This window comes from Mesocricetus auratus, unplaced genomic scaffold (genome assembly GCF_017639785.1).
Source record: "Mesocricetus auratus isolate SY011 unplaced genomic scaffold, BCM_Maur_2.0 Super-Scaffold_6730, whole genome shotgun sequence".
In the NCBI taxonomy this organism is placed as follows: domain Eukaryota; kingdom Metazoa; phylum Chordata; class Mammalia; order Rodentia; family Cricetidae; genus Mesocricetus; species Mesocricetus auratus.
The window spans coordinates 84,918,560-84,990,648 of record NW_024429184.1 but is presented as its reverse complement, the minus strand read 5'-3'; the positions used below and the strand labels follow the sequence as shown (position 1 = coordinate 84,990,648).

The 72,089-nt window shown below is 38.4% G+C and overlaps 1 protein-coding gene and 1 long non-coding RNA gene across 2 annotated transcripts; both read right to left on the bottom strand.

Annotated features, from left to right (window-relative positions):
- Window positions 1–56,490: 56,490 nt before the first annotated feature.
- Window positions 56,491–59,444, bottom strand: LOC121138982. The gene is made up of 2 exons (XR_005875853.1): window positions 59,302–59,444; window positions 56,491–58,606 (listed from the first exon to the last, which is right to left on the bottom strand). It is a non-coding gene; the product is annotated as an uncharacterized LOC121138982 (long non-coding RNA).
- Window positions 59,445–60,170: 726 nt separating this feature from the next.
- Window positions 60,171–69,663, bottom strand: LOC121139022. The gene is made up of 8 exons (XM_040742002.1): window positions 69,580–69,663; window positions 68,554–68,772; window positions 67,640–67,846; window positions 64,277–64,510; window positions 62,815–62,968; window positions 61,898–62,007; window positions 60,746–60,859; window positions 60,171–60,242 (listed from the first exon to the last, which is right to left on the bottom strand). Exons 1-8 carry the CDS (start codon window positions 69,661–69,663, stop codon window positions 60,171–60,173), a joined length of 1,194 nt encoding a protein of 397 aa, XP_040597936.1.
- Between the last annotated feature and the right edge of the window lie 2,426 nt (window positions 69,664–72,089).

Below are 72,089 nucleotides of genomic sequence, written 5' to 3'. Positions count from 1 at the left end.
AAAGACATGGAGTTTTGCTGGATTTGCAGACAGAAGGAGGAGGCTGTGAACTAAGGGATGTGGGTAGACTCAATATTGGTAAAGCAGGAAAACAGGTTCACATTTTGAGATTCAGATATCCCTCAGATATATTGATTTTATTTGAGTGAGATGGTGAGGTACATTTGGGCTTCTTATCTTTATAAAATGATGTCTGTGTAGTTTTAAGTCATTAAGTTAGTGATTCTTGCAGGATCACCACAGAAAACTAACACACCATTCCCCTGGTCTCAATTTCAACCTCATTTTCCAGTTTAATTACCTTTACTTGTATAACTTCCTAGTACTTTGTTCTTTCTTAGGGCCTATCAATTAATTAATATGTATTCATTTTATGATTATTTGTATAACACCTATCATTCTTTTGGTACTAGAAACATAAGCCAAGTTTGGAATTTTGTAGTTTTTAATCATATCTCCAGGACCTGGCACAAGGCAGACTCACTTAGTATCTATTAATAAGCACATGAAATAATTTTAATGCCTTCAATATATTTTATATTAAAATAAACTGACATTCAAAGTATTCAGTAATCTACTTAAGGCACACAGCAATGACATTGCCATTTGAGAATTCAAACATCAATTGTTCTTGTCTTACCATGATCTTCCCTCAGGGACAGTGGTTGAACCAAACAGAACCCAGTTCTTGGCATACCTCCATTTCTAGGAATACCTCCCATGGTTGTCACTGCCTCTTCAAGAATAGTATTATCATCAGTAGCTTGCTTCTAAAGGCAACTCAATATCATCCAGAATTGACTGAGCCCCATTGACTACAGCATTCAAGCTGGTACCAAAACCAGTAGGCAAATTCCAATGCTTATTCACAAGACAAAGACAGGTCATAGAATGTAAAGCAGCCAAAAGTTGTAGTATTTTTAAAATGTGACCATAAAGAAAAAAGGTAAACATTAGGAGGTTTTATTATTATTATTTTAATTTACTGAATGGGTGTTGATCGGATAAACAGTAATCTGTCTCTCCCAACTACCACTTATGCATGACCTTTCCTGACTCTGAAGCTAAACATACTCACACCCATGGGTGCCTGTATCTCACAAGTATTTGCTGACCCTTGTGCATCAGGCCTGGGCTCAGGGTTATACTCAGTATCCCAGAAGCACTTTCTCACGTAATCCTCACAGAGACATTTAGGAGCAGGTAATATTGCATCCCCATGAAACACAGATGCAAACGAGCTTCTAAAGTGTACGAGCTGGCCTGAAGTCACACAGTCAATGAGCAATTGGATTCTAAATGTCCTCCTACCAGGCTTCCATGTTTCATTTTGTTTTGTTTTGTTTTGTTTTTTCAAAGCCCAGCCTGAAAGCCACCCCTCTGCCAAATCTTTCTGTGTGGCTTCAAGAAGTCCCTCTCCTGTCTTCTGCTGGAAGCATGGCTGCAGTCTTGCTTCCAAATGACTCTTAATTATGCTTTAAATGAGTGCCGCACCAAAAAAACAACTGGCAAAGTAAGGTTTTGTTGTACTTTTCATCATCGTGTCTTAATTCAAAATCAGTGTGTCATACATACAAGAAGATGTGAGTGTGGCGAGTATGTCATGCACACAAGAAGATGTGAGTGTGGCGGGTATATCATATACACAAGAAGATGTGAGTGTGGCGGGTATGTCATGCACACAAGAAGATGTGAGTGTGGCGGGTATGTCATACACACAAGAAGATGTGAGTGTGGCGGGTATGCCATATACACAAGAAGATGTGAGTGTGGCGGGTATGTCATGCACACAAGAAAATATAAAGGGGGGCAGATGTAGGGTTTGGGCAGGAAAAGGAGAGGGATGAGGCTGGGTGGTGGGGGTGAAAACAACCAAGTGCTTTATATATGTGAAAATGTCAAATCCAAACCAAAACATAAATAAATAAAAGAAAAATTGAAAATAAGTATCCAACCCTGCCAATAGCTCCTGGAGTATCACCAGCACCACAAAGAAGCGCTGATATAAAATCTTTCCTGGGGGGGAATAAAAGCTGACTATATACAAGTTTCAAGCATCTATAGGGCCAGGTAGTAATTCTCTCCCCCTCTCCTCTCTTTGCCTCTTATGCCTCCCTCTCCCTCCCTACCCATTGCTCCCTCCTCCCCACCACCTCCACTTATCATCTTTCTGCTTTGTTCCCTCTCCCAGTTTTAGTGACACACTTCAGCCTTGAGTAACTACATACAATAATGCAGTTAAATAATTAGCTACAATTAGGGAGTAACAAACATCTTCCTCACCTGGCATAGAGCTAAAGCAACTCATAGTTCACACCTTGCTTTCTTCTCAGAGAGGGCCCCAGGCAAGAACTGCATCATCACAGACCACACCCTCATCTGTGTCAAGACCTCGAAAGGCAATTTCTAGGCAGTCGGTCTCCTTCCCAGGTCCTATTGGCCAGAGATGCCTTGGGCCGCAGGGAGTGGAGCTGCACACCTGCCTAGGTAATTGCACCTGCCATAAAATCCAGGTCAGCCTCATAAAAAGAGTTTGCTCTAGACACCGAAGACAAATGATTGATGGCACAAAAAATGATTACATTGAGCCATGAGGGCTTTATCCAACATGAAAGCCACAAAACCCAACCCTGACCCAACCTGCTTGAAACTGCCCTCTGAGACTGGCAAAAAGGCAAGCTGGCAAGGGCGTTCATGGTCAAATCTACTGACACAAAGACTTGATGTCTGGGGCCTGCGAGGAGGAAGGTAAGAACGGACTTCCTGAAACTGTCCCCTGACCGCCACAAGTATGCTATGGGACGGACACAAGCATGCACTCATGTGCTAAATAAATAAATGTAATTACATTTACAAAAACATCAAAAATAACTGCTACTTCTGTGTTAGCTACTCACTAAGTAGGAAGGAAAAAAATGCTGCGATCTGTCTCTAACCTAGGAAAATAATCATTCAACTTATGCTTCGTTATCACCGAAATTGTAATTACTAACCATCAGTCAAAAGTCCTAAGCACCTTATGAATATTAGTTTGTTTAGCGGGGTATTGGTGACATACGCCTTTAATCCCAGCACTCAGGAGGCAAAGGCAGGTGGATCTCTGTGAGTTGGAGGCCAGCCTGGGCTACAGAGTGAGTGTCAGGATAGGTTCCAAAGCTACACAGAGAAACCATGTCTTGAAAAACAAAAAAATTAGTTTATTTAATCCTCAGAATAATTCTAGGAAGTATTGTCCTCATTTTACAAGAAAACAGAGACACGGGAAGACGAAACACTTAGCCACCCCCCACACAATAAGGAAATGGAGGAAGACGGGTACCACTCCAAGCAACTTGGGCTTTTTTCTACATTTTCACCCACTTCATCCAGAAGTAGCTCACATTTTAAGGCACAATTGTCCATAATCTCTCACTGAATGTACTGCATATCGTGACTTGCTTGATTTTAACCCAGGAATGCACTGCTAATTCAATATAAGCAAGTCAACAAATGTAAATCAGCATAGAAACAAAATCAGGACAAAAAAATCATACAATAAGTTCAACAGAGGCAGAAAAAAGCCTTTTAAATATTTTACCTTACCTTCATTATGAAATCCTTGAAAACAAAAACAAAAAAAATCCTAGACGTAATAAAAAGCAGTGTATGACAAGGAACAGTTAGATGTCTCTGCCAATAAGGTGCCATGTAAACATGAGAGCATGGATCCCCAGCACCCACATAAACACCAGAGGTACAGCATGCATCTTAGCCATAGTGGGGGAGGGTAGAAATGGGCCCCAGAAGTTCACTGTCCAGATGTGTAGATGAATTGATTAGCTCAATGCAAAGTGAGAGACACTGCCTCAAAAATAAAAGAGAGAACAATGGGGGAGGACACCTGAAGTTGACTTATGTCCTCCACACATACATACATGCATGTACACCTAGCTGAAGAAATATAACACACACACACGCACACACTTTAATTGAATTAAGTAAAAAAAAAGTTTTTTCTTGAAAAGAGGTAAATGTGACACACTCATACCTAACACTGAATGAGAAAAATCAAAACACTTCCTCTAAAATTTAGGATTGAGAAAAGGCTGTCCATTCACCCCACTTATGTTCAATATGATGCCTGAAGTTTATCCAAAGCAATAAAGCAAAGGAAAGAAAGGGGATATGTCAATTTTTCTCTGCGGATGATATGATCCTATACTTAAACGACCCAGGACACTGCAGTAGAAAAGTCTTAGATATAAGCACTTTCATCATAGTAGTACAGCACAAAACTAATCTGTAAAAAAACACCAATTTTACCAAACACCAATAATAAGATTACTGAAAAGGAAGTCAGGATAATCATTCCATTTGCTGAAACCTCATAAAAATAAGTATATAAAATGACTAGACATAAACTTAACCAAAGTTGCTCAAGGCTTCTATAATAAAAAACTATAGAGCAGCCATAGAAGGAAAGACACCTGATGCTCATAGTGCAACAGAGTTAATATTAGAAAGATGGCTATGTTTCCAGAAGTGAGCTCCATATTCAATACCCCATTTGAAATTCTAGTAACAATCTTCAAAGAATCATAAACCAAGACAGCATTGCCAGCGCTAAAATCAGTACTTGCCTTCAACCTATAGTGCAGCATCGTAGTAACAAAGCAGCATGGTACTAGCACAAGGATATGTGAACTGAGGGAAGACCCCTGAATACACACACACACCCAAATTAGAGAAACTTTCATAGAAATGTCTGTGTATATAAGCACACACAGCTATAGATATCTTGACAGAAGTAGGCAAACTTTACATTGTTTTCAATGGACCTTTTAAATAATTTACTGGACGGTGGGTTTGGGACAGTCTTTCAGCTGCCATGTACTTGTTAAGGTGGCTGTGCTTGGGGGAGTTTATGCACCATCACCTACTATTTAGGATACCAGCTAGCCATGGAAGTCCACACCTTCTATCATCTTGAATACATATGAAATGTGGAGTATGGTTTCTGTTTCAGACATTTTTCTTCTTTAAAAAATTATTTATTCATTCATTTACTTATTTTATGTGTATGAGTGTTTTGCCTGCATTATGCTCATGCACCACATGCATGTGCCTGGTACCTGTGGAGGACAGGAACCATTATAGGATTCCCTGTAACTTGAGTGACAGGTGGCTAGAAACTGCTGTGTGGGTGCAGGGAATTGAACCCCAGTCCTCTGGAAGAGCAGTCACTACTCTTAACCAAAGATTCATCTCTTTAGCCCTTTCTTTTTCTTTCTTCCTTCCTTCCTCCTTCCTTTTCTCGTCTTCCTTCTCCTCTTCTTCTACACCATTCTGGATTGCTTCTAACCTAAGGAACTCATGAGCATTTACTGTAGTTTTTTTTCTTTCACTTTGTCCTTTTTGCTATAGTCAAGTAATTTCTGCACTAAAATTCTGAGGTTATGGCAAAAGCCTCAGATTATGGCTATTTACCCTTATTATTATAGTTCTTTTTGTCATAAACTCTATTCCAGTCATAAGATCACATAAGCCAAGGACAGAAGGGATTGCTCACATTGGTTGTCACCTCAAAACCAAATCAGCTACATAACTGTAACATATATGCAGAGGGTCTAGCTCAGTCCCGTGCATGCTCCTTAACTGTTGGTCCAGAATTCATGTGCTCTCCCTAGCTCAGGCCAGCTGTCCCTGTGGGTTCCCTCACCATGGCCCCCCATAGTGCTATGAGCTTATGGCTTAAAAGACTTATCCTGCTCAGAAGAGAACATTTTTGCAGTCTTTTTCTGTGTCTACTGGCTTTTACATCCCTTGTTCTTCTTTCACTATGTTCCTTGAGCCATAGACAAGGTGGTTGAGTGTCTGGTTTAGAGTTGAGCATTCAACAGCCATTTATCTTCAACACTTGGAGGAGCCACAGGTTACTGCACACACTACCATTCACCAAAACAGAAGCTTCCCTGACCAGGCCTGAAAGCAGCATTTGTTTCTGGATATAAACATTTAACTAAATATTCATTTAAAAATATAAATATTTAGAAAGCTGTTTGATGCCAGTTCAGCAAAACTACAGTAATAAGTTCTCCCATAGGGACCATGATCTTCCCCGACATGGTTTTGTTTCATTGTTCATTTTGTGTTTGTTTTGTTTTTTTTTCTTTACTGGGTTTGAACTTTCAGTCATGAATTCCTACCTGCAGAGCAGATCTCAAATCCAATCAGAGAGTAAGTAGTAGGTTACCCACATAACAGTCTTTTCACTTTTAAACAAGGGAGCAAATTTTGCCTGGCATGTTGCATGTAGCACCAAGGTTCATAGCTGGTGAAAGATGTACTGGAGAATTTTCTCCCCCAGTAGCCTACCTAACACATTTAAGCAGTATGTGTGTTAACCAGTAGGGAAAAAATGTCCAGCTCAATTCCAGCTTGATTCTCTGTGTCCTACAACCACAGTGCAGAGTATCTCCAGCAATAAAGTCTTACCAACCATTTCTGATGGATAACCAAGAACAACCACACTAGTTTGTGTCATTTTTCTGGTCTCTAGGGCTGGCATTAATCAACAAACTCCTAGGAATATATTCTGTACCTGGTATTAAGATTTTTTATTTGATTACCCATGACATCTGTGATTGGCATTATCCACTTATGCTGGTTACCTCCATCGTAACTCTTTTTAAAATATAATTTAAATAATCATGTAAAATGGTAGGCTTCATATGTCTTCTTGTTATAGTCTTCATTTTGGTTTCCCAGCCCACCTCCATCTCCTCTTCCCTTTTCTCCTACTCCTTTCCACTCATTATTCTGACAAGTACATTGTTCCCATGAATTCTGTCCAGCCTTCTTTAAGCATATTGCATGCCTCATGAGTGATATTTAGCTTCTTGGTTTCTACACACATTCCAAGTTAAACATAAAAATAAATTTGAGACTGTGACCTACATATGAAAGAGATCATGAAGCATTTACCTTCTTGAACCTGGGTTGTAGGACACAGAATCATTATCCACTCATCAGTTGATGGACATGCAGTCTGAATCCATTTCCTAGCTATTGTGAAGAGGGGAGCAATGAGCTTAGAATTAATGTCCATCCCATTGCCTTTATAACAGTGATACCTAAAGGAGCAGAAAGTCTCCCTGTGGGCTGGGTTGTGGTGGGTGTAGTAGGGTATCAGTCTGGGTCTAGAAGTCACAGTTCTGAAGTTGTAGTACATCAGTGTTCTTGTTAGGAGATAAGTGGTCTAACATGGAATAGGAACCACACCAGCTTATTAAATAAAGACTTTTGTTCATGTTTCTGTCAAAACATTAATTCATCTGTAGAAACTGGTACCAGTAAGTGATAGTCAAGAAATCGAACCTGAAAATCTGGCTCCTGACCTTGACGACTACAACAGTGTGTTGATCACTGAACAATGTCTTACATTGAACTCATGAAATGTTTATCTTTACTCTTGTAATAGCAGATGATGTCTCCAGGTTTTTATGTAATTTAAAAGGAGAAAGAAATCTTGGGATGTTACATTTCTATAGTGATTAGCTGTGTATTTAATACAGAAATACACAGAAAGTCCCTGTTTAATCAATTTGGGGGCCTCCATAAACAAAGACAAACAAACTAACAGAGTTCTATTAATTACCTGTCTCACAATTTAAAAAAACTAATTAACAAGCATTGAGGAAGGGAAGCTCTGTAAAATGTTCTTGTAAGTAAAATTTATTTAGAAGTAAGTTCTAAGGCTTAAATGACCATAGCCAGGCTCCCGTATGTGCGAGCTATTTTATGTTGTGTTGAGGTGCCATCTGCAGCAAGCATTGAAACACTGGCAGCAAGTGGGTCTGTGGGATGCTCTTCCTGTTTATTCCAATGGCAACCCCTTACATTAAGCCCCACTCCACCAGCCAGAGTCCATTTTTATTCTGTGGTAATTTCCATTCATTATTAATGTCTTTTGGAATGCAGGGACTATTTTTGAAAGGAAATGAGCCAGTCAGACATATCTGGGGCCTTCACAGATGGCATTTTTTAGAATAGTTTTGTTTTCATTTTGCGATTGAAAAGTCCTCTTAGACCCTTTTGCAACATACAATAATGCGCTCACATTAACTGTTACATGATGTGTGCTTTTGCTATTTTTCCTCTGCTTCACTTGGCAATTAAACACATGATTTCCCTGCAAATGACTATAATTTTTTGCTTCCATAATATTTATGTCAACTCCAAAGGAGCTGCGAGCTGGCATGCTGAAAACCTGACCATCTGAGGCAGTGGCAGCAGCATGTAATTTCATCTGTATCCACTAATTACTGGATGATCAGAACACCAGAAATAAAAAATCATATGCTAAAAAACCATAATGCATGCCCTCAGCTGGCTAAATCAGTAATTTGAAGCCATGTGCAAATGAGCACATAACCTTCTGAGCGATTTATTGCTGTTTTGGGGATACATGTGGGCTTTAAAAATATTTTTATTTGACCTGAAATATCAACTTTAAGATGAAAGTTACTCAAAGCATCATTCAGATCAGTCTGGAGTGTGCGGAAGTGACCCTTCCAGAATCAGAGGTCTTGATCAGAGAGCAAAAGCCTAGAGAACTGCCCACAGGTTTGTCTGAAACAAGTGCAATCGTTGACAGCAGAACTGGATGACATAGCAACTCCCATGGTTGTATTTGTGCATTTATGCATTTGAGCCTCCTGAGGAGCAGATGGTGTGGGGTTTAAGCTCTGGTTATGTCCCAGGAAATGCCAGATCTCTCTTTTCACATTCTCAGTTCACTGGCCCTTAAACATGAAAGTAGTAGAGTTGCTGCATTTTGCATCCAATATGACTGAGATCTAGGGAGGTAAAATGACTTTCCCCAAATGACATGTTGCAATAGTGGCAGATCTGCCAAGCCAAGAAGCTGACCCATTTGTTTCAGAGTCTCATCTACTTTCCCACTTGTGTCTTTGCTATAAAGCTTCCCCACATGTGGCAACTGCCTTGACCAACAGGTAGATGCAACCACAAGACTCAGCATAAGATATTTCCTATGTTCTATAAAGTGTCTGTACCATCCTCCAACCTTTCATTAACTTGGTAGAATTTTAGTGAACATTGACCGTTACACTAAACATACACATATGGAGATTGACCACTCCTGAGGCTCTGAAGATATAAAGAGCAGCAGTCACTTCTTGTTACTCACAGTGCACAAACATGGAATTAGCAAATAGTAGGCCACTACGTCAAAGGAAATGTCAGATTAGAGTCTTTCAAAGCCTCAGTTCACAGTATCTTTGTCAACAGGCCTATTCATAGCTGTGTTCTTTATGTGCTTCTGTTTAAAGATACTTCGCTCGATGCTATTTTTGATGCACTAACACTGAACTCATGGTAAAGAGTACTGTAATGTATGACTTAATGAAGCTTTTCTAATAGATGAATTTTCTTGACATGTCACAATTTTTTTAACATACCAGTTCTCCACATGGGAGTAATTTTAAAGGATTTTTAAAGTAACTAAATAGACCATGCAAAGGGCACTTGTTCACAACATCATCATTTGACATCACCTCCCATCTGTATATCTTTGCAATAAATTGCAACAGTACCACAGGCACTGACTTTAGAGTTGCAAGTGAATCCTAGCCAGGCAGTGAAGCCAAAAACATAGGACCCATGAATCCATGGATTCATGACTGTAACTCATGTTACTAATAGAGGTGAACATTGTAAATTATCAGATGAGGAAAAATACAAGTAATGTGAGAAGAAAGAGCACATGTCCACTCATCTACCTGCACATTTAATTTCTTTTAACAGTTGAATAATATTCCATTGTGTCACCGTGTCACATTTTTATTATCCATTCATCAGTTGATGGACATCTAGCCTGTTTCCAGTGCCCAGCTATTATGAATAGAGCAGCAATGAACATGGATTAGCAAATATATCTGTACTAGAATATAGAGTTCTTTTGGGTATATGCTTAAGAATAGTATGACCGAACCCTAAGGTATATCTTGAGAAACCTCCCATTTATTTTCATGATAGCTCACAAGGTCCTACTCCTAAAACAGAAGTTATATGCAACTGATACCAAATGGCAAAGGGAAAACCAATCTTCCGGTTTCCAGTGGAGTGTCACTGGGTACATCAACCACACTGAAGCAGGCCCCATGTCCAGAAGTACTTGGCCAGCACAAAATGAAAATGATCTTCATAATTCTTTTGTGGGATTTTTTTTGCTTCACTTTGTTTTGGAATTTCTCTTACTGTGTTTTGGAAGGGGGTGTTTTGTTTTGCTTGTTTTTATTTTTGATTTTGTGGGTTGATTTTTTTGTTATGTTTTGTTTTTTGAAAGACAGAGAACATAAAGTTGGGTGAGTATAGAGGGGATCTGGAGAGTCTGCGAGCACACGCGCAATGAATGGTGTGTTAAAGTAGACCATGCAATGACACTTATGCTACTATTAGCTGGGATTATGTCAGATTGTGTCCAACTCAGTAGCTGACAAGTAAATAGCAGGATGTTAAAATAGTTTGGAGTTCATTTAAGTTCAGAAAATACAGCAGGAAATCTTAAACAGCAGCTATAGTTCGTGAGAGGCAAGAATTACACGATAGACAAGAGCCAGGGGTCTATGCTCCTCATTGTGCTCCAGAAATTTGCCAGTTGGTTGGTGATCACCTTTCTGACTGTACTGCAACCTCTTCCCTGGCCTTTTGTTGTGCTTGCTTTTAAAGGGAATATATATTATATGATAGACATTTGACCAAGGCTGTGCTCTGGGTTGTGCTTTTCACTGGCTCAAACCTAATAATTTCCACCTGTTTTCATTGAGTTGAGAGCCCCTTATCATTTTGCAGGAAAAAGAATTATTTTACTGTGTTTGGGGAATCTATGAGAAAATAACAACAGTCCATCTGAACATCTTCTTTTGTCTACTTAGACTCCATTAGTTCTTTAAAGCACATCTTATGAGGCAGCTCCTATGTGGGTCTCCCTTCCTCCCTCCCTCTCTCCCTACCTCTCTCTCTCTCATCTTCCCTTTTTCTCCCTTCCTCCCTTTCTCTCTCCCTCTCTTCCTTCCTAACTTCAGAAATTCTTTATTAAGGATGTGATCAGGACTCTAGCTAGTGTTCAAGGGAAGAAGGCACAACTAGACGTTTCCATACCTTGTAATAGTGAACTCTTAATGTATGTGTACTATTACATACACTTTCACCCACAGGTGGCTCCAGGTTCCCACCTCAAGTAACATGCCCAAATGATGATGGAAGGAACTTTTTTCTGTTGTTACCATCATTCCTGGCACACTGTATGCACAAAAACCTATAAATCAAGGCTTTTGCTTTAAGCAATTCTAAATCATTCCGTGCAACTCCCTTCCTTTGGTTAACCTTTAAACATGATCCCATAAATCCTTGTTCCTTTGTGACTTTATTGCTTTTTCCTAGTAAGGGTGAGGGCACAAGGAAGAAGAAAGGGGTTTTTAAAATCTGGTTCTGGCATGAGACTTCCTTCTTGGTACAGATATGTGAGCAGATGATGTATTTAAGTGGAGCTGAATAGTGGAAGAGAAAATTAGTCACTGAAAGTGCTGATAAATCAGGTTTAGTGCACATATGGGCAGAGATACATCACTTCGAAGTAAACTGAAGCCACTGACTAGCAAGGAGAAATTGCCTTGTGGTTTCTATTGTGATCCGAAGGAATTTCTTTCTTTCTTTTTTTCGGGGGGGTATAGTTTTGGGGGGTTGTTTTGTTTTGTTTTTCAAGACAGGGTTTCTGTATCTTGCTTTGGAGCCTGTCCTGGAACTCGCTCTGTAGACCAGGCTGGCCTCGAACTCACAGAAATCTATCTGCCTCTGCCTCTGCCTCTGCCTCTGCCTCCTGAATGCTGGGATTAAAATCATGCACCACCAATGCCCAGCAATCCAAAGGAATTTTTAAGACACTGCTCCAAGTCATTTCAGCCAAAAGTGTGTCTGATCTTCAACAAAGAGGATAGGGAAAGACTAAGGGAAACCTGTGAGAGTAGGAAGAAAGAGTGATTAAGATTTTATTTTCTAGGTAACCAACTTGAATATTTGATTAAGGGACAGAAAAGGAGTTTAAAAAGGTGTATGTGAGTTGGGGGGAGTGGATCCAAATCCAACCATGTAGGATGAGAATTATCAGTGAGAGGTGTCACTGAGTTCTGTTTCACAGACATCAAGTGAGAATCAATAGGGAGCATGGAGGACAAGAAGGTAGGAATAGTGGGAGATGAGAAGGGATGTTGTGGAATGCTGCCTTCTGGACATAACATGGATATTGCACTCATGAACTCACAGCTGCTATGGCTACCTGTACAAGACCTGCACAAGGAAACTTCCAGCATGGATTGGGTAGAGACACTGTAGGTCTCACACCTGACTGAGGAGCTGTTGACAGTTGATAGCCACAGAGGATGGATAACCATTCTTCAGGGATGAGGCCATTAGTAAGTCACCCATGATGCAATGGATGGCCCCACACCCATGCGCATATGAACCAAATAGACAGTGTGTTATTAAAAAAGAAGAACAAATGAAGTTGGGATGTGGAAATGTAGTGGAAGATTTTGTTGCTGGAGTTTCTTTCCCATCTAGTCCCACAGCTGTTTAGCCCCAAATAAACACACAGAGACTTATATTAATTATAGTATGTCTACATGGCTTTATCATACCAAAGAACGCCCAGGTGTCCTACCTTCCTAGTAGCTGCATGGAGTCTCTCTGAAAGCTCCTCTCTGCCTCCTCTCCCAAGAATTCTCCTCCTCTGCTATACTTACTGTCTCTACTTCCTGCCTGGCTACTGGCCAATCAGCATTTATTCACCAACCAATACAGAAGAATATCCCCTGTCATTTTCTCTTTTATTTCTAAATAAAAAGTAGAAAGATTTTAACTTTAACATAGTAAGAATATTATATATATATATATATATATATATATATCAAAACAGTTATCAAGCAAGAATCACAGTTAACAATATTTGGTCCACTAACATTGAGCAAAATTTAATGAAAATGTTCTATCGTCTATCCTATCTTTGTGAGTCCAAAGTTTTATATATAACTTAGTTTTTATCATAACTAATGAAAACCATAACTATCTGTCTTCAACTCCATCAAAAACCTCAGTAGGATAATATATAAACTCTAGAATTGACAGACATCCCACTAGCTCACTCAGTAGAGCATAAGACTCTTAATCTCAAGGTTGTGGATTCATGTGCCACATTGGGTGCCAAAATGTAAATGGGTTCTTAATTGATCTGCATAATAAAAAGCTGGAGTCAGACATAGAGGGAAATGCTGAGAGATCAGAGAGAAGGAACTAGCCATTGCATACCTTACCTCCTTAGCATCTTATCAGACAAGAGAGTGATTTCCTGTTTCTCCCTGCTTATATCCTGTTTCTCTCCAGCTACCTTACTGCCTGTCTGTACAGACTTCCAGACCTCTATAATTAGCTAGTGGCAAGCTCCATTTTCTGACCCTCAGACAGGCTTTATTTGTACAATAAGATATCACCACAAGATCCAGTGGCGAATTAAAGGGGGGGGAAACAAAAGGCAGATATGATTATATTTCTTTACATACACATATGAAATTCTCAAACAATAAAAATATTTTAAAATAATTAAATACATAATTGGGAGCCATGAGCACAAGGTACATGTGTTAATTTTAAGTTTTTTAACTAGTCATATTAGAGAAAATAGAAATAAAAGTGAAATTATTTGATTAATATATTCTAACTCAATATATACAAGATATTATTCATGTAAGTAATAAGTTTAAAAATTTAATGAAACATTTTTTATTTTTATGCTAAATATTCACTGACTACACATCACAATTCAGATTAGCCATTTAATAAGTATTCAATAGCCACACTTGATACCAGGCTGCCACAGTAGACAGTGGAGGGCTAAAGGAGGTGTCATTGCTTAGACCTGGATTAGCCCTCATTTAATCTAGTGTTAGCTAGCCTGGCTGTTTATATGGCTAGGTGTAGCAGAAGCCTACAAGAATTATCAAAGAACATTTGTTTCCTTTCTGTATTTTAATCAGTATGAAGAACAAAGCCTGAAGTCATATAGTTATATAGAAGCAGTTTGCTTCTATGAGCAGCTCTTGCACTTCAGTCCTGAACCATTTTTAACAATGATTTAGAAACATGCTAAAGGTTATATCTTATTGCTATATATTGTTTTCCATTTTGTCACTTCTTTATTTTGCCTTTAGAGCCTATACCAGGTAAAAATTATTTTGTGAGTCCCCAAACTGCTCTTTTCCCAGTACCCTCATTATAACCTAATGGCCATAACTGTTTCTAATAATAACCATAATTATCCTTCATTTTTATATTGGTTTTTCACACATATTAACTTGTTTGAGCCTCAGAGTAATCTCCTGAGACAAACCCAGTTTATGGAGGAGGAGACGGTGACTCCCATAGGGTTCAGTCTTTATCAAGGTCACACAGTTTGTAATTTGGGAGGAAAAAAATCACATCAACACTGGTCTTGATGACTGAAAATGTATAAGAATATCATCCTGAGATGAGTTTTCAGACATGCATGTATTTTTTCAGAGAATTAATTTTAACAGTGTTGATTCATCACTGTGAGAATTACAATGCATGAGTAATTGTATATGATTTTCTTACTTGTAAATATATATTCATATACATATATATGAACTTATATATGAAATTGTTAAACAAATCACCAGTAAGTTTTCTGTTTTCTGTCTCCCCAAATGTGGAAGGCAATGGTTGGGACCTGTTTAAATGTAAACAGATTTATCTTATGGTCTGCATACACTAGGCTCAAAGTATATTTTGAGAAATAAACAATTTATGAATTTGTCTCCAACCTTATCAAATATGCTTGTATTAAGACAATGAGGAGAGAAAGAAGAATAAGTAGGTTGCTTGCCTCATTACAATGGGAAGGAAACACATACTAGAAGTTACCCTGAGTCACCACTGCCCACAAGAAACAGATTAAAGTGATATTTTATATTCTTTCATCCATACAAAATCTCAGATATTTTATGTATATTTTACAGCTATAACTTATTTCAGTTTATCCTAGTCACATTTCAGATGATCACTGGGTACATGTAGTTAGCAGCTGCTACACCAGATAGTATAAATCCCACAGAAGAGAAGTAGACTTAAGTTGGTATTCTTCCTAATTCCATGATGTAGTAAATACCCACCATGCATCTGGTCTAAGAAATCAAATTTGGGGTGAAACAGCAAATGATGTAATCAAACCATAGCATATTAGAGAAATACTCAATTGAACTGTCTAAATACATGAATGTGGCCAGATTGTATCTGTCAGCAGAAGTCTGACAAACCAGCATAGAAGGGTCAGGTCTTGACCAACAGCTGCCAGTTTACATCATTCTTGCCACACTCAAGACCACTCAGAGAAAGCCAAAGATTCTCCTCACACCAGCTCTACACAATGACTTACTTCTAAACTACTTTATCATTTCACACAGTGATAGCTGCAGTTAAAGCATACCTGTGCAATGTTTACACCAGAAAATTGTCCAGGTTGCCTGCCTGCCTCCACGTTGACAAACACAAGGGTATATCCTCTTTGAATTTTGCCCTACATTAACAAGGTTCATGGATACTGTAACCCTTTGCTGTAAATTCCAAAGTACTAGCCATCATGCTGATTGTTGGGGGAAAAAATTGAAACACCAAAGACTGGGGCTTTTCCCTCAGGGAACTTGGGACTTTGGAAAATCACACACAAATATTTAATAAATTGCAATAAACACTACAGAGGAAAAATGCATTAGGAATGAAAGTATGCAATGGGGCCTCATTTTAATTCTTGAAAGATGTGAATGCTAACTACTTAAAGAAAAAAACTTCTGTGATACTATTTAATTGAACTTCTAAAAATGCTTGGCATCATAAAAAACATATTTTCCAAATAATCTTGGACACAGACGATCAGACATCCCTTATCTTCCAGGTTCTTTATGGGTTGTTGCCTGTGTACCTTTTGGTACTCCTTCAGCAAGAGATAAAGTAAGGAAACAAAAGTTCCCTTTAAATAAAATAACTGCGGCTCACTCCAAGGTAGTTTAAATGTTCCTAATTTCATTTTTATTAATAGTTCTCATCTTTATCCAAGGATTGTGCCAAGATTTGATTGCATGGAACCTGAAATAGTTTTCATTTTGGCTAAATTTCAGATCACTCTACTCCCAGTGTCCCCCAAACTTCCCCTAAGCACCTGCTAAGATTTTACCAAAGTCGTTTTTTATTCTTGGAAAAATATATCCACTTATATTTTAAGTTTATATATTTTCCAGTGGTTCTTTCACTTAATATATTTCTATTGTCATGGATTTTCTTTGACTAAGAATCCTCAAATAATCAACTTGAGCATTTGGTAAATGCATGTGAAGTATCAGAGGTCTAGAACATATAAACATCATCATCCAACATTACTTTCTCTTCCTAATAAATTGAGTAGGTTGTGTGAAAAGTCACTTGAAAATGTCTTTCATAGGCTCCTCCTAAAACTCTTGGAATTCTTCCATTGGAATTCTACCATCCTAAATTCAATACTGAATCTACCAATTTTGAAAGTCATAAGTTCAAGGCCTGCTTGGCTATGAAATAACTTCAAAGCTTCTATGGGCAAACTAAGAAAACACTGTGTTGAAGCAAAAAGTAAAATAGGAAGGGGTAGCCAGGAAAGCGGTGCAGTGGTAAAGCATTTGCCTGAGGTGAACCAAGTAATGGGTTCAGTCTCTGGTATGGAAAGAGACAAGGGACAGAAGGAAAGACAGAGAGAGGGAGGAAGAGAGGGAGGAATGGAGGGAAGAATGGAAGAAAGAAAAAGGGGACAGAGGGAGGAACGAAGGCAAGTATGAAGGAAGAAGAAGAAGAAATTTTGTATAAAATAAGCACCTTCTGATTTGTCAAAAATTCCATAAGTATCAAGCATCAAAAGCAATTCTGCATCCCCAGACAGCTGGAGAAAGCTGTACTTTAAGTAGCAAAGCTAGAAAGAGTCAGTTTTGTTTTATTTTTCTTTTATGTGTGTAGGTGTATTCCCTGCATATAAGTCTGCACATGCAGTGCCACAGAGGTCAAAAGATAGTATCAAATTCTGAAGTTGTACATGGTTGTGAGCCTGGGTTGAGTTCTAAAAATCTGAAACACCAAGGCATTGCATCATTCCAGTCCCAGAAAAAAACAGTTTTTATTTTTAAATCCAACCTATAGATGAACTTTCATGAAAAGCTAGAGTGTAAATCAGATGTCTTTATGATTTTATATCCTCTGATTTTCTTAATTTATTAAAATCGTATTATTAAGAACGTACAGCTGGGCGTTGGTGGCACTCGCCTTTAATCCCAGCACTTGAGAGGCAGAGGCAGGCGGATCTCTGTGAGTTTGAGGCCAGCCTGGTCTACAGAACGAGTTCCAGGACAGCCTCCAAAACAATACAGAGAAACCCTGTCTCAAAAAATCAAAAAAAAAAGAAGTTTCAAATAAAATCATGTAATAAACATAGTTACATTCAAATATCTATACATCTTAGTGAACGTCTATGCAGTTAGAATAACCATTCTGAATCTATGGGACTTGAAATTGCATTTTACACTTTCAACATCAAATACATCTTTATGCACTGATCTATCATCAAAACTAAGAAATCCAGGACAAAGTTAAGACTGGAAAAAACAATTAACTTTATGTCCTCTTTAATGACTCAAGTGTACATTATCTGCATTCTTTCCTTTCTCATCACTGTTTATATTATTTTTACTATTTCCTTTAAAAAATAAGTTTTATGGATTGAGGTATTTCTTCAATAACAGAAATACCCCACTGTTACCTTTCCCCCCTTAGTTTGCTGGCTCAGTGAGCAACTTCACCACACCTGTGTAAAGTTCACTCAAAAGACCAAGGGCCTTCTCCTCCCCTGAAAAGAACGTCACACAAATTTTAAAAGACTTCAGTGCTCCTTTATCAGACATTCCTGACAATCTGGGGTCAGAGACCACAAGAATGCAGCTATTTGTACTGGGTGACTGAGGAAGGAGTCATTGTCTGCGGGCATCCCTTCTTCACCAGATCACTTCTTTTCTGTTTTCTCATTCTCCCCATAACAATTCTTAAATGTATCCCCCGATAGGAATAAGTCATCAGCCATGTGATAGCCAATCAACAGACTTAATCCTAACATATGTGATTCTTTTGTTTTTCCTCCTTCTCCTCCTCCTTGTCTTCATCCTCTTCTCCTCCTGCCCCTCCTCCTCCTTCTTTTCCTGATCCTCCTCTTCTTCATCTTCCTCCTGCTGCTCCTTCTCCTGCTGCTCCATTTCCTCCTCCTATTGTCCCTCCTCTTTTTCTCCTTGCTTTCCTGTTAAGTTTCTCCTGATTACTCTTCGTGGACTCTGAGCTCTCCTTTATCTCAATGACACCTTGTTATTGGTACCTGTCATCAGGAATGTAACCTACACTGTCTTGTTTTGGTTTTTTGTTTGTTTGCTTGCTTGCTTTGCTTTGTTTTGTTTTATTTTGTTTTCTGAAATTGGCCTGTGAATAGTGACTATCACTGAACCTTAAACTCACATAAACAAATGTCCTAAAATATATGCAATAGAATGGGTAATATATAACTCATGTTACCTAAGGCCAGAAGAAGGGGAAAATTTGCATAGGCTAACCCTATAGAATTTAAGCTGTGCTTAAATTAACTAAGTCCTGAAAAGAACTAAGAACTCTTAGAAGAAAATGTTTTGGATGGACTGAATACACCTGAAAGGCTTAATTTCTAAAAAACAAAAACATGTCATTTATGGACAAGGAAGCCACTGGCTCCAGCCTGCCATATGAAAATAAACTTGATCATCTAACTATATGAAACTGTGAAGAAACATTTCAATAAATACAAGATTTTAGTGCTAGGCTTTCCTCTTAGACTAGTACTAACTACTTCTAAAAAGGAATTGTAACTCTATCCTGACAGATTTAACAATAGTGGAGGTCAGAAGCACCCTAAGGACCGTGGGTTATGGATAAAGAACAAAGGTACCTTTCCAAAGGACAGCCACGTCTGCCTTCCTGCAGGTCTCGAGGACCAATAAAGCAGCTAAGTGTAGTTCTAGCCAGCAGTACATAAAGGGCACTAAACTGAAACAGAGCAATAATTTGAGTTTTAGACATTGTTTCAGCCAAAACTGGAAGAGTAAACACTTCACAGAGGATAAGAAACTGCCTCTACATAAATCAGAAAGGAATTTAAATTAATTAATAAGCAAAAGCTAAAAACAGCAATGCTTTAATCAGCGGCTCTCCTTAGTATGTAACCCTATGCAACCTGCTTGTTCATCTAGAAGGTGAAAATTCTATAGAGTAGTATAAAACCTGGTAGCAGCTGGAGCTCTTTACACAGATTAACTGGCAACACCTTCTGGCCACTATAGCCTGTCCAAATAACTTAAATGACAACCTGACGAGTTAAAGGATTACTCTACACATCCTAAGAGTGTTCCCAGCAATTTAATGTAGGCTCTGCCATTTATTTCCATTCTAACTTGTTCATCATCACTCTAGCTTTGCCTGGCTCTGAATGACTGTAGTAGGGTGCCATGCTGCTTCTGGCTATGGGCATGAATTGTCCTTCATTGGTCAGACCTTTGAAAACCTTCTCCAAATGCTTTGCCATTGATTGACCCCTGCAGTTTTTCTGCTGCCAATAACCTTGAGTTGAATGTAGACTATGGTTCACTGTCTAAATGAAAGCAGACTGCTTAAATGTGTCATAGAAACACACAGAGACCTAAGACATTTAAAATTTAACCTTCAGCTTTCACTAATTTTAGACTCACAGAAAATTTCAAAGAGCACACAGAATCTCCCTTACACCCCTCACCCTGTATCAATTTGCCTTGACATTATCATCTCATCTATATGGTATATTTGTCAAATCTAGGAAATCAAGTTGTACATTATTTTTATCATTATTGTTATTATTCTTAACAATTATGCTTTAGATATTTGTGTCTGTCTACTAGTTTCTTCATTAAGGTTCTTTTTCTTCCAATATTAATTTCAGGATAACATGAGGCTTTAAGTCACATTAGTTTGCCTTTGACATTTTCTTAACCTTCCCTGTTTTTTCCTTTTTAAAATGTTTTATTAATTCTTTAAAAACCTCATACAATGTATTTTGATCATATTCACACCTCACTCCTCCCAGATGCACCCCACCTCCCTACCTTGCCAACTTTCTCTCTTTTTAATAACCCACCAAGTCTAATTGTGCTACACTTAAACATTTGAGTGTGGTCCATACAATGGAGCATTGTCAACCCTTAAAGGAAACTGGTTCTGCCTACTCCAGAAACTAGTAACTATCCATAGCTCCTCAGTTAAGGATACAAGCATGATCTTAATACTTTTTTAAGAATACAGGACCAACCAAGTATTTGTCACAATGTTTTTCAGTGTGCAATACCCTGATATATTTTTTCTGAGAACCATACTGGATTTAGGGATTTGTATATTTGCGTGCATACGTGTGTGTGTGTGTGTGTGTGTGTGTGTGTGTGTGTGTGTGTGTGTCCCAAGTATAAAGTACCCTTTCTCATCACAGCAAAGTAAAGGATCAGTGTCTGGCAGTTCCACAGAATCATTAAATATTCGACAAGTTTAATGTAATATTTCCAAGATTGTCCATGGTTAAATCACCTTCCTTTTCTGTCTTTGAAAGTGTAATGCATTTTTTCTAAAGCGAGATTTAAATTTCCTAGAGAAAACTAAAAATCAAGCAGAGAGCTAGAAACTGAGGGAGTCGGTGGTTCCAGGAGGAGGACATGGTCAGATGCACCAGGCAGTAAGCTAAGAAAATTATTGGCAAGAACAATGGAAAGTTGGAATGGAACTAACAAGAGCAATTTAATTTTTTGACGGAGTAAATCCAAGCCAAAATGCAATGTGTGGGGCTAATTACAACAGCAAACTTAGAAAGTACATTGCATATATTCGACTGTGGAAAGAAGTCCATGTAAAGGGTGGTGGTTAAAGAGTGAGTAACAGAGCTAAAGATTTGTTTTCGTTGGTTTGTTTTAGTTGTTTAATAGGGAAGATAACTAAAGAAAACATATGCTTAGAAGAAGAAACATTTAAGTAAAGAGAGAAAGAGGAGTAGGGAATACAATCCAGGCAATGCTATTGGTACAGTAAGTGCACATGGGTTATGTCACAGTATCTACCATAGAGTGGGGTAAGTCTTGATTGTGGGAAAATGTCCTTTATGTCTGGATTGCACAGAGATTTAGTGAGACAGAAACTACCAGCTCAGAAAGTTTGTGTGCTCTCTCTCCCCTCCCCCACTCTCCTCTCCCCTCCCCTTCTCCCTTCTCCCTCCTCTCTTCCCCTCTCCTTCTCCCTTCTCCCTCCTCTCTTCCTCTCCCCTTTTTCTGCCTCTGGCTTAGCTCTCTCCTCTATTTCTTCAATGAGTCCAAATCTCAACAAAGTTATTCCTCCAGATTTTCAAAAAGAGCCTAGATGCATTTTCAGTTTCATCCTGTAAGTCTTACACTGTGTGGTAAGTTCCCTTCCAGGAAAGCAGACAGAGTCTGAATAGAAACTTACAAGGAGTCTTTGGTTCATAGAGTACAAATTACTCATTCTGGCAATTGAGGGAACTGAGCTACATTTTTCATTTTTAGTGAGCCCCTTTGGTTCTTTGACTGATATTTAAAATAGAGGAAACCACAACAAAACAGTATCTGTCATAAATACTGCCTGTTCACAATTCAAAACAAGTAAATAAAAGCAATACTTCTAAAGTGCATATATATGTGTGCATGTGTGGGGAACTGCTCAGATTATTTTATTTACAGGTCATTTTATTTTACTAAAGGGTCATTTTATTTAAGTCAGATATTCTATTTAAAAATCATAAATTTGTCTAGATTTTCTCTTAGACAAACAGGAATTGAACCTATTATTTGTGAAATTTAAAGCTCTAACCCTGAGTTTATAAATAGAGACAGGTAGATAGGTAGGTAGGTAGGTAAATGATAGATAGAGATAATTTTTTTATTTTTATTTTATGTGCTGCAGCTGAATCTTCTTTATGAAGTGCCCTTGTTTCCTGGTCCGGTCTATGTCTTCCAGAACCAACAGTATAACAGAAATTCCCCCAAAGCTCCAAATTCAAAGATGACCCACTTACTGAGTTAGCTTCTTGTGAATCCAATGAGAATCACCTATTTGGTTGGTTGGTTTTATTTTGTTTGGTTTGCTTTTTTGTGTATGTGTGATAAGATCTTGCTATGGAGCACAGATCAACCTCTTCAGTGCTCCAACTGCCTCCCCTGTGCTCTAGCTATAGGCATGTGACTTTACAACCGGTCTTAATTTGAACTCTGGCTATGCCAATCGTACATACATCATATATAAGAATGCCAACAACTATATATCAGGTTACTAGCCATTGGGTACTTAATCTCATCAGTTTCATTTCGCAATTGGAAAAGAAAAAGACATGAAACTATACACCATTCATTACACATGAGAACGGACCAGTGGAACCAGTTCTGTCAAAACCAAGGAAGGGATTTGTGGCAAACCACAGGGCTCTCTAAGTGTCAACAGTAACCTATATTTTACATTCTTAATAAGCCTATGCACAAAAAAGCCATTCACCAGGTATTTGATTTGTTTGTTTAGTGTTGTTTGTTTAATCGCTATGTTTTCTTTGGCTCTTAAAGATATATAGCTGAGAGTAATATATCTAGGACTAAGAGAATATTTGATGAAAACAAGAAGTAAGGAATAAAGGGACTATTCTGAGGACAATAGTGAGGGCATGCCATTCACTGTGGGCCTCTGAGATCACATCACAGAGCATCTTCATGTCTACATGACTCTTTAAAAAGACAAAATTTCATAATCCATAAAGCACTGTGACCATCACTGTATTTTGTCATATCTTTAGCTTATCAACTCAGTGGTGAGTATAACAGACTTCCTTAGGCTGATAAACTGTTTTTCTTGTTTTATATGAATTGTTTTTCAAGGAGAGTAAGTTCCTGAGGTGATTATCCTCACACAGCCCTGTGGAGATGAGCTTGTCACTTACATTATCTCATCTTCTTTATAAGTCCTAATGATGTGTCTAGACATGCGGAAGGAAGTCAAAAAATGAAGCAATCAACTACATAATTTGGATAGAAAATCATATTCAGCTGAAATATTGAGTTGATTGGACAAAATGAAATAAACTGCCCAGCAGTTCTAAGCAGGGCTTTTCACTGTCTGCTCAGACATAATTCTTGTCTAGAATATAGTAATGGGGCAGGAAATTGGAGAAAATCTATGTAGTTCCTCGACATTGTTGACAACCATTTTATCTCAGCATAAAACTCATCAGTCACAAAGAAACAAACCCATTCTCCCAGCCACAGTGCCTCACCCTCAGTTTAAGTGTGTGTATTCAATGTCCCCCAATAACTGGGTGGAAGTTGGCATTTTGGCTTAATGTGCAGATTTAATGAACAAGCAGTTTCTGAGTTTTGAATTGTTAGTTTCACCAGATAGTTATAAAATAGCTATCAACTAGGCCTTGTTCCACAAACATAGAGGCAAAATCATGCCTTCAATCTTTAGAGGTGGGTTTGGCTGGGGTGACAGGAGGAAAGGTTCTAGGAACTCTACATAAGATACCTCTTGAAACCCTAAAAAAAAGAAGAAAGAAAGAAAAAGAAAACCCCTTCCATCCTCTCTTCAACACATGGTTCTGCGTGCCCAACATGGGTGGACAGCCTATCATAAAAGAGAAGATCCTTGTGCTCTGAAATGTCACAAGGAGCCAACAGAGAGGAAATACCACTGCTGAGCTGACCTCTAATTGAAGGGGGCCATCATTCTCTCTAAGTAGGTGACAGAGAAGGATAACCAGAGATCAGAGCTCCTTCATGCTTGTGAAGCTGCTGAAGTCTGAAAGATGACATGACCTTTGGCCATTCACAGTCAGGAAGGAATGGAGTATGATCCTAGAGGGCTCCTTCCATCCCTTCTGCTTTATCCTACACTTTCTCAAAACAATACCATGCAAGACAGGTACATAAGGACTGTACTCTGGCTGTGGTTTGAGTTACATCCTTCATGGGACTCAGCGCTTGGCGTCTAGACAGACTCAAGCTCATGGCTTTCAGACTTGGTAAAACATTTTCCCTGGGTCGTATGAGTGTAGGTTACATGCACAATTTTATTTTTGCTCATAGAGACCAACTAATATATGAGGTTTTATTTTGTCTTAGAAAAACAAGATTAAAGGACCCAAAGTGGCATTTAACCCAAGTCTCTATTGAGGTTTTGGCTGGTGTGTAAGACATTGCAAAGATATTGAATAGCAAAATGAAGATAGAGAATCATGTCATCAGCTTCTTTTATAGGGAAATGCTGAGAGTAAAGGCACCTGGATCTCTAAAGTTAAAGGGGCAGTTGCATGATGGTCTTACTGATGTCCACTGTCTGATGCAACATCTATTCTACAATGAGCACAATTTTCAGATTTGGTTTGCATGATCCAGGGAAACACCAGCTCTCTTGGCTCTAAGCACATTTCTAAGGTAGTCAGAAGAAATTTATACAATGTACTAGCTACATTTGAGCCAAAGTAAACAAAAGTGTACCTTGGTTCTGCTGCGGTGAGGGAGTTAACTTAAAACATACAAGTTATGACAACAGGAATTTGTTTGCCTCATGCTTCCAGGGGCTAGAAAGTTTAAGAACACCATACTGGCGGCTGTTGAAAACCTGCTTACAGTGCCTCAGCAGGGCAGCAGGGCAGTGGAGAATGAAAGGTAGAAACGACAAGAACTCACTCTCTGATAACTGACCCACTTCTGCAGTAATGACATTAATCCATTTATGAGGGCAGCGCCCTTGAGGTGTAATCACCTCTAAAAGGCTCCATTTTCTAATATTGTTACAGTGGCAATTAAGCTTCCATGTGAGTTCCACAGGGTGGTACAGGAAACCACCCTGTGGCTAAAAAGTGCATTAAGTAAGCCTTGATTCTTATTTCATATTATTAAGGCAGTCTTCTCTTTCATTAAAAAGTAAAATGTGGCTATTTGTCAATAATATACTGTTGCTTTTGATAAGTTTCCTTTGATGTTTGACAAAGTAGAAACTAGTGTTTAATAGCTCTTTGTATGAGGATGCATATGAAGTCTCCCGCTCACTGCCAACCTCATGAAAGAGAACGGCCAGTCAAGCCAGTATCACTTCAGAAAGAACTGGCAGGTGGCTTTGTAGCTAGTGTCACTTTGTTTACTCCATTCGGGGGTCAAAAGTCCTTCAAGGACTCATGTTATTCAAAACCCTGGCATTGCACACGTACATCGCTGACTTTGATGGTAGTTTTAGAAGTTAACAACTATGGAATATTTAATGACAGGAGGCTGTGTTTTAGACTGCCTGTATAAATACAACTATGGGTTGTAGAACTTGAACCTTTCTAAAATGTTAAAAAATAAGGTGCTGAAGAGATGGCTCAGAGCTTAAGAGCACTAACTGCTCTTCCAGACGACCTGAGTTCAATTCCCAGCAACCACATGGTGGCTCACAACCATCTATAGTGGAATGTGACGCCTTCTTCTGGCATTAAAAAAAGTGTACATGCAGATAGAGCACTCACACATAAAATAAATAAATAAATCTTTTTTTAAAAGCTGTTACAAATAAGGGATGAAACCTAGGGGACTTGAATGACTCTACACAGCACCCACAGTGGTAGCAGTGGAGGGAAGACCAGAGAGCAGTTGTGTCAGTGTCTCTGGGTGGGCCTACTTGTAGCACTCCGCTTCCCCATGTTCACATATAGCACCAAATCACGTTAGTGCCAGTAGAGTGTTTGCTTCTCTCAGAATATACTTCAGAAGATAGAAATCTATTTTTAAAAGAACTTACTTTTTAATTATGTGTGTCTATGAGAGTGCAGGTGGACTTGGAGGCCAGAAGAGAGTGACAGATCCCCTAGACCTAGAGCCAAAGGCAATTGTGAGCCACCTAATGCAAGTGCCTCTGAAAGTAGAAATCTTAACTTTACAAACATTAGATTTTTCTGGTGTTTTACATAAGGGATATAAATCAGTCAGGCTATTTCTCTATTCTTATTTTAAGTTTAAAATCTAGAATGATAAGTAAATGCTACAGGCCAAATTTTAATTTTAATAGATAAACATTCTGTATGATGTCTCATGTAGTCTGCCTAAAAAGTCTCTTTGATACTGTGGTCTTAATACTGTCATTTCTCATTATTGCTTTATTTCATTTTTTATATTTCCATCTTCCAAAAACTAACTGAAGAAGGTCAGATTGCTAAAATTTATATAAATTAAATATTTAAAGGATTTTTCTTTAGTTTGGAAAATGTGTGAAGTATCTTCAATAAAGTAATTTCTTTTATAAAGTAATTACTAAATTCAGCTGTGAATTTTTATCCAGTGACATCAGAGCCCAACCTCAGATTAAAATATAAATTACTGCAATACTACTATGGTGTTGGGGGATGTAGCTCACTGGTAGAGCACATGCTTAGCAATACCTACTAAGTAGCCACGTCTGCCTTGATTGCATTGGTTTCAAGTATATACAAACTCTTGTCATTAATCCCTCAACAATAGAGCATACCAACTGCTTACAGTGGTTACAATGTGTTAAGTATTTTAACTAATCTATAAATGATTTAAAGTACATGGGAGAGGCTGAGAATGTGACTGAGTGGAAATGCACTTGTCTAGCATGAAAGCAATTCCCAGCAAAAACAAAACAAAATAAAAATTTATGGGAATATACTCATATATCATATACAAACTGTCAGTCAATCGCATACAAAGACATCAAGTGCATGAGTATCCTGGAACTGATTTTGTATATAGAGAGACAATTTTATATGAAATAGATAAAAGTGAGACTATATTTTTAGGTTTGCTTTATTGAAACTAATTTAAAATCTGTGGTAGGTCTTGGGCTTGATAGGATTGACTACTATCTTTTCTTTTCTTTTGTTTTTATTCTCTCATACATTATATCTTGACCAAAGTTTCGCCTCCTCCCGCTCCTTTCAGTGCCCCCACCCCACATTCACTCTCCCCCAGATCCATTCCTCTTGTGTTTCCCTTCAGAAAAGAACAGGCCTCCCAAGGCTATCAACTTAATGTGGCATAACAAGCTACAATAAAACTAGGCACAAACACTCACGGACTACTATCTTTAAAGGTGAGAAAACTCCTAATGTCCTAATGCTCATGAGTGAAAATACATTTGATAACAGTTTTACAGTTATTCTGATTCACTCTCCAAATGAGTATTTTAATCTGCCTTTAATTACCTGTTTTTTAAAGAAAAGGTAATATCGTGTTAAATATTAATACAGGAAGACATTCAAAAACTCAAGATACAGTAAAAGATGACATGACCTGTAAATTTGACTCCAGAGAATCTGGCTTCGTGCATAAATAGAATAAAGGTCAAAGGAAAGAGAGAAGAGAGGAGGGAAGGAGAGTTAGGGGAGGGGAGGGGAAAAGCATTCAGCACACACCAGGATGCAGTTGGGTTTAGATGAACTCTATAATATTTTTCTGTTTTGTGGTTTTTGCTGTTGCCACACACAATCCCTAATATTCAAAAATCCAGTGGTACAGCTAAACATTCTTCTATGACAGACTGTCATTCTGCCTTTGTTTTGTAAGCTGAATGTATCAACAGTCACTTAAACATTTGCAAAAATACCGTCTTCAAAGTGGGAAATGTGATTATTTAGCATACAATTGTGTCACTGCCACAAGCCAACTTTAATTTGCCTTTGAATTTTATTTGAAGTTTTCTGTTTTTGTTCTCTGAGATCAGTGATATTCTCAATGAATTTCTTTTTGGCCTGAGCACTCTTTCGTGTGTGTGATCATCAAAAGTTTTGAAATGTATTATTTTATAATATGCCATAATATGAAATATCAGTTTAAAATGTTTACAGTCTAAGTACTTTTTAAATGAAATGGAACAACACTCATTAAAAAGTAGAAAACAAAGTAGTTCCAATTTTTGCTTTGTATTTTAACATTATTAGTGCTTAAACTTGATTAACCTAGCTGCTTTGATCAGCTTTCCACTACTGTAATAAAATACCTAAGATAACCAGCAATGTAGAAAGAGAAAAGGGTTAATTTAGTTTTCTCATACCTGGCCTTTTAGTTTTGGGCCTGTGACGGTGGGTATAGTACATTTGTCATGGTCACAGGTATACAGTGGCTATCCAGTGAGCATGAAAGAATGAATGAAAGAAAGAAAGGAAGGAAGGAAGGAAGGAAGGAAGGAAGGAAGGAAGGAACGAAGGAACGAAGGAACGAAGGAACGAAGGAACGAAGGAACGAAGGAAGGAAGGAAGGCATACACCTGTAATCTTGGCATTTGGGAGGTAGAAGTGGGAGGATCGGGAATTCAAGATCAGCCTTGGCTACATTGTGAGTTCAAGGTCAGTTTAGTCTACTTGAGGTCATGTCTCAAAAAACCAACAAGAGGAGGAGGAGGCAAAAAAAATCACCATGGTAAAGAAAACAAATCTCTCACCTGTACATTTTTGTCACTTTTGTAAATGAATATGGTAATGAGATTTAAGGCCTAATCTATTGATAAACCTGAAGCAAACTATAGTGTTTCAACTATGAACACCATTCTATTCATTAGCTTTTCAGAACTTAGTCGTGTTGAAGAATCGATGCTCCAACCAACAGCCCCAAATTCACCCTGCCTTCTACATGTGCATATATTATATTAAATACTCAAGCTATGTAGCTTAAATCTTTGCCATTAATAACAATGATATTTTAATAAGAAAAACCAAAGGGAAACAAGAAAAGCAAGAAATAAAAGGATAGAGAAAAAGAAGAAATGAGCAAAAAGTAGGAGAAAGAGAAAGAAAGGAAGAAAGGAGGAAGGAATCAGGGAAGGCAGGAGGTGAAGGATGAAGGGATAAGGGAGGAAAGAAAGAATGGCTCAAGAAGAGAAACTAATAATCACTGTTGAATAAGCACTTGTGACTGTCTACTGAACTATAATTCCTAGCCCAATGTACTAATATTTTTATTCAATCTGTTAGCTATACAAATAGCTTATTATTATGTATATAGGTAGGTTTTCCCTAAAGATGAGTATATAGCAATGCAAATACCTAACTCAAATTTTAAGGAAGCAAAGGGGTATGCTAATTAGAAAAAAATCCGGAAATACAAATATCTCAGGGAAAAACTGTGCACAATCTGCACTGAACTCAAAGGAGTTGTGTGAAAATAAATTAGACATATGTTGTTTTTTCACTCTGTCTTCATAAGACCTGGTTCTGTTGTCTTCTTGGTCTTTTTTTTTTTTTTTGTCTCTTCTAATCAGCTGCTAAAGTAAAGGTTTAGTGTCACTCTGAAATATTCCTAACTAGGTTATGATTTTCACTGATTGTTCCAGAAACAACAGAAAGATTGCCATAAGGGGTTTCATTTTAAATGCAAAAAAAATTGTATTTCAATCATTTGACCTGAAGATCTCTGGCTGTTCTACATTGAATACTGTAACTTTTGAGGTTGTCAAGCACATGAAACGGATTCCGCCTTTCTAACAGCATAGTGTAACAACAGGTAAGTGCGAGACCCAGGATTACAATGCCCAAGATCAGGTCTGAGTGCAGTTGCCACTTTCTATGTCTCACTTTCCACTCTATAAAATAGGGACACCGGAGACAGTAATGGCACAGTCACACAATCTCTGTGAGCATGAAATGGGTTTTGTAACACAAATTCCCACCAAGGAAAGCTCACCCATGTTTGTTGGTTTCAATAGGAATTCCTTACCACTATGATATGTGCATAAGAAATATTTGTTTTGTTAGATTTTACAAAGCTTCACATATAATTGATTTTTGTCTAATAACAATTTTTTGGTTCTAACTCTCCATACCCTATTCCAATAAAACCTTTCTTGAAATTTTTACTTTGCTTCAATATTTCACCAGTCAACTGAAGTTTCACTGAGACCTGCCGCCATAACTTAGGTTCCTCTCATTGTTCCTCCAAGTCCAAGCACTAAATTTCAGACATCAAAAATCTTTGTTGTAGCCAAGTGTGGTGACTCATGCACTTGAAAAGGAGAGGCAGATGCATAGAAAGTTCCTGATTGTCAAGGGCAACAAAGTGAAATCCAGTCTCAAAGCAACAGCAAATAAAAAAAAAGAAAACTTGGGGCTAGAGAAATCAATCAGTAGTTAAGAGGGCTTGCTGCTCTTCCAAAGGACTAGATTTCCCTTCCAAGCACCCAGGCCATGTGTCTCACAGCTTCCTGTAACTCCAGCTCCAGGGGATCCTATGCCTCTTCAGCACTACACGAATGTACACAAACCCACACACAAGCACAAACATCTATAAAAAACTAAAAATGAGAATAAGATTATTTTTAAGTGTTTGTAGATTCATCTTAATAAACCTTAAAGCTGTTCAGTACTTTGGAATCCACAAAGCACCTAACATACACCATTGCATTTGATGCTCATGAAACAGTATATAGGCTTTTCAGTATAAGGAACTGGAATTGAGATAAATTAAATAATTTTCTAAAGACCAGATAAGCCAGTAAGTGGATTAAAGAAGAAAAAGAAGAGGAAGGGGAGGAAGAAGAGGAACCACAAAGTATTTGAGCCCAGATCATCAAAGAAAACTCAGTGTTCTTCTCACCGTTCCCTTCCCATCAGCCACGCATCCCCTCCAACCTCCAAAATTGATGGACTCCCAGGTATGCCCCCATCTCACTTTATTCTATTAGAGTACAATGATTTGGAATCCAGGGTCTTGACTCTTCTACTTATGTTAAAAAAATTAAAATAGAAATATAAAACTGTACTGGGACATAGGAAAGAAAGGATAATGGATCATTAAACATCCTAATTTCCCCTTTGCTCAAGCCCAAAACCATGGACAGAGAAATTTGAAAACACTCAGTTTTATTTTTTGTTATTTTTTTATTTAAAAATTATTTTTTCATTTTACATAACAACCCCAGTTCTTCCTCCCTCCCCTTCTCCCGCCCCTACCTCCCACCCTTCCCAACCCCCATTCACTCCTCAGAGGAGGGAAGGCCTTCCTTAGGGAGTCAACAAAGTCTAGCATACCAAGTTGAGGCAGGACCTTCTATCTGTATCAAGGCTAAGCAAGGGAGTGAGCTCCAAAAAAGCCAGTTCATGCCTCTGAGATACTCAGGTCCTGGTGTCACTGTCAGGAAACACACACACACACACACACACACACACACACACACACACACACACACACGGCAGATCAAGCCACATAACTGTCACCCATGCTCAGAGGGCCTAGTTTGGTCCCATGCAGGTTTCCCAGCTGTCAGTCCATAGTCCATAATCTCCCTCTGGCTTAGATCAGCTGTCTCTGTGGTTTTTCCCATCATGCTCTTGACCTCCCTTGTTCATATGATCTCTCCTCCCTCTCTTCAACTGGACTTCAGGAGCTCGGTACAGTACTTGGCTGTGGGTCACTGCATCTGCTTCCAACAGTTACTGGATGCAGGTTCTATGATGACAATTAGAGCAGGCACGAATCTAATAAAAGGGAAAGGCCCTTTTCAGACATCCTCTCCACTAGTGCTAGGAGTCTTAGCTGGGGTCATCCTTGTGGATTCCCGAGAATTTCTCCAGCACCAGGTTTCTTCCTAACCCCATAATGACTCCCTCTATCACCATATCTCTTTCACTGCTCTCCCTCTCCATCCCTTCCCTGTTGGTCTTCTTGATCTCTCATGTTCCCATTTCCCACCCCTTTCCTTCTACCCCCCCCCCGAGTTAACCCAAGAGATCTTAACTATTTTCACTTTCTGGGGGCTTCCATGTGTGTCCCTCTTATAGCCCCCCTTTTTACCTAGCTTCTCTGAGGTTGTGAACAAGTTCACTCAGAGTTTGAAAAGAAACTTGGTGAAGTTCTCTGGATTTGTACAGAATAAAAACCCTATATTCATACAATTTACTACTCGCCCCTTGATACATTATGCAGTTTTTATTGTTGTTCGGGCTTACTCAAAGGTTTGCCTTTACTGTGAAAGATCAATATTTTCCCTTCGAATCAATTAGCCATGAATTAATTCTAATGTAGCAGCTATAAGTCTCAGTTCACAAGAGCAGGTGTCCAACAAATATTGCTGTTTTATTGCTTTTTAATCAACTTAACATGGCACTAAGCCTGCATTATCGTCCAGTAATTGTCAGCATACCTTCTATTCCAGGGTCATATCAAAATCAATGATCAAAATTCACAAAAAGAAAAAGATGACACGTGCTTCTGGTCAACAATTCATGGTGACCAGCATTGGCCTTCTGATGCCTCAAGTCCAGAAAGGTGGGAACTCTGACCTTTGCCCTACACAGGCATTAGAGATCTTTTCTAGATCTGGAATAGCAGTACCCTTTTCTCATCTGCCAGCAACTGACCAAACATAGTGTATTCATTCCTATTCCCATGCAATTCTCAGACTGCTCTCATCTTACTGCTTTGGAGAAAATCCTTCCAGAATTTTCCAGGCTTTAAAACCTTACTGGTTTCCTTTTCCTTGATAGAACACTCTAATTACCTTTTAATATTCAAGTCTAAAAGGAAACAAGGGAAAGAGTTGGGAATAAACAACAAAGACAGTCATCAGGGCTGCTGCTTCCCCAAGTCACTGATCGTAAAGGCAAGGTAAGGCTCTCTTCCCCAAGTGTAAATGAGAAATAAAATAACACAGAAAGGAACAATTGGCACTTCACTAATTCATTCCAACATATTATTTTGGTCTGGTAGTTTTGCAATGTTTAAGGGACTGGTCCTAAACTATTCCCCATGAAACAAGTTTAAAAAACAAACAAACTGACTCCTCAAGAAGGTGAAGTACAGTACAGCAGAAGGCACATTATGTTGAACATAAATTGAAGGAGACCCCCCAAACAGTGGGGGTTCTCTCCCCCACCCTAGATTAGGTACAAACTGCACCCAGACACCTGTTCTCACAGAGATCCATTACTAAGGAGGGGCTTAAAGTGGCTGCTTTCTGACTTAGGCAGAAAAACAGAAGCAAATGGTCTTGTAGGTATAATTTTTTTAGGAAGAGAAAAGGGGGAGGTCTGTGTTAGTATGGGCTAGAATTCATTCCATTTTGACTAGGAATGTTAGTTAGGCAAACCAAAGGGGGCTTTTGATTGCCAAACTCCTGAACACACATGTATACACATAAACACAGACACACACATACATGAAGATACACACTCGAAGACACACATGTCCATCATCATCATGGTGAGAAAAAAGCATAAAATAAAGAGTAAAATCATTCATTTTGCAAAAGACAAACTTTTGGCAATCTTAAGAAATGTTCAAAGAAAATTATATGAATCCTTTAGCTACAGGTCTCTAAGACACACGTAAATTTTACACACCATTATTCCCGGGTGTTGACAGAAAAGACTGGGGAAAGGGCACACTTTGTGTTTATACTGCACTTAAATTTAAAAAGTGAGTGGCCTATTAAAACAAACTACTATAAGGCAGAGGTGTAATGTCAGACAAAAAGCATAGTCCTTTAATGTCACTCCATCTGGGTGTGCTTCAGATCATACTAATTACTGAAGGAGAAGTTGGTATAAAAAGAAAGGAAAGAAGACACCAAATGAATGACAGCAAAGGACAAAGGCTCCTTTAGGGAGGGGCTGAAGCAACGCTTTAGACAGCCTCACCAGCTGGCCAGTGTTTCCAAGTTTATACAGGAGTTAACGGGAAATACTTCTTTCTCCCCATTCTTCTATCTGCTCTATTTTTAGGCTCCCACTTAAAGCACCTAGATGGCCAAAAAGAACTAAGTCCAAGAGCAAGGCTTTAAAAAGCTATTTAGGAAAACATGAAAGTCCAGGTTAAATCCAATATCCACCCTGGCAGTGCTTCAGCCTCTCTTTCCCCACCACCCGCCCAGTAGGAACTGTCCACAGTGGCACCATGGGCAACTGTAGAGCAGAGGGTCTGAGGGAGAAGGCTGGGTCCATCTTGCTTGATTCCTACCCTTCCTAGACATTTACCTGACCAAGCAGCTCTGGAGAATGAAAGCTTGGAACAACGAAGCTCAACTTCTGCTCCACATCTAGAACTGTTGACTTGAAAGCCTGAATAGGGTGTCTCACATTACAGCCTCTTCCTTCTGCACCTTGTCCTGGGGTATAATACATGCATTCTGTTTCCTGCACACACAGCACATGGGTCTCTCTTCATTTTAAGTTTAATTCCTTTAGGGTTTAAAGAATTTTAGCCCATTTTTCCCCTGATTCTGACTAATCCTCAGTGCTTCTTGACAATTTATTTTCTTTGCCATCTCCTACATAAAGCACTTTCAAAATATGAGTTTTAAAAATCACTGACCCAGAATTGTATCCGCTCAGGAATACTTCCATGAAAAGGTCAGGCATATATCCAGCAGTGACTGTGCATAAATCCACCTGCTAATCCTGGAGTCTAAGCCACATTCAAGACCAATTAACATGGAAGCCCTAAAAATGGGATGGGAGCCTACCATCAGCATTAAAAGCTTCAAAGCCTTCCCTTAGTGAATCCAATGTACAGCTGTGTGAGAACCACCTTTCAGACACTGCTCACCTGCTGCAAATCTGGCCAGGCAGGACTGACATTTTTTTCCATAGTGCCACCTCCTTGTCCACACATAATAGGGTTTCAAGATCCTCTATAGCACCTGAAATGACTGGTAATATGTACCATATTTTTCATCTATATACATATATGTGTATGATACTTTAATTGATAAGTTAAGCAGAACAAGATTTTAACAACTATTTCTTGTAGATTTTACATATAATGTTTTCATCTCTTTTTTAAGAACTTAGTTTTTTGTTTCACTTAAATGATATACATTATGGATTCTCTTTGTCATTTCCAAATTGCCAGGACCACGACTTCTGTACTTGGTAGCATAGTTGTGTAAAATACGGGTTTCTTAAACACGGGCAGAGGAATAACCCACAGGAATGCATGATTAGCTAGTGAGAAGCGTACAAAGTTGATAAGCTAGAAATGACTGACACCAAAGGGGAAGCAGTAGGGTCATCACAGTGACCAGCACAGCATGCCCTTTGAGAGCTATGAATTGTTTATTTAAGGCCTTTTGCGTTTTATATTTTAGACCATAATTGAGCACATATAGCTAAAACCATGTAAAGAGAAACTATGAGTGTAAAGGAGACGTCAATGATGTTTCTGAAAATCAGATCACTTAAGACATGAAGAAAACCCTTTTGACTACATTTGGAACTCTTCTATGTGTCTTTTCAACCTATTGTTTTAATAACAAAAATCTCTTCTATAAACAAACTATACGTAAAGTTTTGAGAACATCATTACTGTTTAACTTTCTTAGAAAGGAAGATGAGAAGGTAAAAGCAGAAGTGGAAACAATAGCTACTTACCCCAGTGGTTGTAAGCTCTGTATTTCTATGCAGTGTTTCTTAAAGTTTCCAACTTTGATTTTAGAGAATCATTGAAGGAGGGATCTGCCAAGAGAAGACAACTGAAGACCCCAGTTAAAGGTAAGTATTTATCGTGTGTCATGTCACCCATCCCCAGTTAGAATAGAACTGAGAAGCAACTGTGGGAAAGCCAGATGGAATTAACTACAGCAGCCTCAGCAGAAGTCTGCATCCAGCCAGAAAGACTCGAGACTCAACAGAGCAAAATCTAAAAGTGTAAGAGAAATAAGCAAATGTAATGAAAATACAATCTAACTACAATACCCATGCAATAAGCCCTTAAAAGGAACAAATTGATGTTTGTATTTTGTTTTGTTGTGGTTCAAGGGTTAGCATGGAGAGAGAAGAACAGAGCCTAAATAAGGCCTCTCACTCATAAAAATGCAAAACCAAAAATGTACAACTTCAACTATTTTCAGAATACTTGAGAAGTAACTCTTTTTTAGTTGTTTTAATGATTTCTTTTATTAATTTAGGAGATGGCCCTAAGTAGAGGGTCCTTGAGCAAGAATGCTATGCTGCCCTTCATGGGGTACAAAGCCCATTCAGCATTGTGATCTAGGTGTCTATGTGAACTATACCATTAAAGCGTATCTCTCTTCACTAAGTTAGACTCATTTTCAACAATTTAGAGAAAATTTTTGTCCCTCTAAGCGATGAATGAGTAAGCATCTATACATGTGAGGGCACACACATGATAACTACCTCAGTTGTGTGCTAGAGAAGCATGGTGGTTATTTTTGTGTATGTGAACTTGAAAAGCTGAAGTCATCTGGGAAGAGGAAACCCCAGATGAGAAAAGTCTGTATTAGATGCCAGTGAACACATGTATGGGATATTTTGTTGATTATAATGATTGATGTGAGAGGGCTTGGTGCACTATAGGTAGTGGCAACCTTGGGCAGGTGGTTGTGGGCTGTATAAAAAAGCAAGCCAAACAAGCCATGAAGAGCAAGCCAGTGAACAATGCTTCTCCATGTCCTCTGCTTCACTTCCTGCCTCCAAGTTCCTGCCTGAGTTCCTGCCCAGTCTCCCTTAAATGATGGGCTGTGATGTATAAGTGTAAGCTTCATAAACTCTTTCTTCCCCAAATTGCTTTTAGTCATGGTTTTTACCATAGCAACAGAAAACGAAGATGGAGTGGCAAATCTCCATGTAAACCAAAGTTGAGAGTGTACTGTTCTAGGCATGTCTCTTATGGCCCCACATAAAAAATAACTCCGACAAATGTATGACCACATATTGTGGTTTCTAAGGACATTTTTGGTTAAAGAAAAAGAGTAGGATGAAAACAGCTCGTTACCTATGAAAGTGGAAATTACAGTAGGCTATCAGGCATCCACTCTTTATTTCTCTCTCTCTCTTTCCTTTCTTCTATCTAAAAGAAAGTGTACCTTTCGGGGGAGCATAAACATTATAGTTATTACTGAACAATACCGATTATGGGACAGAAGCCCTTCTAAATAGAACTTAATAAATTGGTCTTCTTTAATGAACTCTGAGAACAGCTGTCATCTTCACTACAGTTTTCTGTTTTTATCATTCCCTCCACTGCAGAAATTTTTATCCCTCAGTATTTACTCTCTTCTAAGTACAGACAATATTCCTATAATGGATGGGGTTTTGTAACTTGGCTGTCCTCAGCAGGATGATTATTAGAACAAGGTGTGCAATAGATATAACATGAGCTCTAGAAAGACTATTAGGACATAGAGATAAAGTAGATCATCTGAGCCTTCCCATACTTGCAATGGGAGAGGAAAAAGGGAGAAGTCAAGACCCTCAAACTTTGTCAGTAAAGAGGGCCATTGCAGCATTTCAGAGATTTTTAAGTGAGAGAAACAACCTCATGAGGTAATTTTGTCATTTCTGATGAGTCTCCCTTTTGCAGTTAAACCTAACAAATATGACTTCTAGTTTACTTGTTCAGTTACACTTTCTGGTAGTAGTGTGCAAAAGAGTGAAATAACATCACCATTCTGACGACGCCTACCTCATAATATCAGTACGATATCATAAAGACAATAGTCATATGGTCTAGGAAGTGGTCATCAGGAAACAACCAGATGGCCAGGCCACACAGACAGAAATGGTCAAAGTGGTCATACAGAAAGATAATTTGGGTGAGATAAATACAAGCCCAACATCTATAAATAAGCTAAAGAAAGGTAAGACCTAAATCCACATTAATATCTGAATTATACCTAAATTTAGACATGTTAGGATGAGAGCAAGTGACTTAGCACCTAAACCTTTGTGAAGGGAAAGTAGATATTCAGTATTTACCACCGAGTAACTCCATGACATTTATTAAGCAGCTTAACCTCCCTTAGTTGGCATTTTCTCATCTGAAAATAGACTTATTAAGAGCCACTTCATGGGGGAATTGTGTGTATTTAGTTAAATGACATGCCTTGACATTTGGCACTATGCCTGGCACATTACAGGTACACAGTAAATGGCCTTCATAAATTTCCTACATCAACAAAGAGAAAAATCATTGTTTTTTTCTCAGAATAAAGATCTTATTCAGTCCTAATTTGTACTGAACTATCACAGCATTATCATTATTTCTAAAGAACCATCCTTCCTCGCCTCAGAAGGTCACTCTCTCCCTTCTCTGAATTCTGTGGTCATCTTGTCTTGTGACTTGTCTGGATCACTTGCTGCAAGTTAATCCCACACTGGTTTTGACACATTCATCTTCCATTAGTGCCCTGTATTTCAGATTGTGTCCCTGTCCTTCAGAACACATATCTTATTGTGCTCCAAAAATGCTCATTAAATGATACCCTTCGAACAAATGTGCATGTGTATCTTCCAGAGAGCCAAGTCGAATAAATGTCATTCTATTCATATACTGAGTCACCAAATGGCAGAATACCTTAAACTTTAAAAAATCAAATTAATGGAATTTTGACATTTGCAATCATGGGCAAAGCCAATATGATGTACTTTAAATTTTGTCTTAACAAGAATAGTCCCTCCCTAACAGCAGGTGAGTTTTAACTTCAAACTCCACTCCCTGTTCATCTGTTTCCCTTGCCATTTCAAAGCCCGGTGTGATGTGATATTGTGTTGACTATCATCAAGAATTATTTTTTTCTCAAATAGTTACATGCTAAGTTAGACTTGGGACATCAAAACTAAATAATTCAAAGGGTTGCCGAACTAGTGTAGTTTGCTACTCACCAGTCTTGGTGAGATATCCTGCTAGTTTGCTGTGAGAAACGAATTGAGTGGAACAAAGTTCTGGAGATGGCCAAGATTGAAGTGTTATCAAGGGGAGTCTCCATTTGGGGTGTTTTGCACCAGTCTCCAGCTTCTGGTGATTTGCTGATATCACAGTATTCTTCTACCCAATATCTTCCCCCATGCTCATATGATATTCTCTCTGTGCATATCTATTTCTAAATATTCTCTTTCTGCAAAGACACAAGTCTCACTGGGTTAGAGGCCCCATGAGCACACCCTGCATGACCTCATTTTGACTAATGATATCTACAACTACTCTTTTCCCAAATAAGGTCACATATGAGGTACTAGTAGTTAAAACTTTAACACAAGAATTTTGAATGGACGTCATTCAGCCCATAGCAGCTACTACACTTGTGCTTCAAATTCAACAAGCAAACCCAGTGACAAGAGACATCTGCATCCACGGCAGGTTTAGCTTTGTAGGAAGTATGGCTGTAATCAATGTTTTCAGTGCAGAAGTCAATCTGTATAAGGCATTTACAATGGTTCCCAACAGTAGAATAAGAACCTGACAAGTGTCAGCTATTAGCAGTGCTATTCAGATTATTAGTATTATTTTGATCTTAAATCAAAGTATTCAGTGTAGTGTCAAAAAATATGTCAACCTCTTCTGTGAGTCTGAATAACAGTTGAAAACTAAATGAGTGGAAGTAACCTGTAAACAGAAACTCACCAATTAGACTTTCATGTTCTAAAATTAATTATGAATTTAAAATTAAAGTTTAGTGAAATCATTATGTAAATATTTTTCTGATGTATCTACTCATCCTGTGTTTCCATTTTTATTGAAAACCAGCAAAGAGGAGGCAACAATGCTTTGATGGGATATATCTAATAAATTATATACAGAGTGTTATACTCTAGAAAACATTAGAAATATAATAATAAGTGAAGGTGCTCAGGTTATTTATCTCAGAGATATGAAATTTTAAGATGAATATGTGGATAGCTAAGATGGTGAATTACACATTAGGATAAGTATAAGATTTAAAATTTTTAAAGAAAATACAAAACAATGCCAATATTTCAAAAAAAATGACAACAGTTAGGCTCATACATATACATTTCTAAAACAGACTTAATAATTTTATAATAAATTTAATTAAAATTTATATGGCCGGGCGGTGGTGGCACATGCCTTTAATCCCAGCACTCGGGAGGCAGAGGCAGGCGGATCTCTGTGAGTTCGAGGCCAGGCTGGACCGACAGCCTCCAAAACAATACAGAGAAACCCTGTATCGTAAAACCAAAAAAAAATTATATGAAATGTTAATAGTGAATTGATCATGACAAAAACTGACTTTGAAGTAAACTGGGATTAGGAAATCTCATTGGTTTGTAAAATTGAAAAGAGAGAAACCTAAAAGGCATAAGGCAAAGTTTATATTACCCTAGATCTGGAAGCTTTGGTTTGGAGAAAAGGTGGTAACTGAGCAGAAGCATGAAGAGATATGAAGCATGACATCATAAGATGATATTAAGATCAGCTGTTTAAAACAGTATATGCTTAATAGTGACATAAATGCAGAGATTCAAAGACACCATGAGTTATTACTACAAATATGAGTTTGAAATGAGGTAGGGATAGCAGTCAAGGGCCTAGGAAACCTTCATTAAATACTGGGCCAGGAGTTGGGTCGTGTGGGACTAAAGGTAGGCAAAAAAACAGATGATACTGTGATACTGTGCTCTGGGCAGTGGGAAGGAGTAGCAGGACTTTAAAGAACAGAGAACCAACAGAATACTTATCGAAACCTCATACATTCTCTAGTCTGGCTAAATTTGTCTCTATCCACTTTCCATACCATGAACACATCTAAGTACATACACTTCTTCCAGAGCAAGCTGTGTCTTAAGATCTCCACTCTGAATGAACCCACACATTCAGCCCAGAGACCAAGCAATGCTGAAAGATGAAACCAATAGGACAATGAGAGACATCTTCTCCACATCTTACCAACTCAAATATCACCAACAATCAAAGTCTGAATTGCTCAACTAATTCCAGTGGCATAGCACCACTAATAGCAGAGAAATAGGAAAATAAGAGAAGCAAGAAGCGATCCCTGGACTGTGACTAAGTTACGATCTAGCAGAATTCCTCCTCTTTGCAAACCTCTACCTACCCAGGCACTGCTAGCTCTAGGTCTGCAGGTCTTCCTTGGTAATTCTCTATTGGTGCAAATTTGCTGTTTCTCGTTTGTTCCTCTCCCAACAAACTGTGGATTTTCAAAGGCAAGAACATTGACATTGATGAGACCTAGATTCTGAAACCAAACTACCAACCACGGCTTCCTGGGGGTACAATGTCAGATGTCTAACCTAACCTTTCTAGACCTCACTTCCTAGTGTGTAAATGGGAAGTGTGAGGGCATTAAGTAACACACACAGATGCCTGTCTTAGGAGCCATTCAAAGGCTGTTATCCATATGGTTGCCTCAGAGTCTGGCATAGGATCTGTGCTAGAGTGTGTTCCAATAGTGCTTTGGGCATGCGTGCACACATGGATGGATGGATGGATGGATGGATGGATGGATGGATGGATGGATGGATGGGTGGGTGTGTGAGTGGATGGGTGGATGGGTGGGCGGGTGAATTTATTTCGTGGAGAAAAACCTTGTGTTCTTTACATTCTCCTCACACCTAGGTAAGTTGAATAATTAACAGATTTGACTTTAAAATCTACAAGCTTTCTAAATTGAGGGAGTGCATAGCACAGGTGGTGTTCTCAGACTCTGGATTTTGGCCAGAAGTCTTTTCAATCCATTCTGTTCAAGCATTTTCTTAGTAACCATTTAGTCCACCAACATATGAGAATTTCCAACTCTGTGTCATTAAATACCACCTTACAGGTAAATTTAGTCTCTCACACATAATACATGTCTCTAAAACTTACCTCCTACCAACAGGGAGAGAGAAAGAAGGGTGTAGGAGGGAGCAGGGATGCAGATAATTATGTGTAATAGAGATTGGCTTCCTACATGGAGTTTCTGATACAGCCACTGCATCCTCAAGAAACTCTAGGTTACCCTGCAATAGCAACTGGCCATAGGCAAGTGTGAACATGTCAAGAATGTTCTGGGTGGGGTACGGGTGTTATGAATAATTTCACTTGAATTAATACCAGTGTTACCTCAAAAGAATTTATTCTCCACAAAATTATACTGGTTTTCATAGTTGAGATTTTGTCTGTTTGTGGTGTTTTGTTTTGTTTTTGTCAACATGACACAAGGAAGAGTTTTCTGGGAAGAAGAGTCTCAAGGGAGCAAAGGTCTCCATTAGATTGGCCTATGGGACATTTTACTGATTAATATTTGATGTGGGCGGGTTTAACCCATTGTGAGCTCCATACCAAGGTCAGTGATTCTAGACTGTATAATAAAGCAAGCTGCTCTGTGAGTTCGAAGCTAGGCTGGACCGACAGCCTCCAAAACAATACAGAGAAACCCTGTCTCATAAACAAAAAAAATAAAAAATAAAAATAAAAAAATAAAGCAGGCTGAACAAACAACCATGCGGGCAAGTCAGCAAGCAGTACTCCTCCACAACCTCTGCCTCAGCTCTTGACCTAATCTCCTGCTCTGACTTCTTTTCATGATAGACCACAGCCATAAACTGAATGAAGTCTTTCCTCTCTAAGTTTCTATTGTTCGTGGCATTTATCACAGCAATAGAAGCCTTTAAAAGAAATAGAAACTTTAATTCCAAGAACTGAAATTTCAAATATTGGAGCAAATTCTTTTTTAAAAATCTGAATTTGACATCTACCTCAACTTTCTGAAGAACTATATAATGTGACTTTAGTTATTTTGTAACTTTAAAATGGTATAATACCTGTGTCTAACCTCTGCATGCATGACTTGCACGTATGCACAAATACATATTCTACACACACACACACACACACACACACACACAATTGCATTTGCCATGTAAGGATAATAAAAATAAGAAGCCTTTCAGTAAATGCTAAGTTCACGTGTTGTTTCCTAGCCTCCTCCACAGGGAACATTCTTCTCATCTTCATTTTCCCCATGTTTGAGAAAGACAAAAGAGAGTTTTTCCACAATATTCTCACAGAGAAAGAAAATGGAGTTGACAGTGCATGGTACAAACTCACTTCCCCGAAGATCATAAAATATTCTGATATGTGTGTGTGAAGAATGTAGGGAATCCAGGCCTGGTGGCACACACCTGTAAACCCAGCACTCAGGCAGCAGATGCAGGGGGATTTCTGCAAATACAAACCAGCTTGGCCTGCACAGTGAGTCCCCAGCTATCCCGAGTTGTGCAACAAAATCATGTCTCAAAAATAAGTAAATAAAGAACAATCCAAGTGATTTGTTCACGGTCCACCACTCCGGTGGACATCTTTGTAGATCAGTAGAGATTCTGTTGTGTTAATACTGTGTGGTCTCTTTAGCTGTCGGTTTCTGTCCTTCCCTGCGGCCTTCCTCTCCTGTGAACAAGCTATCTAACCGCACAAAGACCATGCAGCCTGAATTTGGTGCATTATAATGAAGTTTCACATGTGTGTATTAAACCACCTTTGGAGAATACAACTACAGACCAAAAGTCTACATGAAATCAGTTTGTTCCAAATTTCACTTAAAAGGCACGGCAATCCACCTCTGAGACAGAAACAGAAGCTGAAACGGTTTGCTGAGCTTCTCCGGTGGTGTGTGAGCGCCACCTGATGCCCAGAGGCAGAATGACTTCCCTCTCAGACCTCCGCAGAGTATTCAGAAGATGGTATGCATGCTCGCTGTCTGCCCACCTTCACACTTGCTCTTCCTGGCTTTCCTATTTATGTTCATATTTTCAGAATTCCTTCCACACGCTTCTATACATATGGTAGCTAACCTTCCAAAAACTTCATGATGCCAAAAAATGGCATCAAAATACCCAGCTTTCCCTTGACTTCTGTTGAAACTCTTAGTAAAATGTAACTCATAGTATCTGTCACAGTTTCTTAAAAACCTTATGTAACTTTTATTTCCATATTTTTGTATAGGAATTTTATTTTATACTAATGTCCAGAGTTTGGTCGAGGCCCATCTCCTAGTGTGTGTGTGTGTGTGTGTGTGTGTGTGTGTGTGTGTGTGTGTGTTGTGTTGTGTTGTGTCTCTCGTGTTACCTACACTCTAATGCATTCAGACAACATTTGCAGAGCCTTCCCCTAATTTCTATGAACCATTAACTCAGGCTAGAAAACCTCCACGTCACCCACCCAAGCCAGGGGAAACACGAGAAAATGCTGCCTCTTGTTGGAGTTGTAAGAAGGCCAAGGGAAGTGATTTGGGAGGAAGAAATTCCTTGATCATCCATGGGGGACCACAACCTCTCTGTTTATGTCACCACTCTCCTGCTGAGAAGGTAAAAGTGAGACAACCGCCTCAGAAATGCATTCTAATGGAACTGACCAAGATAAAAATACAAAATTTTTTTAAAAAACGAAAATAGAACCTGATTTCACTGATTGGGTTGAAAATAAAGGACGCTTTTGTTAATTAATCACATGGTGATTTGGTGTATTCTGCAGAGCAGTAACTCTAATGCTTCAAAATGATGTTTGAAGTGGAAATACACCACAGATACGCTACGCAGCAACGTGGTAACTGTATCATTTGCAATTACTTAAACTTATGATTTAAAATTTTTAGATGACAAATATGAAGACAGAAGGAAAAAACAATCTTTCAAATTATCTGGAGGTAATACAGGCCAAAAACAGGCAAACACTGTACTGTAGCATTAATGCGAGAGTTTCCCAAGCTGTCAGCTTTAACAGTACTTACTCTCCTGGGTTGGTTCATCATTTCACAATTCTAAGGGTTCTCTTTTGTCTTACATACAACCCAAATACAGCCGTGGGGTAAGGTCAACCATCTGAAGACAGGAGGACTGCCGCATACACATGGCTGTTGATAAAAGAAATGCAGTTAGTATAAGCAGGGACTCTCTGAAGCACAACACCACAAGACACTCCTAATGTTGACTAGAATCCATAACAGGTAAGAAAGCAATAACAAAACTGTAACACCAAGTTTTTTATCTCCCTTAAACAAAGATGTCTGCAGGTGAAAACTTGAGTTTTCAAGTTCAAGTTAATGTGGACACAGAGTCAGTGTGGGAATATATACCACTACATAAAGTTTATCATTCTTATTAAGCTGCCTATAACCAGCATCCCTAGATACTTAAATTCTTATTTCCTACCCATATTCGCCTTTAAGTTCTCAGAAATTGAGTATCCTATTCTATATACCTTTATTATGGGGCTTTGGAGATTTTTAATACCCATGTATTGAAAATTGTCAAGATTTTATGCTGTAAGTCAAGATAACTCTCATGTTTCAAGGGGAGTATGATGCCAGTATGCTGTTTCTACATTGGAGTTTACAAATAGGGCACCAATGCCAAAAGCCTAGGAAAGGAGTTTCCAAAAAATTCACCACTCCCTCCTTCACACCCACCACCTTGATTTCCTCTTGGACACCACCATGGCATTCCAGGAGCATCTGTGTATTACTTCCTTGTTGTTTGCAGTGATGAACAATCATGACCAAAAAAAGAGTTCATTTAGTTTAAAGTTCCAGAGGAGCAGCCCTTAATGGCAGGAGAGGTGCTACAACAGAAAGGTGTCCAGAGCAGGAAGCTGAGAGATCACATCTTCAACAGCAAACATGAGGCAGACACTTTGAAGGGTCACCCACATACTGTGTGTGTGCGTGTGTGTGTGTACATGCATGTGCACATGAACCTGCACACGTACATAAGCATGTATACAGATATATACACAGACACATAAAGAAATGAATGTCCTTGCTCTGAGGGCTGGTAACCTGTTGCGCAATCCCTCCATTATTTCTGCAGAGAAGTAAATGATTCTTGCTAGGGATAATGTTTCCTGAATTTAATGAGTAGTTACAACTTACCCTGCTAAGTCCCTCCTACCTTTGATCTGCACTGAGGTGATTGATGGGAGATGCCATTCTGTGAATCTGTCTCTTATTTATTGTTGAATAAAGCACTGTTGGCCAGTAGGGAAGTAAGATAGGTGGGACTAGGAGTTGAGCAGGATTTTGGGAAGGAGAAACACAGAGTCACCATGTAGCTGCCATAGGGGTAAGAAGCCCAGACCCTTTTCTAAGTAAGAGAAATACTTAGATTAACAGTTATGGAGTAAATACTTAAGTCAGAGATAGCCAGTAAGAAACCAACCAAACTGCCAACAGCTTCATAAGTAATGTAGCCTCCTGTGTGTTTATTTGGGACTGATGCAGCTCTGGAGTCAGGATGGTGGGGCAGGCTACACTCAACAAATGGTGTCAGAAGTAAGATTGAATTTGCATGTAGAATGACAAAAGCTTAAAAGGAATTTTAGAAACAAAAGAACAGAGAAAATCATGGGTTCTTGGTGACAGCATTTTTCTCAGGTGGGCTCTGTTTCACTTAAGGGAGTCTTCCTGACTCAGCATAATTAAAAAAATAAATAAAGCAAAGTTCTTTTCAAAGGTTCTGCTAAGAATTGAAAGATTGTACGTACTACTGGAAGTGTCAGTGACCACATCTCCAAGCCGACAGCTTTTTCTTGATGTCAGCATAGACTGAGACAATGAGCTGGAATCACACTTACACTCGCCATCTTGGAAAAACTGCAGTTTAAACAGCTGCAATTTTAACAGATAAGACACGTAGCCAGAAAAACATAAAGATTTACAGTAAAGTCAGACTTGGATAAAGAAAAACCTCTAAAGGTTTACAGTATGTTTAAAAATATGGGTAGGATTGAGAGAGAAAAAGAAACGGCATACTGGTAAATAAATAAAGAAGCCGTCAGTGGTGGCACACGCCAGTAGGATTTGCTCCAGAGCAGAGGCAGGCGGATTTCCAGAGAAATCCTGTTTCAGAGAAATAAATAAATAAATAAAAGTAAAAGAAATAGAGTAATAATAGATAAATAAATAAGTCACGTAAAGATGAAAAATACACAGAGAGTCTGGATACTGTATGCTATTGTGTTTTTCAGTTTTTTAATTGCTAAAAAGAAAAAGCTGCTAAAGTATACTTGCTTATAAATGCTGCTAAATTAATCCAACTTATATATTTCAAGAATGCTTTGACCTCTAACTTTAAGTATAAGGACTGGTTACTTGGGAAAAGAGTTTTTGTTTATGTTTCCACAGAAAATGGAAAGCTGTCCATTCCTTCCAGGCTTCTGTGGTTTGATGAACCAAGACCCTTGGAAGCAGTGGCCCAAGTGAGTCAACATCTAAAACAGCTAAGATGATACAGCCTTACAGACCCCAAAAATAAGGACGTAATACAGGTTTCTGAGTTTTGTCATCATCCTCATGGTATGAACAGTGCCCCCATCCAGCATGAAGCAGTTTGGAATGATCAATGTACAAATTCCTATATTGTTTATAAATTTTAGTTTTCATTTAAATGTGGTTGTGTGTAATTTGTTAATGATCCCAGCCAATCTCTTTTTATTGGTAAATAGGGGAATTATGGTATGGGCATGGTTTTTAATTTATTGATACAAATTCAAGGTCAATTTTGTGATGCATATATTTCTCCTTTTGATTAAGTATTGTGCTTATACTGATCTTTAAAAATGCAATGCATAATTAAATACAGACTATAGATAGTTACTTATAGTAGTCAGAACTTATAGTTACTTATAGTTAGGTAAGTTAGGTTTTCTAAATATACAGAGATATATTTGAGATAGACAGTCAAACCTTTCAAAGACCTTCAAAAATGACATTTAAAATGGTTTAGGGTTTTTCTTGACAATGAGAAATATCTGCTTCTGGCACATCAATTACGTATGAAAGGAAGATGGGCATCGAAGAAACCTGTTATGGAGTATGCTTTCAACATGGCAAGATTAGCCATTTGGGCAAGAAACTGCTCTTGTCTAGACTGCTTGACTGTTGCTGTATAAAGTGGATATGTAAGACCCAGAGGAAAGTGACTGATGAACTCAAAAAGTCCTTCAGGGTTCCTGATTCATGGAAGAGTCTACGAGACTTTCTGCAAGACACAGAAAAATGACTGACAGACTGCCGATGCAGATGGACAGTTTGAAATTTCCTGTTTTGCTGAAAAGTCTTCCAGACACACTGTGGCCTATGGGCTGAAGATGGATGCCCGAACATTACAGAGAAACTTCAGGTGACTGCCCAGGCAGCAAGATGTCTCTGTCAATCCTAGTGTTTATATATTATCCTTCTGTGGTCATTGATAGAGTCAAAGACAGATAGTTATAATCATAGTTTTCTTAGTTATGATAAAAGATAAGCTACGTATAAGACTTTAGACTCACAAAGATAGGATAGATGATACTTTCTTTAAATTTTACTAAATGGTAATGGACAAAATTTTGTAACTATGTTCTTACTTGATAACTGTTCTGTTATATATAATTTGACTATGTTAAATTTAAAACCTTTCTTTTTATTTAGACAGAAAAGAGGAGATGATGGGAGATGCCATTCTGTGAATCTGTCTTTTATTGGTTGTTGAATAAAGCACTGTTGGACAATAGGGAAATAAGATAGGTGGGACTAGGAGTTGAGCAGGATTCTGGGAAGGAGAAACACAGAGAGTCACCATGTAGCTCCCATAGGGGTAAGAAGTCCAGACCCTTTTCTAAGTAAGAGAAATACTTAGATTAACAATTATGGAGTAAATACTTAAGTCAGAGATAGCCAGTAAGAAACCAAGCAAACTGCCAACAGCTTCATAAGTAATGTAGCCTCCTGTGTGTTTATTTGGGACTGATGCAGCTCTGGAGTCAGGATGGTGGGGCAGGCTACACTCAACAGGTGATGAAGACAGTGTTAGAGCAATGTAGGTTACAAAGCAGGGGAGAGTTTGCCTTGTTTTTCTATCCCGTCTCCTCTTGGATGTGTTCTCAGATAAATGTGTGGAAGAGAAAGACAAAGAGCCGTAGCTTTGGCTGTCTAGGCTACCATGAGGGCCTGACAGAGAGACACTATATGTGTGCATATGTCCTGCATATCACCATTAAATGAAGATGATGACAGAGCAGGATCAAATAAGAAGCACCAATTAAGAAAGAATGATAAAAATGAAGAAAAATAGTGAGTTTCATAAAAATGAGAATCAACAATTAAAAAATGGATACAAAGAAACACCTAATGAACTCCTGGAACCCGATGACAGAGAGGGAGGGGCAATGAGCAAAGGGGTCAAGACCATGCTGGTGAAACCCACAAAGACAGCTGACCTGACAAGGGGGAGCTCTTGGACCCCAGACTGATGGCTGAGAGACCAGCAGAGGACTGATCCAGACCCCCTGAATGTAGTGTCAGTGAGGAAGTCTCATCAATCTCTGGGGCCTTGGGTAGTAGATCAGTATTTACCATGGTGTACGAATGAATTCCACATAGAGGGACGCTCTCTCAACCCGGACACAGGGGGGAGGGCCTAGGTTCTGCCCTGGATGAAATGACAGACTCTGGAGATCCCCCAAGGAGGGCCTCACTCTCTTCTAGGGAATGGTGTGGGGATTGGGGAGGGAGTGAGGAGGGGGCGGGGGTAAGGGAGGAGAGGTGGGAGAGGGAGTTGGGATTGACATGTGAAGCAAGAATGTTTCTAATTTAAATAAAAATTATAATGGAAAAAAGAAATACCTAATTGTCTATATAGTCACGCAAGCAAGGACTAGCAGGCACCAGAGACTTAGACATGATGCAGTTAGGCTGTTTTTTAGACAGGTATGCTCAATGTGTAGAGTCCCACCAAGTTATACTCTCATGACATATATACTTTTGCCCATGAACATTAATATTTAAGATTTGAAAATTAAAAGCCTAAGATCAAAGCCGGGCATGGTAGTGCACGCCTTTAATCCCAGCACTCGGGAGGCAGAGGCAGGCGGATCTTTGTCAGTTTGAGGCCAGGCTGGTCCGACAGCCTCCAAAACAATGCAGAGAAACCCTGTCTCGTAAAAAAAAAAAAAAAAAAAAAAAGCCTAAGGTCAGCAGCTCCCATGTTGGCTAAAGTAGATCCCACCTGATTAGAGACATGTACTACTTTATGAACTCAAATGCTTCACAAAGAAAATATACAAGGGAGAAAGTCCAAGAATTCTTTCCCAGTCTTGGTCAAATGATGACAGTTTAAACAAACACTTACCCTGCAACTGTCTCCTCACACCCAGGCCAGGTGGGAGCACAGTGCTATACACCTACCTGTAAAACTATCTCCCACAGATTGTCTCTAAAAGATAAGATATGCCTGAAAAGCAATTCATCCTACCTGGATATATCATCATTTCTCTAATTTTATTCCTTTATACCTAATAGACAGAGATGACTGTGTTTTAAAGAACAGCCATTATTTGGGCTGCACTGATTCTGGGAAAAATGCTGTCTAGAGACAAGACACATGTGAAAATTTTGCATGAATCATTTGAGTCTGCCTTTACCAGCAGCTTCTCTATTTTACCTTTTAATTTACAGCAAATGTTGCTAACACCCACAGCACAATGAGTGCCTAACACCAAGGTAAAAACAAATCTATACCTCCCCCATTTTCCTGAAAACTGAAATAAACCATTACTAATTGCTTTTTGTTTTGAGTGAATGTTTTTCTTTTGTTTTGTTTTTTCAATGAGAATCTGGGTTTATTGCAAGTAAAAAAAATATAAATGCATTTACAAAATTTCCCTTCACTCAGCCTAGACACATGGGGAAGGGCCTACATCCTGCCCTGGATGAAATGACAGACTCTGGACATCCCCCCCAAAGAGGTCCTCACCCTCCCTGGGGAATGATTATATGGGGACTGGGAGAGGCTAAGGGTGCTAGTGGAGGGACAAGGGAGGAGAGGTGGGAGAAGGAGCTGTGATTGACATGTGAAGCATTCATGTTTCTGATTTAAATAAAAACAGATATTGAGAGAAAAATTCCCTTCAGACATGTGGATGTAACTAGATGCTCATTAGTAAGTAAGTGAATTTTAATGAATAAAAAATCTGTTTCAGCAGTCCACAGAATGGGAAAAGATATTCACTACCCCCACAACTGACAGAAGACTGATTTCCAAAATATACAAAGAACTCAAGAAGCTAGTCAACAAAATACCAAAGGATCTAAAATGACTGAAAGACACTTAAGAAAGTGCTGAACATCCTAAGCCACCGGGGAAATACAAATCAAAACAACTCTGAGATACCATCTCACTCCTGTCAGAATGGTTAAAATCAAAAACACTAATGACAGTTTATGCTGGAAATGATGTAGAGAAAGGGGAACACTCCTCCACTGCTAGTGGGAGTGCCAACTCGTACAGCCACTTTGGAAATCAGAATGGAGATTCCTCAGGAAAATTGGAATCAGTCTACCACAAGATCCAGCAATTCCACTCTTAGGAATATACCCAAAAGATGTTCATACAACAAGGACATCTGTTCAACCATGTTTATAGCAGCATTATTTGTAATAGCCAGAACCTGGAAGCAACCTAGATGCCCCTCAACTGAAGAGTGGATAGAGAAAATATGGTATTTTTACACAATGGAGTACTACTCAGCGGGGAAAAAAGAACAATGGGATCTTGAAATTCACAGGCAAATGGATGGAACTAAAAAAAAAACCATCCTGATTGAGGTAACCCAGTCACAAAAAGACAAACATGGTACATACTCACTCATATATGGATCTTAGACATAGAGCAAAGGATTACCAGCCTACAATCCACACTGCCAGAGAAGCTAGGAAACAAGGAGGACCCTAAGAGGGTCATTCATAGGGAAAGAGACAATATCTTCTGAGCTAATTGGGAAGGGGAGGGGGAGTTAGGAGAAAGAGAACAGGAGAAGAAGGGAGAGGAGGACATGAGGGAGCAGGAAGATCAAGTCAGGGGAAGAATAGAGGAGAGCAGGATGAGAGATACCATAATAGAGGGAGGCATTATAAGTTTAAAGAGAAATCTGGCACTAGGGAAATGTTCAGAAATCTACAAGGATGATCCCAACTAATAATCTAAGCAATAGTTGAGAGGCTACCTTAAATGCCCTTCTCTGATAATGAGATTGATGACTACCTCATATGCCATCCTAGAGCCTTCATCCAGGAGCTGGGGGATCTTCAACATCTGTCATATTATTTGGAGCAGTGCCTAGACCCTCCCCCATGTGTCTAGGCTGAGAGAGTATCCCTCTATGCCGAGTGGGCTCCCAGAGTTCATTCGTGTGCTTGGGATAAATACTGATCCATTACCAGGGTCCCCATAGATTAACTAGACCTCCAAACTGACACCCACATTCAGGGTGTCTGGAACAGTTCTATGCTGGTTTCCCAGCTATCAGCTTGGGTTCCATGAGCTCCCCCTTGTTCAGGTCAGCCACCCACAGTTAAACACTGAGCTGAACTCCTTGAATCCAGTTGCATAGCAGGAGGAGTGATGAGCAAAGGGGTCAAGACCAGGCTGGAGAAACCCACAGAAACAGCTGACCAGAATAAGGTGAAACTCATAGAACCCAGACTGATAGCCTAGATACATGGGGGAAGGTCTAGGCCCTGCTCCAAATGATGTGACAGACTTTGAAGATTCCCCCATGGAAGTCCTCACCCTCCCTGAGGAACAGAAAGGGGATAGGATGGGGATCCGTGGGGGGCAAAAGGGGGAGAGAACTTGGATTAACATGTAAAGCAATATTGTTTCTAATTTAAGTTAAAAAAGAAAAAAAAAAGAAAAGCCTGTTTCTTCAGTGGCTTGAGTCTATTATACACACATAATTTTTTACAAACTTTAAAAGGACAATATTCAACTTCACATGGAAAAACAAAAACAAATAAACAAAACCAGGATAACTAAACAACCCTGTACAATAAAAGAATATCTAAGGGTTTCACCATCCTTGATTCCAAGCTATACTACATAGGTATAGCAATAAAAACCGCATGGTATTTGCATTAAAATGGACAGGCTGATGAGTGGAATTGAATAGAAGGCCCAGTGGTAAATCCATGTAGCTATGGACACCTGACTTTTGATGATGAAGCTAGAAATACACATGAAATGAAGAAAGTATTTTCAACACATGGTGTTAGTCTAATTGAATGTCAGTATATAGAGTATTGCAAAAAGATCCATATCTATCACCTTGAACAAAACTCAAGTCCAAGAGAATCAAAGACCTCAACATAAAACCAGATACACTGAACCTGATAGAAGAGAAAGTGGGGAATAGGTTTGAACACATTGAGTGAATGTTTTGAAAATGCTAAGTTTCTCCATTGACATGGCATGAAAAGTGGGCCCTTTGAAAGTGTGCTTAGTCATCAGGCTGAAAGTAAAGCAATGTCGCAAAGAAGAAACACAGAACACCATTACTGTCACCTAAACATGGCAATTTCCTCCCATCAGCATAAGACACTCTGCAACCCTAGCCAGATAATAAACAGAACACAGCAAGGCTATTGTTAAAAAAAACGTTAGAGTTATTGCCAAGAAAGATTACATTGGGCAGTACATTATCAAGATAAGAGATATGAAAGACACCTGTTTAGGCTCTTGGGGATTTCTTGCTAGTGTCAGGGAGGAAAAAGCACAATTCAAACAATCTAGTCTTCACATTCAAATTTCAGGAACTAGAACAAAGTTCCCCCACTAAAGCATGTGAGGGCAAAGTAATGCTCCAAGTTTCATGAAAAGCTTGTACACTAAATAACTAGAGAGACACTGGCATGAACATCACTGAAATGTCAAAGCATAATATGAATTAGTTTGTGTCATTTTAAAACATGTTTCTATCTAACAAAATCTGAATGCACAAACATTTTTAAATACTTATGATGTAAAAGGAGCTAAGTTCATGAACCATAATGGTGGAGATGGAAGAAAAATAGAATCTATTTCTGTAATAAATCATTTAAAGTGTAAGTTCTCTGGTGCCACGTCTCTGTGTCTTATGTAACCCTATAACAGTGCTAAGGAGGCAGCCAAAGCAAAGGTTTTTAAATGGGCAAATAATGAAATTAAGCAATTGCTTGTGTTGTGTAAGTCTATTTATAAGAGGTACACAGAATAGGTCAATTCATAAAGACAGAATGAATACAAAGTAGACTATACCAGGGCTAGCAGGAGGAGAGAACAAAGTGGTTTAATGGTTGTAGTGCCTGTCTAGTGGGAAGGGAGAGATTTCAGAAATGGATTTGGTGATAGTTGCACCAAATCATGAACATTTTCAGAGTCACCAAATTGTATGGCAATTTTTTCTCATACTTTATTGCAGGATTAAAAGCCAACAACAACTTTTAAATTAAAATAAGCATTGAGCACTTTCCTGGACAGGAACAATGAACTGTGATCTAAAGATGCTATGCCTATCTTTATTTAACGATTAGCTGCTCCAGCATCTCAGAATGTGGGCAACCCAGAAAGGAGGTGGTGCTGGTGTAGGCTGACTGATTTTCAGGTGATAGAAGCCCTTTCTCCCACCTGAGATGATACATTTCCTAGTACAGAGTTCTGCTTTATGTGAAAGACTCTCTCATATCCTTGAAGACAGGAACCCCCAAGACCTTTGTTCTAAAATAATCCAGCGAAGTTAGGTATCAGTTTCCATATCCACAAATTCTAGCTATGGGACCATGTGATTTGTGGACTGTCAGGTCTGCAGTTCCATTATTCCAAAGCATGCTTTTCCCTGAATAGCTCCAATTTAAGTACAAGGAAGAAAAAATGCATGAGTGCACACATATTTCTTTAACCATCTATGTTCTCTTTTGGGTTCATCAGGTGTATTCTATTTTCCCCCAGAGGATCAGGGCTACAATTTAAAGAAGTCAGCTTCCTAAAAGTGACAATTAATAGAGAGTTTGTGAAAACATCACTTTAACCTCTATTAACTAATTTTCAAAAAGGCATTGTAGTTCACTCACAAAAGCCTAGCATTCAAGAGGCTGAGGCAGGATTTAAAGTCTTGGGCTACCCTGGGCTGCATAGTAAGGCCCTGTCTCAAACGTAAAAAGAAAGGGTGCATTTTTCTTGTTGTTTTGTTTTGTTTTTAAAGCAAAAATCCTACACTAATGGCTCAGCTTTTAACCACTGGCAGAGTATGGTCAATCAGAATACAGCCATATGGTAATAGTACCACTTTTCCTGTGCTGTATTAGTTTGGTTATTAAAAGCAATCTGATTGTTCCAGGATAGGAAATGATAAAAGCATGGACACAGAACTTTTTGTGAGCACCTTCTATTAGAAGTAGCATGAAACATTTGGCGCTTCTTCCCCAGCCCTGAAGAGCTACAGAAACCAAATTCATTCTACTCAGCCATTCAAGGCTGCTGTTAAGAAATTCTTTAAAATTTTTCAGAATTTAAGGGATTTCATGTACTATAGTTTATATTACTTCAAAGGAGTAAAACATGGCCAGATCTTAAAAATGTTTGTGATAAAATGGCTAGGAAGAGTTCCATTTTAAAGGAGGTTTTCATTAGAAGTTTTGAATTTTGCCTTTATGGTGTCATTAATCAGTCTGATCAAGACATCAGTTTGATAAGAAATAGCATCTACCCCCCCCAACGCCAAAAACTTCAGTGTGTGTGTGTATGTGTGTGTGTGGGTGTGTGTGTGTTTCTGTCTGTCTGTCTGTCTTTCTGTCTGTCTCTGTGCCTGTGCATGTGTGAATGTGTACCCTTGTATGTCTGTAAAAGTCAGAGGACAATGTGATTCCTCAGAGGCCATCAACTTCTTTTGTGTATATATTCTTTTGTTTTTGTTTTTGTTTTTGTTTTTTTGAAACAGCGTCTCTCACCTAGAACTCTCCAGTACTGTAATTGGGCTTGCTAGAAGGCCCAGAGATACACCTTTCTCAACCTCTCTAGAACAACTAAGGGATTACAAGCATACAGTACCACGCCTACCTTTCCTTAGGTGGGTCATAGGGTTCAAAATTTTGTCCTCGTGCTTGCAAGACCAACACTTTACTAATGGAACTATCACACTAGCCCCAGCACTCTAGTACTAATGGATGAAATAACCAACCATGGAGAATAGTGTCTTGGAGGAACAATCAATACTAACTTCCTCTGGGTTGTGGCTATATCTCAGCAGTATAGTGATTGTCTAGCATGTTCAAGGTCCTGGGTTCAAGATCCAACATAAAAATAGAATACTTCAAGGTTATGAAAATACAAATCAATATTAGAAGACTCTTAATTTTGAGAACATATCCCAAGCTAAGGCAATGTGGCAATAATATGCCAACATAATTTTTCATTAGATAATTTGTACTTCATGATTTTTCTCTTAAAATTGATAGTTGAGTGGCAAATGTCAAGTATATTGTTATTAGGGAAACCCAAAATAATTCAATACCATGACATACATTCCTTAGGAGATAATAAATCATACATCAAAGATACCTAAAGAGAAGACAATAATACTTTAAATACATAAAACCATAAGAACAGATTATATTCAAAATTAAAAGACAAAATGATATAAAAAAGATAGACAAAAGTGTTTAATTAGTGACCATATAGTAATCTGATACAGTCCTTACTAGTACATAAAAAGGAGCACATACATACAAACACTCTTATAGAATATTTTTTTAATCCAAAGGTAAAATTTGCAGATAACAACTATGTACATACACGGTTTTCTGCCTTTTGACCCTCAGAGTTCATCAGTAAGGACAGTCACTGTTAACAGTTCAGAGATGTTTTTACGTGAAACAACCTCACAGAGTAATTTAGTCATTACTGATGACTAAAGCAATCCATCCACTTGGATATCCTCTTCCCTGTGCCATTTCCTTTGTGTTATTCCCTAAGTCCTTTCAACATTACTTCTCCTCCTAAACACCATTAAGCCTCTGCTTGCTGCCAAGCTCTGATCTCGGCTAGCTATACTGGGAAAAGGCAATAAGGAAAAGCATAGTAACATATCTATAAAGGATATTGGCATCTTCACCATCTGGACCCTCCCTGCTCTACCTCACCCCTTGTTGTTGGCCTTTTCCTCTACCCATAGTGAACTGCTTTCTCACACTTCCATGTTTGGCACTACTGACTCTTTCAACCTTCAATCTAGAAGAACTTGCCAGCTCACATAGTCCATCTTCCTTAATACTGTGACTAACTGTTCATCTTCACTCTGAGCTACTCCAGGAAATCTTAACACCCTCCATATGGTTACTAGAGCTGGGTTTGGTGTTTTGCTTATGCATGAATTGTGTATCCATATATAGTTTATGTGCACACATTTATCATTTCCCATAGTGAATATCTGCCATATCAATGCTGCCATGTCTTGTACTGTATGCCCTCATGTCTGCCTTAGTACTCCTTGAAAGCAGAGATTAACTTAACTATGTCTCTCTAATATCTAACACAGTGCTTAGCTTATATGGGTAAATGAACTAACAAACAACTGAGAAGAGAGAAAAGATGTCATCATGTTCCTAAAGTCCTTTTTGTAGGTGGTTATATACCCTTGATAAAAAGTCTCACTATATTCTTCTACTAGTAACCAGTAGAGCTAGATAGTATAATGAAGAGAGAGACAGTCAGTGAAAGAAGAGAAAGGATAGATTCTTTTGCAACTGAGAAAAACAAATGATCTCAACCTTCAAAAGAAATCAGATTATGTATTAGAGTAATGAGTACAAGAGGGTATTAAAGCCAGCTCTATCTCCTTAAGAGTTTTACATAGGGTAGCTCAGAGCTGATGGTGGTGATTAGCATACTGTCCTTATTCCAAATGCCTGTTGCAATAAATTGCAATCAAAATTAAATTACAGATCAAATATACACTAATTATTTTCATATAACTTAAGAAAGCACCAGTCCCAACCAGCTTCAGAAAGATTATAAGGGACCCCTGAATCTTCAGACACAGCCAGCCCCAGCAACAAACTATCAGATGCTTTTCAAACATGGGAAGAACTTTCTCAAATGCAGACAGATAATGAGGTTACCAAGAAAATCCAAATACATTCAAAGGTGGCATTAGTTCATATTCATTTTGCCATTAAATATCTTCTATAGTAATATAAGTACACAATTATGGGTATGACTGAATTTTTAAAATGTTGACATTATCAAAACCATCTCATGCCAAAAAGGATTGAGAATCTCCAATTTATGGCATGGTACTAAGCTCCTCAGACATGGTCTAATGCATGTGGATTACAGTACCTCACAATGTATATATACAAACCAATCTCTTTTTTAACTCTCACAGTGATGAATAATGAATAATACTTGCAGAGTTAAATGTCACTTATATGCATAAAAACAAATGTTAACACAATATATTGGAAGTAACAAGATATACATATGTATATGAGTGTATATTAAAATGCATTAATGACGCCAATTTATCAGGTACATTAGACACCAAATGTGAAATTTTTGATTAGCAAGACTTTGCATACTCAGATGACCACATGGGTGATCCCAAGGCTGCTTTGCCTCTGTTACCTCACTTCATTGTAACAAGCCCCATTTTCTTAGCCAGTGGCCTTTCTTTACCAACAACTGACAAATAACAGTAGATATGAACTCATTAGTAATTTAAGGCAGGTTGATGGCCTGGTCCTCTGTGAATTTGGGAATCTTCTTAAACTCGCTTTGCTTCCTAAAGAAAAGCTGGGCTAAAATATGGTCTGATGTGGCCAGGAGGTAATCATCCATGTCAAGAGTTTGTACCTGATGATGTAAAACAAAAACTGTCAGTTACACACTGCTCAGAGCACTGCAGAGGCCTAGGAACTGCTGAGGCATTGGCAATATATTCTGGCACTTGGCTATCTAACTTCACACAGGTGTCTGTGAGTGCCAGTCTCCCTTGGCCATGGGGAAATCTGATCTTCAGTTCTGAGAAGGAAAGTCTGATGGAAAAATGAGCTAAGACACCTTAAATTTTCCTTAAAAGGAATCAGCCCTGTTAAGAAATTCAAGCAAGAACTAGTAAAGGCTTGCCATGGTTCTACACCTACAGTCATATTATGAGGGAAGCCTTACAGCCATGTAAATGTTCCCGCTACTCCATGGCCACACTGGCTTCTCACAACAGGATGATAACCTCTGCTTCAACATGAGGAGACTTATCCATTCCTGAGGATCAATATTAGGAAATATATTTGCTAACAGATATTGGTCATATATTCTAATATCTGATGTACCATGATTGAAATGATTTCATGGATCTCTGCATACTGATCCTCTGATTCACAATTCAGAGACTTCAGAGAAATATAATATAAAATTTATTGGTTCTCCTTCCCTTCATATACTTTTTTCATCTAGATAACACATCCACCCCTTCATTGAACACATATTTATTAAGGCCTCCTTTGTCCAAGCTTATGTCTTAGCAGATTACTTATGACTCTTAGATTTACCTGATCTCCAGTGCTGAAGGCAAGAACAAAGAGCAAATCCTCATCACATGTGTTCTTGATGTAATGCTGGGTTCCAACAGGAAAAAACACCACATCTCCAATGTGGATATTAAACTCAATGGTTCTCTGAGTATTAATGATGCCCACCTGAGGGGAAGTGATGCTTTAGAACATAAAGCCACACACTTATCTGGGTACTAAAGGTGAAGAACAGATATATAACATAGCTTGTGGATATATAGAGGCTTCTAAGTAAGGATATGACAGAGCCCAACGGAAGCCAAAAAGTCTTACATAAATATCCATCATGCATAAATACATCATGCATAAATATGGCATGCATGAAGGCATCAACCATCGTGTTCTAGGTAAGGTCACAAATTATACCCCAGACATACCAGAGAGGATTCACATTCAGTGTTTTCCCACCTACATGCCTTCATTTATGCCATCTTTCATCATACCATCTGAAGTGTCTTTTAAGAGTTAGAGACTAAACATATACAAAGGCACTCTAGCACATCAGGAATGTTCAGATAACTAAAACACAATTCATGGAGGACTACAATGCTCTTTTTCAATTTTCAAAAACTTTCATTCCTAAAAACATACAAGACTTTGGGGTCTGAGTGAAATCCATATTCTTTCCTCCAAGACTGAGAGAAATACATATCATCAAAGCATTTTATTAAAACTAGTTGAGAAAGTTATTGCAACATTTTCAAATTTATTTTTATTGATTCACTTGCTTCTCTCTTTTCTTCTATCATCCTCCCTTGTGCCCTTTCACCCTCTATAGACTCTTCTCCAAGCAAAGCCTTATCTATCTCTGGAATTCATGACAATCTATAGTAACTAATGTCAGATCACTATAGTAACATACTACATAGCTTGGTGTATAGAGCTTGACCACAAAGGTGATCATCAAAATCAAATACTCTCTGAAGAGCAAAAGGGGTTATCAATAGTTTCAGCCAGACAAGTATACTGAGGAGTAGTTTCTCAGATACTGGGGTACAAGCTGGGATATATGACCATCAAGTTGATGTTCCAAGCCTTCCCACATTCCCTCATTCACCTGCTGAGTAGAATAACAAAAGGTTATTTCTACTTCCCCAGGGCAGAGCAGCTTGCATTAGGTGATGGTGTAAAACTGAAAGCCTCAGCCTGTTCTCCAGGCCTCTGATTTATGAAGACATAAATCTTCATCACTTCAGAAACACTCTTGCCCACTTCAGAAATACAGAACCTCCTGAATATTTCTTCTCCTCAAATATGGCAAGCATTTAATGAGATCTGTGTGCTATCCTCTGTAGAAACAGTGTCCACCAAGCCATTAGGAAAGATTCCTTTTGCTTCTGATGACTAGGTTGACATGAGAAATATCTACTTGCTCCTTTCTGCATCAAAGGAAGTTTTAAAGAAATGTTTATTGAGGAATTACCTTTCCACATCCACTCACTACATATCCCATTTCATTTGCATTGAAATGAAAATGTGGCTGTCTTAATCCATTATTATAAATCCTGAGTGTACTCAATGCGAGGATATTTTGATGCTTTCAAAAGAAAAGAAGAAAGACGGTTATTTAACCAACACACTGCTCAGCAACTCAACAGTTGATAAGACCACAAAAATCCGATATTTATGCATCTCTGCAAATGTCTTCCACATTCCTTTCTGCTTACAACAATCTTACAAAGTTGCATCATTTCCCCTACCTCCCAGGTGATGAATGAAAGATCTAAGACAGTTGCCTAGAGTCACACAGCAAAGAAAAGGCAGAACTAGAATGTGAATCCAAGGAACTATGCTAACATAACTGGATTTTCTTAAAAACAAAACTGGAACTCTCACAACCCTCCACTCTCTTCCATGCAAGTCCTAATTAACAGCTCACATGAATGGAATCAGCCCATGCTGGCTTAACCCAGGCTTCCCTTTTTCTTCCAGTAAGAAGAATCGTGAATCAAATCCTAATCTTATATTTCACCTACCTGGATATTCATCAAAAAAGTGTTTCCTCTGTAAAGACTGTAAAAGTCAAAGGAACAGGACATTTGTTGTGAGAGTTCCTCTTCTAGAAATATCGAGGAAGTTACACCCATGAAGTCTCACCAACATGGCTGCCTGAAGAAGAACAGCACATGCAAACAAGGAAGGGGGAGGTCTCGGGGCCTCAACCCTTAGCAAAGAATTACAGGCAATTAGGTAATGCTGAGAGATGGAGAAATAGTCCTCCGCAGGGAATAGCTCCAAAACTGGCTAACTAATAACAAGTGACAAATCATGATATATGCACTTAACATGTTTTATTTATATATTTAGGATTATATATATTACATATATATCATATATGTATATATAACAGTATAAAAATATATATTTGTATAACAGTATTTTTAAAATAGAGGTCATGAGTTTAAGAGAAGGCAAGGTGGGTATGCATGGGAAGGGGTGGAGGGAGGAAAGGAAAAGAAGAAAACAATGGAATTATACTTTAATTCAAAACATAAAAAAGGAAATAAATTAACATATATGAGAAAGTTTTAAATGTTATTTAATATTAACAAAGAAAAGTTTTCTCCTAGATTACCTGATGTATAAACTCATTGAAAATTTTTTCATTGCTGTTTAATTCATGTGCATCCTTCCAATACTGTGCTAGCTGGATGACTCCCCCTGGAAACTTATATTCTTTTGAACCTGAAATAGATGAAGTTTAAGACATAAAAACAAATACTTGAAAAATGTTCCTCAATAAACACCCAGTAAAACACAAAGCTCTTCTACTCACAGAAAATTTACCTAATATGAATCACTGACCCCATGTCATGTGGGCCCCCACTGGGCACCTCCAAAACTGTCCTGAAATTTCTAATACAGAGAATCCTAGTATCCTTCATTCAATGTAGGGGACCTGACTAGAAAACTTGGAGGTTATCCCAAACAAAACTCAGTACATCACCTTTGAAGTAGTCAACTATCAAGTCCTATCTCTTTAAATTCTTTGCTCCTCCTCACAACACTGCCACAGTGTAGGTCTATTCTATCCCCTGTTAGAAGGACTATGACAGCCCTTCGATCCATCTCTTTTCTGCCCAACTGATCCATTTGGTTCCCTACAAACCGCCAGATACTATTCACTTCAAAAAGAAAATTCCCTGTTTCACACTTATTTAAAATGCACAGTCCCTCTATTCTTCAGTTAAGATACTGTAAAAACTCCTCAGAATGGCTTCTAAACTTTACATGGTTAGGAGTGTCCTCTGCTACCAGTCTCTGACCCTACAACATTTTACAGATCTAAAACATGCCCATCCCACTTTGTCACATTCACTTTCAACTGTAGGATTTTCACTACATGACCTAATCTACTGAAAAGCATGGTATTTTTGTTTTGTTTTCAAATTTCTCTTGGCAATACCCCACCATCAAAAATACATTCCAAGTCAAATATATGTAACCATATATACAAAACTTAATTTAAAACCTTCATGAAACATACCATACCTTTAAGGTCAAAAAAATATCTCCACACAATGCTGTCAGGAGACTGTACATAAGTAGCATTTGTAACTAGCTCTGCCAAGTTGGGAGGAAGATTGACCCCCTGATCCTCTGTTTGCTTCTGGAATTTTCTAATGAAATTAATTCCACCTTCAGGCTGAAAAACAATCATAAATCACTTGTATGGCTATGAAACACTTAACAAATCTTGGTAACAGAAAAGTAAGTGGCAGAGGTCGCAGTAGCATTAACACGAATGTTTTTTGCTGACCCAGGCAGAACAATTTTGATATTTGTGAAAGTTTTTCAATGCATTTTGTGTTTAAATGGTTGGTTTGGAATGGTCAATATAAATTCCTGAAGAAGCATACATTGTTTCCCAAGGTTACCAGCATTCTCCCTAAAAAGCCATCTCTCTACCTCTCTCTAGAGCACTAGAATACTGGCCCCCATTGAAAGGCAGTCTCACAAGTTTACTTTGCAGATTCCTATGCTTGCTACTGAACCTTCTCCAGCTGCTAGCTACAGATCATCACTAGATCTCGCCCATTAGCATTTTGAGCATCTACGCCTGACCTTCTGTAACCAGTATCAGTTATCCCCCTGTAGTAACGTAAATAAATGCTTGGAGAGGTCATAAGTAGTGATTGCAGTAGTAATCTACAGGAGCAAAAAATCATGCTATGCTACTCCAAGTAGGGTAATGATAATACACTGTGTGCTTTCAGAGGTTAGCAAACAAGAGTTTCCACTGTAAAGGATACATGTTTGAGGAGAGGGATATGCTTAGCCTGATTGATATCATGACATATATAGATGCATTAAAACACCTTGGCACTTCATTAAAAAAACATAAATTTTAAAGATTTCTTTTAAAGTATCTAATTATTCAGGAAACATAGGATTTTCTGCTGAAAATTAAGAAAATACAATTCCACCTGGGCAGAGGTAATGAATACCTTTAATCCCAGCACTCTGGAGGCAGAAGCAGACAGTTCTCTCAGTTCAAAGCCAACCTCATCTAGAGAAAGAGTTTCTAGGACATCCTAGTCTACACAGAGGAACCCTGTCTCAGAAAACCAAAAAAAAATTTAAAAGAAAAGAAAAAATATATAATTCTCTCATGTAGCAACCTTTTCCCCACAGAAAGAATGGGTGATCTTTTGACTCTTTAGGACTACTATAAATGGCAGAAATTTTCCATTAATTATTATGTCATAATCTTTCTACCAATACATTACGATTTCAGGTGATAGATCTTCATAAAGGAAAATCAAAAGAAATGCAATTTAAACCTTTGTCATAGTAGGAATACAAGATCCACTTTTGAGTGTGTTACTCAACCACTTCTATCCCTGTTAGTGAATTTATGGATCTATGGTGATTGTTCTATTTTAGAGACACTGCTGTTCATACTCTATGACTGTGTAGCACATATCTTCATGATTTTACAAATATCACATACCTTAAGTGACCTGGAAGCAATGTCTTCAGGTGTAGAGAAAAACGCATCATCTAGATCTAGAGTCTGCAGCTCATCATGTGTGGAAAAGAAGAGCAAGAAGAAGCAGTCTTCATGACCCACGTTCTTTATCCAGTGTAGCGTATTTTGAGGAAAGAAGATCACTTGGCCAGCTGTAACATTGTATGTGGTAGCGACCTCACCATCATCATCAACCACTCCGACCCATGCCGTCCCCTAAAACATAAAATCCTTAGTTTCACTTAGAATAATGCTTCTCAATCTTCTTTTATCACCCATGTTGCAAACACAGTTCTTAACCACTTTTCCTTCCATTACCATATAAAATTTTAATATAATAGCTATTACATGCTGTGTGTGTGTGATATTTTGCCCCAGCTAAGAATCCATTTTTCCTTCTTGAGGGAAATATGGCTCCCACTAAGATTTCATATTTTAAAGCTGTTTAAACATGTTTAGAGCATGTTTTTAAAAAAACTGAAGCCACGCATTCAGGATCTGTGCTGGTCACAGGTGACTGTACAAGCACATATGTTTGTATATGCATTTTGTGTGTTGGGTACACACAGATACATGTGTATTACAAAATAAAAAGTTTGTATATACTTTTAGTAATGGAGATAATATAAAAGCATACATTTAATATTTTCATTATATCAGGTACCTATTGAAGCACTTTACTAGATTCAATTCAATTATGTCTATTATTATTCTTAATTTGTTGGTTAAGAATATACATTTTCTTGAATCTACTTAAGGTAGTCAGTGACAAACAATGGGATTTAGACCTAAGCAAGCAAGCAAGCTCCACTGCTTGAAGTTTCCTGATAAAAAAATTAAATAAGTTAATGTGTGAAAGCACTGTAAAGTAATGAATTGAATCTAAATCCTAAATGTTTGTGTTCCATTTAGTTAAATTATTTTGTGGCCGCTAACATATTACCCTGAGGATAATTTTCTATTCTGTTCTTCAGCATTTATTTGTATTATTGCCATTACTTACATTTTATCAGTCATTGATGGTCGCATCATAAAACAGATAAATGATAAACAAGAAGTCTTTGTTCTGTCTGGATAGGCAATATGTATCTTGAATCCAAAATGGGTGTTAAAGAAAGAAGGAAAACCTTCCTAATACTGGAACCCTCGTGTTGTGCTAACCCCCAACCATTAAATTATTTTCATTGCCCCTTCATAGCTGCAATTTTGCTAGTGTTAAGAATTGTTATATAAATAGCTGACATGTAGTGTATCTGATATGCAACCCCTATGTTGCCCCACAGATTAGTTCTTTGATCTAGTTATAGGAGTCAGGAATCTGACAATTCCCCAGGATCTAGAGAATAACCAAGTCTATATAGTATGCACACAGAAATCAAATTATAAATTACCCCTAGACTTCTGAAACAGCCTCTTCAGGCCAAGTGGATCCCAAGACCTACTCCCTACTGAAGCTGCAGATTCACTTCTTTAGTGGTGAACCCTTCAAGGAAGGCCAGCCAGCTGACTTTTCTTTCTCCTACACCCTACCTAGACAACAAGGAAGGCCAGCCAGCTGACTTTTCTTTCTCCTACCACCCTACCATAGTTTGGCCAACAGCAGAAAAATTGGTCATTTGGAAATTTTTCCATTATTGTTTTATATGTTTGGAAAAACAGAAGTCAAAACACCTAGATTTAGTTCAATCCTGCCAACACCGGAGTGTTATTTTAGAAACATCTCTATGTCACCAAGCTCTTCATGAAAAATAACAAATGTTTGCTTTGATAGATGGCATCTACTCTGTCCTGGCTAGTTTTATGTCAGTTTGACACAAACTAGAATTATCTGAAAGGAGTGAAACTCAGTTGAGAAAAAAATGCTAAAAAAGATCCAGCTGTGGGACATTTTCCTAATTACTAATTGAAGGGGGAGGGCACTGCTCATTGTGGGTGTGGTCACCCATGGGCTTATGGGCCTACGTTCTACAGGAAGGCAGGATAAGCAAAGTGATAAAGCAAGCCAGTAAGCAGCTCCCCTCCATGGCCTCTGCATCACCTCCCCACTCCAGGTTCCTGCCCTGTTTGAGCTCCTGCCCTAGCTTCTGTCAGTGGTGGACTACAATGTAAGTGTAAGTGTAAGCGAGATAAACCCTTTCCTCCCCAATTTGCTTTTGATCATGGTGTTTTATCAAAGCAATAGTAATGCTAATGAAGATATCTTCACTCTAGTAAAGACTAGGTGAAGTTTTTATTTCTTTTTCTTTTTGAGACAGGATTTCTCTGTGTACCCCTAGCTGTTCTGGAATCCTCTCTCTCTCTCTCTCTCTCTCTCTCTCTCTCTCTCTCTCTCTCTCTCTCTCTCTCTCTCTCTCTCTCTCTCTCTCTCTCTCTCTCTCTCTCTCTCTCTCTCTCTCTCCCTCTGTCTCTGTCTCTGTCTCTGTCCTCTCTCTCCCTCTGTCTCTGTCTCTGTCTCTGTCTCTCTCTCTCTTTCTCTCTCTCTCTCTCTCTCTCTTCAAGGCTGGTCAGCCTCAAACTCAGAGATCCACCTGTTTCTGCCTCCATAGTGCTGGGACTAAATGCTTACGCCAAGGGAAGTCTTAACAATAGAAAACATACCATATAACTGGCTGATTATAGAATCAGACAAAATTATGAAAGTTCTGGAAGAATTCTGTCACTATTTCACTTGAATTGAGAATCTTCTGGAAGGTCTAAACAACAAAAGCTCATTCAATGATTTGATCTTGGAGTCTATGCAGAGCATCAGCATCCTAGTTTGTTACTCCAACTGCTGTATTTTCATGAGAAGCCACTGTTTCTTTGATCTTTAGATCAGAGTTAGTACTTTAACTTTGTTTGGCCCAAAGGACTAAACAGTGATTTTAGTTTAGTTTTAGCTTTAGCAAAATTTACTATTTATATTATAGTGTAATATAAAATAGAAATTGAAATGGTCACCAAGCCCTATGAATACAGCTAACATTTATTTTGAGAAATAGATCTGTATTGCACATGCAGCAGGCAGTCAATACTTTCATCCCTTGCTGAATTAAAAAATGCATAAATATGTAAATAGTACTAGATAAGAATGCACACTTGAATAATAGTCTTATAAAACTGCTCGCTTAAAATATTAAAGAAAAACCTTAGAGGGGTCTCAAATTTATAGAAAAATTCAACAGTGATTTTATTTTAACAATGATTAGTTCAAAGTGATGGCAAATTCTCTAAGATGGCTAATCTAACTGAAAACCTGAATGCTTGTCTATAGCTACGTTAGGAGACTTGGTAACATCTAAAATAACACTCTGAGGACATATTCTATAGAAGCTAAAAAGCAGAAAGGGGGCAGACTGCTTCTACCTGCACGAGATAGCCATGTTCGTTAGCATTGAAGTGCCAGTGAGGAGCCCGGAGGCCCTTGCTTTTTATTCTCAGTGTCCCCAGAGTCATCTGTGATCTCAGACTGTTCAAGCTGGTGCCAAATGCCTCTTCTTCATCACTGAGATAGTCGTTGATGTTGTTCCTGTACCTCGCCCACTGGATTGCACCACCAGGGAACTCAAACACCTAAAAAAATCATAAGCAAGCAATCATCAATATTGAGTTATCTTCCACGTTTCTGTCCATATAGAACATGAGCCATTATTATTGACAGAGTAAGTAGGAGGTAAATGGAAAAGTGAGATGGAATAATTTTAGGGGTTCCTAAAAGGAACAACACTCCTGTAAGAGTCTAGGAATTATAACAGTTGTGCATACCATGCCATCAACCTAACCCTGTTGTACAGACACACCCCAACACACCTCACATATATACATCATACACACCACATACACACACACAACACATACACACTCAAACCACACACAACCTATTCACATAACCCACACACACACACAACCCACTCACACATACCCCACACCACACACACACACACACAAACACACCATACATACTACATACACACACATCACAGTCACATACACCACACTCATAACCCACTCACTCTCTCTCTCTCTCTCATACATACACACCACACCACACAAACCTACCTTTCCATTTATCACTTGGCATTTCTCTTCTCTAACTAGAACATAGAATGATCTACTGAAATTTTCTGCCTGCTGCCATCATCAACCCAGCTTTCCACTCTCTATTCCCCACTTCCTCTCATCCTACGAGCCCTTCCCGAGGAGAACAATTTAATGACACGAAGAGTAAACATATAAAACCATCATTTAGAGAACTGTTTCCTAATCTGTGTTATTCTCACCTGGGATTTGGGTAAATGATTAAGAAACTGAAATTTTGGATCAATAGCCTTCTGTCCTTGGGGAACCATTGTGTGCGGAGGTGAGGCTTCCTGCTCAAAGTGAGGCTTGGCATTGATGTAAACCAGGGAGAGAGTAAGTGCTCCCACTGCTGTGGTGATGAAGCAGGCCAGCAGGCACAGCAGGAAAATGCTCAGCAGTGACCACTGCCTCTTCTTTTCCTGGGAGAAATTTTGAAGCCATTATTCTCCACTTGTGACAAAATAGAGACATTATCTCCACTCTGGATTTTTTTTTGTATTTTTTGTTTCTGCTAACTTCATTGATGCTGAGTTGGGAAATGAACAGAACATGAAACATTTAGTGTTTTTTGACTTTTTTAAAGCACAACCCTATTAAGAAATATATTACTGTGCTTATCTAGTGTAAGATGCATATGCCTTACAAAATACACACATGCACACACATTATCATCATCATCCTTCAAACACAATTCTCTTAAATAATATTTGTTGTTCTACAAGTTTTAAAATACTATTCCTACACACTATGGCTAGTGGAGGCAGCCTGGAGCTTGGCTAGGTCCCTTTAAATAGAAAATAGAACAGGTATTCATACTGCCTCATCTGATTAGTAGAGAAAGGGAACAGTATAAACACCAATGAATAATCCACCAAACAAAAAGAATACTTTTTAAATTTTCCCTTTGACTTGTTTGAAGTTAATTGATCAGAATGTACAACAATAGTGCCTATGGGAAATCCCAGTTAAGATTTTAAGTTAAGAGGCAAACATATTACAACCTAGTGAGAAAACCCAACAAGTCAGAAGCATTCTCTGATATTACAAGATATGTTTCAGAGAGAATTGGCCATTAAAGAAGCAGTAGTTAAGGGTTTATAAGGAAGGACACAGCAGCAATGAGAAGAGGGTCTCATTGAGAGCACTGGTCCAAAGAGGGGTGGATTCTTTCCTAAGCTCTCCACAAGTCAGGGCACATAACCCCAACATGCAAATCCCCACCTTACCACTTTGGAGGAAATACTGCTCTTTCCCATAGATGAAGCTTTCTGTGTTCCATCTTCTTGCATTTCAAATGCTAAATTGTCCATTGGCAAAAAGGACCAAGCAATTCACTGAAAAGGAAAGGAGGAAAGGAGGGCTTTAGTAAGTGGAGATCCCAAAGAAGAAAGAATGAGAATTCTTAAGAAAGGAAGTAACTTATATAGAGCTAATAGCTAAGGGAAATAAGGAAGCTATCTCCCAAATTATAATAGTGCTGAGAAAAAATCACTCAGGGAAGAGATGCAAAGGACTCATAATAGTCCTTAGTTCCTTGACAACTGATAACACATGCTCAGACGGTGATAATCATAGACAACCTTTACTTCCTCCTAGCACTCTGCGTCAGATGTTGGGTATTTTAAAAATAGTGTGACTTCATTCTTACAGTAATATTGTCTGTTTCTCTAATTCTCATTTTTCAAAATGGGAAATTAAGCCACAGAAAGATGCAGAAACTACCCAAAGTTAGAGTCAATTTCAGTGTTGGGGCCAAGCACCTATGATTCTCCCATGATATTACTTCTCTTGGGATTTGATGATAGACATGTAATACAGTAAAACATTTTCTTTTTTTAAATTTGTCATGTCTGGTATAACACTATAATATTTGGGGGAACTTCCTAATTCCATAGAAGTAATATCCCATTATGGAAAAGTAATAACCCACATAATTTCAGCCAAAGCTGGACCACTATGGTGGGGTTGGTGGTCTTGAGAATAGTACATTTTCACTTTTGGTGAGTTTCCTCATTTATCAAAAATCATTGAGGAAATACCTAACGCAAATGAAAATTACTTGATGACATATACATAATGTTTAACAATTAATATAAACATACATTTTAAAACTTTGGAATTTAATAAGTGAAAATCCCCAGGAAAGTCTCTGGTAATATACATTTTTCTTATATATGTACTTGTATAGTAAAACATTTTCATATGCAAATCAGATATGTCTAAATCTTGTGAATTGTTCTTCTAATGCTTATGAAAAAATCTTGTAACCAGTTAATTTTTTGTTCTTATTAGAACATTAACTATATAAATATATTTCCCTGTGACATTTTCATATATACAATACACTTAACTTTTGTAAAATTAACTTTGAATCATTTTCTTCATTATGAGTGGTAAATGACTACTCTAAAATCAGCAACTGTAATCCAAAAAAGCATCACTACTTCCTGTTTTCTGCCCATCTTCCTCCCTTTATCCTTTCTGTAAACATGACCAAATGTTTCACTATAGGCTACATAACATTAAGATGTTGAGGGCAGAGGGAATCCTTAGTAGCTTTAAATACACCAGAGGAAAAGCAAACACTTAAACAAATGTGCTAAGCTTTGTGCTCTGAGTGTTAGAAGTCTGTGCAGGGTCCTTGGAGATATAAGAAAGAATGACTGCCTAACACATGTGTTCAATGAAATGTCATTTGAAGCTGAGCTCTCAAGTCCCAACATAGACCACTGAGAGACACACTCAGTCCATTACAATAGCTCCTACAGTCCTGGCTTGTCCACAAGCAGTTCTACCATAGACCAGGTGATAATAATTCAGACCCTACCTGGACCCATCAGCCTAGGCCCCAACCAGGCTTCTTAGAAACCTACACTTAACTGATGAAGAGCTGACCTTGAAACTTTCCTATTATATTTACCCAATCGAAGGAGCATGACTTACCACTTGACATCTCTGTAAAAGGGAGATGTTTAAGTCATCTTTTAGACTCACTGAAAAATTTTCCCACAATTTTATTACTGTTTACCAGACAACAGTAATGTTCAGATCATAAGAGCAAATTTTACACAATTTGTATGTTCCTCTTCTCTCTTGAATATATGAAAATGAAAATACCGCCCTCTAACACTAGCATATTTGGAGTCTGTGCTTTTTTTTCTTTTTTGCATTTATCTAAACAGCTGCACAAGCAAATCATCAACCAAACTAAACTAGAATTCATAGATAAACTCAATCAAACAGCCACTTTATGTAGATAAGGTCCCTTTGAGCTTTGCAATTTTTTTTAAAAAAATGAAGGTTCAAAGAGGCCAAGTAATTTTTTCCAAGCTAACAGAGTAGGTCACTGGCAAAGTAAAGCACAGCCAATGCACTGCTAGGCAGTCTTCTTCCCACACAGATTGTGTATTTATACCTCTGCATCCATTAAACAGTCGAGGATAACCTGGAAATAATAGTGACACAGGGGTCACACTGAAGCAGTAGGATCATTGCAAGTCCATGACTAGCCTCCTACACAAAGCAAGTCACAGGCAGGCAGGGATACATAGTGACACTTCATCTCAAAACAAAACAACAAAAAGTCAAGATAAATTTATGTAGGGCATCAGAATGCAGAAATGCTATCAACATCACTGTGAGGCATGTGAACAGAATTCTGTGGTGCAGACCAGAGACACCACTACAGGAGGGTGTGTACCAACCATTCGCATTACTCCCTGAGGTAAAGCTGCTT

What these genes read in the sequence shown, in the direction of transcription:
- LOC121139022 (XM_040742002.1), bottom strand. Translation starts at nt 69,663, where the DNA reads ATGGACAATTTAGCATTTGAAATGCAAGAAGATGGAACACAGAAAGCT. An exon ending in ATCATTTACCCAAATCCCAG is followed by an intron (nt 67,847 to 68,553) that starts GTGAGAATAACA and finishes TGATTTTTTTAG; the next exon opens with GTGTTTGAGTTCCCTGGTGG. An exon ending in TAGTGAGTGGATGTGGAAAG is followed by an intron (nt 60,243 to 60,745) that starts GTAATTCCTCAA and finishes TTTGCTCTTCAG; the next exon opens with AGAGTATTTGATTTTGATGA.